Source organism: Xenia sp. Carnegie-2017, unplaced genomic scaffold, assembly GCF_021976095.1.
Source record: "Xenia sp. Carnegie-2017 unplaced genomic scaffold, XeniaSp_v1 HiC_scaffold_6, whole genome shotgun sequence".
NCBI classification, from domain to species: Eukaryota; Metazoa; Cnidaria; class Anthozoa; order Malacalcyonacea; family Xeniidae; genus Xenia; species Xenia sp. Carnegie-2017.
In genome coordinates this window covers 3818839-3878301 of record NW_025813526.1, presented here as the reverse complement: position 1 = coordinate 3878301, position 59463 = coordinate 3818839, and the positions used below count along the sequence as shown (strand labels likewise).

Sequence of the window (59463 nt, the reverse complement as noted above, 5' to 3'; positions counted from 1 at the left end):
ATACCCATTAACTGGACTCGAAGATATGAGGTACACTATTTAGAGTATTCTTAATTCTAAATCAATAAAATTTTATAATATATATAGAATTACAATGTCTAACGCAGCTGAAACTCCAGTTCATGAATTTGAATCAACAAACGATCTCTTTCCCCGAGCAGTAGAAGTATACTTACGACAAAATAGAGAAAAATTTTGAAAAATTCCAACTAGAATATAATTCTAATGCTGAAAAAATAGTCATATCTTCTTGGAACTATTCAGACGTAGATAAACCTACGCGTGAGGCTCTCGAAGCTTTGCTGCGTCCGGCAAAAAACTACCACGCCCGTCGTGTAAAACATCATAGAAGAGTGAAAAACATAAAAAACGACTAGAAATTCCAGTAGATGTGTACACTCAAGTTGGTACTTCAGTCACTGGAAAAAGAGGTTCAGATTGGACCAATGTCGCGATGTGTAAAAAAGGTGAAGAAGATTCTTCTACAATCACCATCGAAACTGCTGGATTCTACCGAATATCACTAAGTGGAAAATGTTTTACAAGTGCAGGGGCGCTACGAGTACTTCAATCTCCTAGCGAATTACTTGTCTTAAGTAAAACAAAAACACATCGTATTGGTGATATTAACTCTGAATGTAGCTATAGCGATTTTAAAGATGTAGACTTACCTGCTGATGCAACATTAGTTGTTCAACAGATGGGAACTGCTAAAGTAATTATCACACTCACTATAGAAAGTATAATACCCGAATCTTCAACGGGTTTTTGATGAAGATTTGCTACATGAAGCACTAGACGAGTCCGAAGGCTTTCCTTCATTATCTAGAACTGAATACCAACACTTCACGTTTGGCAAAGGGGGTGAACCAGCTCACGGAGTTTCAGTTTTTGGAGGAATTGCACTTAGAAACTGAAGTGCGTTATAGCGTATTAACGCTGGGTCGCCGTTATTTCCATACGAAGCTTCCCAACCTACAGAATTTGTTATTACGGGCGGTCTAATTTCTATTATGTCATTACGCTTAATAGGTCTGCAATTATGGGGTGCCGAAGAAGGTTCAGGTGGAGCTGTATTAGTACACTTTCTTGATGTAGATGCTAGTGGTTGAAATATGTTTAGAGCTCTTCCACTTATAACACCCTGTTTATATAGTAGCAGAATCTCTCTAACAGTGTCCATCTCGATTCTATATACTATATAAATATTATTCTTCTAATTGTATCGTACCTGTCTGTATTAGCAACCTGGTTTGTAATTTAAGATGTTCTTCTCTTTGTCTTATTATATTATTCATTTTTTTCTCTCTTCTTTCTTTTTGCTCTTGTCTTTTCATATGTACTCTTTTTGATTCAATATTCAACTTACCACGTACCCTACTATACGCTACTTCTAAATAATTATCACATCAGAACTAATATACCCCGACGGCCGACCGCGCGGGCGCGGGTGGTGGGCCGGCCGTCTTTGGCTCCTGCCGTCGTCCAGGGTTTGACATTCGCTGTAATTACGCTAGGGTTGGGGTGCTTAGATTTGTGTATACTCCTTCTCAACTGTGAGGTGCGCCAGAAATGACGCTTTCTCAAGGTGAAGTGTGCCAGCCGTGGTAGTCTCCAGACCGGGGGTGCGCTAGAACTGACAGTCTCCAGACCGGGGGTGCAGCAGTAATGACGCTCTCTATACTACTCATGGTTGTATCTGTGGCTTTAGTAGAAAAATAATATGGTTGGATGTAGTCAAAACTAATAATGATGCACAAATTCCTGCTACATTGTTTATAGAGTCTCTTTCTAGATTGAAAGGGTAGCCCAATGTTACGCATAGATTGCGGTACGGAGAATAGTGTAATGGCTGCCATGCAATGCTTTTAAGAGCTAATGGTACTGATGCTTTTGCATCCGAGAAATCTCATGCTTTTGGCTCTAGCCATTTCAGCCAAAGGATTGAAGGTTGGTGGTCTTTCCTTAGACAAAACTGAACTGGGTGGTGGATTAGTTTTTTAAAGACATGGTGGAATGCAATTTGTTGCAATTGGGGAATAATTTGCACATAGAATGTCTTTGGTTTTGCTTTTCTCAGATAATCAAATTTTTTTTGTATTCATAACTTATAAACATAAGGGTTATTTAAGAGAATGGCGTATTATTCTGGTTGTGGCATCCACTCCTTAGAATAAACGTTGGAGTAATGGCTATGAAAGATGGCAATTTGTCAGAGGAGGAGCAACTCTTCCTTTAACTGTGCCTGCTGATATCACTGCAAATGACCTTAAAAAAGCAGTGGATGAACACTGCAGATTTAACAACAACTTCATAGACGATAGCCTTTCCTACAAGGCTATCGTCTATAAAGTTGTTGTTAAATCTGCAGTGAAGATTTAACAACATAGACGATACTACAGATTGTTGTTAAATTTGTAGTATCGTCTATGAAGTTGTTGTTAAATCTGCACCTTGTCTATAATGACTGCAAAGTGGTGAAAACGATTCCAGGATCTGAAGAAGCATTTACTTTAAAATGCTACAAGGAAGAAATTGATAAGCAATACAGCAGAATTACTCTCTATGTATGTTTATTGTCGTACTACTTTGATAGCATTATGTCAGATTTGTCAGTTGAGGAATTGACACATGCAACATTTGAGGGATGTAAGATCACTCAAGAACAAGAGTCTACTCTATTCCGTCATTTCACCCTGTTACTGCCAGCACACATATTTTGGTCGATGATCAAGAGAAAATGGCTCAAATGTCCTCTCAACTTCCATTAGTTTATAATGATGCTGCTAGTACATCTATTTCTTCAGCCAAACATCAGAAAATACGTGTCCTATTTGTTTGAAATGTTACTCCATAAATGATGTAGAAACTCATGCAGATAGCTGTAGTATGTGGTTGTTAGAGGCTGATGAACCATTTTTTGACTCCTCCCAAAATGAAAATGCTAAAAGAAATGATACCCTTGGTGAAAACCTCTGTACAATGTCAAAAACTGAGAAGAGCAAAGCACTGGCTGATGAAATTTCCAGAGTTGCTCGGAAGGAACTATCACAAGAAGAACCAAAGCGAATCACAGTCAGGAGAAAGACCATTTGGGAAGATTTCAAGCAAGCATTGGAAAGAAAGATAAGTCCTAAATCTAAATCAAAAGTTGTCTTTGCTGGAGAGGTTTAACAGTTTAATAACCAAATGTACATAGTAAAGCATACAATTTGTGAAACATTAAGCTTAGTTAAGCTGTTATACTATAGCAACCTGGTAAATTGTATGTGGCTGTTCTGTTTGTTGATGTGAGTGTGAAAGTCATCAATCTCGTCTGCATGTAGTGCTGTGATCGTGTCATCTACGTAGCGGAACCAAAAAGGTTGTGCATGTTTGTAAGTCGTGATCATATATTTCATTACAATTTCAGCAACTGCAACAGAAACGGGTGAGCCCATTGCTGTTCCATGTAATTGTTTGTAGTGTGTACCTTTGTACTGGAAGTAAGTCGAAGTGAGGCAGAGCTCCAGTAGCTCCATAATGTCTTCTGTCGGTAAAGGCAGTACGTCCATGGTGTTTGTAAAGAGGGTTTTTGTACAAGTAAGTGCCAGATTAAGTGGAATACTGGTAAACAGTGATTTCACATCAAAAGACACTAGTATATAGTTGTCCGGTATTTGTATAGTGCTCAGTTTTTTATGAAAGTTTAAGTGGATTGTAGCTTGTGTTTTGATTTGCTTGCAAGTGGTTGCAGTATGTCAGTCAAGTACTCAATGCATAAGACGAACGGGGTACACAATTGGTCACATGGGTATTTGTGGTTTGTGATGTTTTGGTAATCCGTATAGTCTGGGTTTGTCGTGGTACTGAACATGTAAGTCGATAGTAAATACGCTCAGATATGTTAGATTTTCTCATAGAGTTTCCCCGATATAGGAGGCGTGGCATTCTCTTGTTATGTCAAAGGCAGGTCTCCCACCTGTGCATGGCAACAATGAAAGAACATTACTGGAGGTTTTTGAAGGAAATGCTTCCACAACTTGAGATAGCTTTAATATTTCATTTTCTAAGAAACATAGCATGTCTGAAAGTGCTTTAGAGAGACTAACTTCATTGGGGGTGTCCAAAGATGATTGCTCTGAAAAGTTAGTTGCCTGCAGCTCTTCGTTTTCAGACACAGCAACAGCCATGGCAACAATTAGGTTGGCATAATTCTCCAGTTTGTTGTTACAATGTTCAGCAATAACTGAATCTTTATTCCGGTATGCTCGCTTGCTGTAGTCAACAATTTTTAATACTCAAAAGAAAGCCTCGCAGCTCTTCATCATCTGCCATTTTTGACGTTTTAATATGTCAAACTTAAACGAAGACTTCCTCGGGTCAATCTACAGTCACTGGACAACTTTGCAGCTGTAATTCTCGATTACTGTGTATAAAATCTCGACCAGTGCATAGATAATTTCACTCAGGATAAAAAGTATAGAAATAATCTCAGTTATTGCTAATATTTCTGGACTATCGCTTACAGGTCTCGGGTGTTAATTTATTTCGACTACAGAATAGAGTTATTCTCGAGTATCATGTATTTTTTTGAACTATAGTAAATAAAACTCAACCATTGCTTGTAAAATTCGATACACTTTAGTCTGCTTTGGATTGCCATACATATGAAAAGCATGGCATATAAACCCAGCCTTTGTTTCTCATCTACCACCTGCATGAAGCTGAAAATGGCCACACCAGTTGTCTTTGTTGTCATTTTCTTGTGAAATTATATTTATAACATTGTATTTACAAACTAAAAAGAGAAACAAATTGAACGTACTTATGTCAAGGAATCAACATCAAATTCAATTTTTATACCCTTCTACCATAATATTGACCCATTGTCTACAATACATGTTCAACGATATCCTTACCTACCATGTTTTATACCAGCCACAACAGTAGTCGGCCATTCATGTTTCATGTATTTTTATAAATTAAAAATCTGCATGTATTCATTTCACTTTAAAATGAGTTTTAAATATCAACATATATATAAATGCTGAACTGTACAGTACACTGCAAAACTGTCAGAAGGACTAGTTCCTTGGAATATTGTCCCGGACATGTGTCCAGATACCACATTTTGGATTTTTATTTGATGAACATGGTAAAAGATGTACATGAACTTTCTGCAACATATGATGAACCAAGCAAAGAGAGAATGGATGCAGTGGACTAAAAATGAAAGTGAATGATGTAACTTTGTTGTTTGGTCCATTTGCAAAGTTTGTTGTTGAAGAAATCAATGATGAAGATTTGAGACACCAACAAGTACGCCAATAGTTTTCTCAAGTCAAAAAATTTAAAATGGGTTAGGTTTTCCAGTTATTTTTTTTAATTTTGGTTAAAACCTGCTAAAACCAACTGGCAGGTAACAATTTGAATGAAAAATAAGTACCCGCATATTTTTTATGGTACATTTAATACCATATTCTATATGATGTTAAATAGCAATATTATAATAAACATTGGTGTGCATGTTTTGAAAATTTTGGGGGTGCTACAAAATTTTTCAGGAGTTTATCCTCATGCAATTGCATAACATCTACCACTGTTGCCACTGGTATTATTTTACTACATATTGTTATATTATAAGTGCAAATTTCATCAATGTGAACCCAAATACCATAGAAACAACAAAATGACACACTTTTCCACCAGCACAAAACAATTGTTGTTGCATTTATGCAAAGTTTCCCATTTTTTTCTTATAAATGTACAAACTGCACAATGTATCAATGGCAGATTCATTCTCTTTTGCGGTAACCTTCTTGACTTCAAGTAGTACATTTTCATTTGTAATTCCATCAGGTGATGCCCCAAGAAAAGGATAAGTAAAGGAAATGATAAATCCCACCTTCCTACAGTATTTCCAGAAATTACTTCATATTATTTAAGTATGCCAGCTGCTGATTCAATTCCATCCTTCATTGCTTTGGTTTGAATTGGTGTATGGTAGTTAAGAACATCAGCAATAGCTTTGGTAGGACGTGTTGTTGGTTTTATTAAGCATCTTTTGACTTTTGATGTTGTAATACGAGGTTGTCTAACATCATACCAAAGTTTTGACTCATGTTGATTGACAGTAAGTTCCATTATACCATCGCAGTCACTCACTGATGCTAGCAACCTTTTCTTAACCCTAGATATTTGTTTAAAGCAACCAGCTTCATACTTGCATCATCTGAATGTGCACTATATGAAGGACTGCAGTCAGAAGATGTAGAACTCCCAAATTTATTTTCATCATTTGGCTTTGGAAGAATGAAGCTCAAGCCGAAATTGTTTACTTTATTTAAAGTGTTTATATTACGAATTTTAGCCCCCTTTTTTATTAGCTTAATTGAAAGACCTTGTTTCAGTGATTTTAAATCTGCAATTATAATTGAAATTGGATTGGTGAAAGTGATTTTACAGACGTTCAAAGTCACGATTTTCAGCATTATTTTGCGAACTTTTTGATAGGTATGCTAATGACTTGTGACGTAGAAAGTTGAACACATATATCAACATGGCGTATTCTACTAGTAATCTTAATAAGCAACGCGGAGGAAAACGCTGTGTTGCTGGCGGACCTAGTCAAATTAGTTGCGCCAATGATTCAAAAACCGAAGGAATGTCGATGCATCTGTTTCCTAAAACAGAAACAGAGCCGCAAAGACATAGAAAATGGGTAAATTTTGTGCGCAAACATAGACCGGGTTTTGAGGCTTCCTCTACCTCGTGTCTGTGTTCTGCGCATTTAAAATTTTTTTTTTGACCTTAATTTGAACGTGCAAGTCAAGCTCAAAAGAAGGTTGAAGAAAGATGCTAGGATTCTGGGATTCCTGAACCATTACAGGACGAAATAACCGATCAAAAGCGAAGACAATAAGTTTACGCTTGTTTATGTTGATTTTTCTTTTGTCATATGTAAATTCGATATGTTTTGTAGATTATTAGACAAACTCTCCATAAGCCATCGCTGAAGGAAACATGTTCTCTCGATGAGGAATTACCATCTACTAGTGATGGAGCTGAGCATGTTGAAGTATGCACTGGGGAAGTAAACGATTCGCCATTTGAAGAAGAGCTACATGCATAGCATCGTCTTAAGGAAAAACTTACGTCTTTACAAAAGACTTTAAGCTGGTATAAAAAGACAAAAGCATCTTTGAAGAAAAAGGCCCAGAAGTTGCAAAATGAATATCGAAGTGAAATCAGGGAAAATCGTAATACATCAGTGGTGACCAGCATTAATTTAAACGATGTATTGCAGGGGAGTGCTGAAGAGCTTTTCGAAGGAGAATCATACATGGACTACTCCTCTTTCAAAGAGTCTAGTCCGAGTGAAGATTTAGATGAAGATACAACAAGTAATACAGTCAGGTATTTTATCTTATAAAGAATTAGATGTCTGTTGTATTTCATAATAATGAATTTTCTTAATTGTGTTACAGAATTGATGAAGGAGCAAGCTCGCATGAACAGCCTATGTTTATGGTATTTTACATCTCATTGGTTGAGTTATTTGAAAAATTTTGCTTTAACTGCAATGTTGAAAATCCAAAAGTATACATTAAAAACATTGGTTTGATGGCCTTAGTAGAGCAAAATTGTGGTAAATGTGTTGAAAAGAACTTTATGTGGAGAAGCCAACCTATGGTTTTGGGAAGATATCCAGCTGGAAGCGTTATGACTAGTTTTGGTATATTGATGTCTGGTGTCAGTATAAGTCAGGCCATGCTGATGTTGAAACACAAGCAGGTAAAGTCCAAGTATTCTCCGATTCCATAGACCCACAAAACCATCGCATCAACCATCTGTATGCCACAGCTTTCAAGTACCTGAAGTAAATAAAAAGGTTGGACTAATTATTGTTGATGAAACAATGTTGATGATAACATTGTTTCTCATACAATTTAAAATCTTACATATTTAATTATTGTGATGCTTGGTGGCGATAAGCACATCCATTCCTATCTCTCAATTGTGGCCCGACGTTTTCAAGGACAGCCTCATGAACTAAAGGCCCAAATTTGGCATGCTGTGTTATGCATGATATTTTCTCAATGCTGCCATCGAATGTCATTTTCTGCAAAGCTGGTCCTCAAACCCGCTGTTAGAAAAAAGATATCCACTTACTGCAAAAAAGCCATCATGGCGTAGAAGTCACCTAAGTTAATAATATCTCTCCAGTACAATTGTCTTCTGTTCCTTATTACATGAAATGCTTTAATAACAGCTCCAACATCCAGAGTGATGTGCATATAAGACATGTTCCACTGTTTTGCAAGTTCTCCAGAGACCTTGAAAATCTGGATGATAGTGTCATACTCTGTTATAGGAGTCGAAATTGGTGGAAGATAAGTCATCGATGTCTGCTGTCAGCTTTTTGCACTTGCTTTATGATCCAACCTCTAAATCTTGGATGGATTTGATCATTGGAACTGATAAATCTGATTTATTTCCACATAATTAACAACAGCGAGCACATTTTGTCAGCATCTGTGTTTCCCTCTCTAATATTTTCTCCTGAAAACATTGGTGGATTCTTTTTAGGATGAACTGTTTTGTAAGCATTGTTTGTCATCTCATGGAGCTCAATTGATCGTTTGTTGGATTTTGGTATACTATTATTGCAAGGTCACTAAGGGGCTGATTACATGGAGCATTTTCAACCCTGGGTTGAACTGAACCCTTTTAAGTGAGTTGAAATTTATTGCGATTATATGGAAATCTTGTCCCCGGGGATGGAAATTACCGGGTAAACGCGCGAAATTTAAATATATAAAACATGGCTGCCGAAAATCACAAAAACATAACATTTCAAGTTATTCAATGTGGAATCTTAATAGCGCTGATAATACAGTGCTGTGGTATGGCTATTGCATACAGAATGATGCAGCAGAAGAGGATAAGGATACTTGATGCATATTTTCAAGGAAAAACCAAGAAACTGATGAGAAAGAGAAGGCATCTAATGCTTCGTCGGCTTTGCCGAAAACCAAGAAGCACCTGGGTAGTATTTGGTAGGACCGATCAGTGGTGGAGGAATCTAATTAGTGAGAATGCTTTATCCATTTCATGGAAAAAAAATTTGAGAATGAGCAAAGAAAACTTTTCCGTTTGGTTGCTGAACTAGATCCTGTAATTGGTCCTAAACCAAATTCACCCAACTACAGGCTGCTTAGCTCAAGCAAGGTGGCTGTAACGTTATACTACCTTAAGGACACTGGCTCTTTGTGGATGACTGCTAATACTTTTGGCATTCATCAGTGTACAGCCTCTAAAGTTATTAAGGAAGTGTGTTCTGCTATCAACAAATTATTAGGGCCCAAATACATTTTCTTGCCAAAGAATGAGAATGAAATGAGGAAAAAAGCTTCTGAATTTGAATTAAAATTTGGTATGGTGCAAGCCTTTGGACTGATTGATGGTACTCACATTCCAATCAAATGCCCACCAGAAAATTCTCAAGATTTTTTTAATTACAAACAGTATTTTTCTCTCAATGTCCAAGCTGTTTGTGACAGTAAGAGTTACTTTATGGATGTAGAGTGTAGGTGGCCTGGATCAGTGCATGATGCAAAAGTGTTTGCAAATTCATCTGTTTGTAAAAGGCTTAACAACAGACAGTTACCAATCACCTACCTCACACTTTTACCAGGTCATGATCCAGTTCCAAATTATCTTATAGGGGATCCAGCATACCCCTTAACACAATTTTGTCTAAAGGAGTACCAAACATGCACAGACAATGCCCAGATAATATTTAATAGTATGCTCAGATCAGCAAATCAAATTGAATGTGCTTTTGGCAGACTCAAAGCTCGTTGGGGTTTCCTCAACCGAAAAGTGGACATAAAGTTTGATTTAGTTCCAACAGTCATATACAGTTGTTTTGTATTGCATAATTTCTGCGAACAAAATGGTGACTTCTTACAAAATGAAAAGGAAATTTACTGGCAAGTGTTACAACATGTACAAGATGAAGATACTACACCAAATTTGCCTGATCAAATATATTCATGTAACAACTTAGATGGTGAAACTGTTCGTTCACTACTAACAGATTACATTACCCATAACTTGCCTTATAACTATTATTAACATAACTTACAGGCTACTTGCTACTATTAAAAACTATTGAATATCATACATTTATGTTTCAAAAACAATGCTGTTTTATTGTTGTGAGAATCAGGTTGTGGAATATACTGCAAACAACCAAATATTAACTATTGGAAAAGTACTTAACTTTTTAAAATACATAATTTGCATGCATCTTTACAGAAAGGCAATATTCACTGTTGTTAAAGAGTTTCATAAGTAAAACAGTTTTATGCATTTTGATTGTCATTGTCAATTTTCCGGGAGCAATGATCTTCAAAATCGAATTGGCAAGTACCATAATTATTGTGGAATGTTGCATTAGGCATGTGACCAGGAACATGGTAAGGATTAGGACTATAGGGCATGCCTTGTAGATGGTTGTTTGGCTGTGCACATACCTGAGTCATCATTTGCATTGATTGGGCAACTTGGGCAATAGATTGACTCATTTGCTGCATTGCTGTGGCAAAGGTTACATCAGACTGCTTTATTGCATCACTATTGTCTTTCCTGAATTGTGCATCTTCTTTGGCCTCCTTTAACAGGAGCTGGTCACGCTGGGCAGCACTTAACTGTCGTTCAAGATGCTTTCTTTTGTTGTCAATTAATCTTGGAACCATTGCCATTGCCTTCCGTTTTCTTGTACCACTGTCCAGGTCCAAACAGTCGTCTAATGAAACATCATTGTTCTCATCATTCAGGCTTTCTGATGGGGAAAGAGAAGTAGGAAAAATTACATCATCCTGCTCTTTTGCATTGGTGGCATTAACTTCCTCGGTGAAAGTTCCACATTTCAATGGCTCTGTCGCCGGAGAACATCCCCATATCTTCACCAGTTCATCATAAAATTGTAACACAATATTTCCTCTACCACTGCGACGTCCACTAGTTACAGCAACAGAGAAGTTATGTCGAATTTCTTTCAGTTTTTCATGGACACGCTGATATCCTTTCTTTACAAGTTTTTTATCATGATCTTGCGCAACTCGTAGGGTTTTTTTCTCTTTTTGCTCCTCACTAAGGACATCATCTTTCAAGCCAAATATTGGATGAGTTGTAACAGATGGCGGACCAAACTGGGTCGGGTCATCAGCATATATTTTCGCCAGTTCCACGCGTATTGCTTCGTATAATCGGACTTTATCAGCATAGAAATCCAAGTTTTGACACTCCATTTGGCTTTTATAGTTGGCCAAACAGCGTATCAAGTTCTCAATTTTGTCATCCTTGTCCCAACGAAATCTTCTTTCGCGATAAGTGCTTGTATTTACAAGTTCTTCCTTATTTTCCAGATCCTCGTGTATCGTCTCCTCCATTTTGCTAAGGACAACAATCAGACTACGCATGCTCAAATATCTCGGCCCTGGGTTGAAAACAATTACATGGCGTAACTTTCAACCCAGTGCTGAGTTCAACACTGGGTTTGTCATGAGTTATTGATTAATTTGTAATTTGAGTAGTCTGAATTCAATCTAATAAAGACACGAGGCACAATCATTACATGGTGTCAGATGGAGAAATTTTGACCCCCAGATCCACTCATATTCGAAGGAAATTTATCAGATTTATGGGATAGATGGAAACAACAATTCGAGCTTTATCTGGTAGCTACAGAATCACACGAGAAAACAGAAGATATCAAGACGTCAATTTTCTAACATGTATCGGGAAGCACGGCATAGAGATCTACAATACATTTACGTTCTCTGACGAGGCAGACAAATTGAAATTGAAACCAGTATTGGAGAAGTTTGAAGCATATTGCAAGCCGAGAAAAAATATCACTCTACTTCGACACAATTTCCTAACACACAAGCAACATGATGGGGTGACATTTGATGCCTTTGTCACCGAGCTAAAAAGACGAAGTGCACAATGTGAATTTGGCGACCTTAGAGAATCACTCATCAGAGACATGATAGTAATCGGGGTCTCAGACAACCCGCTTAGAGAGCGACTGTTAAGGACGGAGACTTTGACTCTAGAAAACGCAATAAAAATTGGTCAGGCATCAGAAGCAACAAAGCAACAAGCAATGACATTAAGCAGACCACACACCGGAAACCAGAACAATGTCGACGAACTACGCACGAAATCTAACAATACAAGGCGCCCACGACAACAAAGCGCATATACTTCAGCATCTTTGCAAGCTCGCAGCAATTGTAAATACTGTGGCGAAATTCACCAACGAGGAAAATGTCCTGCATATGGGAAAACATGCTCAAAGTGTCATAAATTGAATCACTTTGCCTCTGTTTGCTTATCTACGTCCCGCAGCGTACATTATACCACGGAAGGTCATGAAGGTCACGATTACGAGATCGCAAGCGATGCCAATAACATTTTCATAGGAACTCTCTCAACGGAAGTGACAGACAACTCCGTCAATACGGCTAATATTACGCAAGATGGAAATCGTGACTGGATTATCTCTCTGCGATCAAATGAAAGTGTCACGCGGTTCAAAATTGACACTGGAGCTCAGGCTAACGTCATACCAATGGGAACAATTGAGAAACTAGCAACTAGACCGCATATTGAGAAAACTAATACAACGTTGACAGCATATAACGGAATGAATATTCCAGTGGTTGGAAAATGCATGCTAGACATTCAACATAACAATCAAACCCACGCAATACCGTTTGTTGTTGCAAACACTACTTCACCGCCACTAATTGGGTTACAAACCAGCATCGACCTCAATCTTATAAAGCGAGTTTGGACCGTAAATGCTAAAACACCAAACTTCATACAAGAGTACAAAGATGTTTTTGGAGAACTTGGATGCCTAAAGGGTGAACATCACATTAGCATTGACCCCAATGTAACGCCAGTAGTTCATCCACCTCGAAAGATTCCAATATCACTTATGGAACGTCTCAAAGCTGAGTTAAAACGCATGTGCAAGCTGGATGTCATAGAGAAAGTTGACAAACCAACCGATTGCTCAGCTTCATGGTAGTTGTAGAAAAGGACAATGGCCAGTTACGTATCTGTCTTGACCCTAAAGATTTGAACACTGCCATAAAACGTCATCATTATCCTATGCCTACAGTGAATGAAGTCCTATCCAAACTGGGCGGTGCCACCATATTTACAAAGCTTGACGCATCCAGCGGTTACTGGCAAGTAAAAGTCGACGAACCCAGCTCGAAACTACTTGCATTTAACACGCCATCTGGACGATATTGTTTTAAGCGCCTAGCATTCGGGATTCACAGTGCCGCTGAAGTGTTTCAGAAGAAAGTTGCTGAAATCATTGATGGTATACCGAATGCGGCAAACGACCAAGATGACATCATAGTCTTTGGTAGGAACAAAGAGCAGCACGACAAAGCACTAAAGGACATACTTGACAGAGTAAGAAAGTCTGGACTTAAACTGAATGAAAAGAAATGTCGCTTCGGGATTTCCGAGACAACCTTCTTAGGACATGTAATCACTGCAGCAGGCATTAAGCCAGATCCTACACAGCCGTGTGGTTGCCGGCTTAGAATTGCGCCAACGTATCCTCTGCGTGTCGTAAAAGACGACTAAAAGGGTTGGTGTAGGGAAGGGCATCCTACCGTAAAACTTTTGTGTAGCCTTGACATTTTTTCTAGCAATCTAATTTTACATGAAAAAAGTAAGCTATATATATATATATATATATATATATATATACATACACTTTATATATATATACATCTATATACATACAAAGTGTATATACAATGTGCCCTCCCGGCTATCACCACATTAAAATGATGACTCCTGCACTTGGGACACAGGACGTACGGTTACACATTGTATGGATAGTATTGTAGAGTCACCACAGTGCTCAAACCTATAAAGGTGAGCTTTGCATATCGCGAACACAGTGAACGTCTCCATTTGAGACTCTCTACACAATCCGACAGTGCTCAAACTACGTACGCGCAGTGAGCGTAATATACAAAGTATATACAATATGCCCTCCAGGCTATCAACATATTAAAATGATGACTCCTGCACTTGGGACACAGGACGTACGGTTTAAATAAGTACAGGATGAACAGGCACATATAAATATATACATATAAAAAATCATTTAAAATCCGGAGAAACTTCTATCTTTTATGTATTAAATGCCTGGGGCCGGTTGTATAAAGCTCTTAACTACTTTTTAACTACACTTTTTGCAGTTAAAAAGTAGTTAAATTTAACCACGCGGTTAAGTCGGTTGTATAAAAAAGTAGTTAGCGCTAAATGCAGTTAAAAGGTAGTTAAAGTTAACTATGCTATGGAGCATAGTTAACTTTTCAAAAAACAGTTAAATATGGCGGCTTAGCTTCTCAAAGACAATTATGGGCGAGATGTTGTTGATCAACAAGGTTTTACCTTGAGTTTTTAATCACATATGTATCTTCCATGGCAAAGGCTTTTAGAATAAGAGCTTTATGGACAATGTACTACATTCGTCAGTGCTGTAAACATCCCAAGTTTTGCTGACGAAAAACAGCCAACAATTTATCCACGTAACAAATCCTTTTTTACACAAGAGCAATTGCATTTTGTATTGTCTTTTTTGCGTCCGGTAGCTCTTTGCAACTCATAAGCGAGACTCTCAATTGAGATAGAGCCACTTCTTTAAGATTAGTGCACATAACTCGCTGACATTGTCTTATAAATACGTACAATTCATTCAATGACAAGAAAAACAAAGAATGTTATTCGAGCAATGAATCCTATAGCCTTGGATGTATCAAATGTTCAAATTATGGTTTTCCCTATGCATTTTGCTTGATTGAATATCATATGCATCATATAAACTCTTTGCTCTATGGAAAATAAGCTAGATTATGTTAAAACAAATAGGTACTACAGTATAAATGTTGTTCTAAGTATACCAATGATAATACATATAGATACATGACCTTTACAACAGTTTTTATTCATGACTACTCTTTTGTGTATCAGCTGCATGAGATACAATGATGTTAGTTTCTTAAATACATAAAACATTTCATCAGCATGCATGGTGAAGGTCCATGTTGCTAGATATATTTACATTATCCATTGCATATTGTTTATTATACAAGAAGAAAATAACATGACAGTCAATTAGTGGGTTTTATTGATATTTCATCAAGTATTTCCTATGTAAAAATTTTTATTTGTACATTTTTAAATATGTACATACAATCTTGCCTGCCAATAAAGATCTAGCTACTGTTTGATGACTTAAAAAGTCGAAAAAAATGAATAAAACTCCCAAGCTTTAGACAAAGATAGGCTAATAAATCACAAAGGCATAAATAAAAGTTTCATAGCTAAGGCTCATTAACAAATATACCCAGCAGTTTTTATAACTCAGTTTTTGCAAGGCAAAATTAAGAACAAAAAAGGGTTTTGTGTATAGCTGTGAATATAAAATGTCACAAGCAGAGAAGACAGTTGCTGGATTACATGGCTACTAACTATGATGACTCAAAGAAATGTTTTCTAATAATAAAAAAGTTCATCACTGTCATCTTTTACAAATATGTGTGACTTATGTCTGTACAAACACATTTCTTTCAAGCATTTTACTCAGCTGTTATAAAGAGAAACGAAACGACCTTTTCCTTTGTTACTCTCAATCTCTCAGTTTTAAATTCTGTAAAAGCAAGGCCATTTTAATATTTATATCCTTGCACATAGAACACAATATGAATCAATTTGAGAAGACTTCATTGTTTTGTTTGCCCAAGTCCATTATATACAATTGGTACATGAAATAAAGCAGTCCTTGCCGAGACTCATATCATTCATCAACATCGTACTGTATTACACAGAAGATACGATTTCTTGAGAAAAGTATAAAATATATGCTACAATTTAATCCGGTTACCATGTCACCGTGAATAGTTTGTTAAATTTTATTTTCGCATCATCAACATCCGTAAAAACGGCAATAGTTTGCCATATTTTAGGATTTTTACATAAGCCAAGAGATTTTTCTTGATTTTGAAGTCATTTTATATTTCACTTGCCCGCCATTACAAAGCATAAATTGATTAAACTTTATGTCATTTAACGTAAACAACACTCCACGCAATTTCCACGCAAGTTAACTACGCAGTTACTTAACTATCCGACAAACTACGTTTTGTGCAACGCAGTTAAGTCGAGCAGTTAAGTTACTATAGTTAAGGAGTTAACTACGGTAGTTAGCGCTAACTATAATTAAAGTTAACTACGTTTTTATACAACCGGCCCCTGGATTACCAATTTACAAAGTTATAAAATCGACATATGGGATATAGTCCAGCTGTTAATGACAAAATTCTTCACTTTGATGATACAAGTGTGAAACTTTCTCACATTCTTACTATGCCTAGTAACACAAAATTTTGATATAGGGCCAGCCCATATTTTACATTTATAGCAAGTTCTGCGAATGTCGTGTTTGATGATGTCATCGGTAGTAAAAAAAAATAAAGTTCAGAGAAATCTGCAATTTCCCTGTATATTCTTATACAACAGCTAAAGACGATGAAAAACTATATTACAATTTTTGCTTTTGAGCAATACATTCTGAAATATTCTACATTAAATGTGTTTTTAAAGTGCTGACTCAGCACTTTTGTTTAGTGCTATTGCTCTTTCTAAAATACATTGGAAAAGCGCCTAACGAAGAACAGTAATATTAAAATAATTTTAATGCCCTCATGTTATTGACAATCACCCCCACAATTACACAAACGAGTACAAACTAAATGTGCTTTGACGCATTTACAACGACTAGAACATGAACTTTTGCATCCGCAACGAATAAGTTCATAACAGGCATCTTTAACTTGAGGGAGATTTGTCCACTTTGGTAACCAAGAATTTTCATCACGGTACCAGCCCCAACCTGACGGAGTTGGTATAACCTGCTCTTTCAAACAGCACTGCCCCCAGAAAAATCCACCTTGCAACAATGCACGCTTAGTGTGCTGGAGCAACGCTTCTTGGGTTGGTGGAATGTTATCCAGTGTTCTGGACTTTTTGGCAAACAGCTCTTGTCTAGCCTCATTGACTCTGGTGAGATTACTTGTACGATCTTATAAGAGGACCACATATCGCTCAATCACCTGCAAAACATTATATGAATCATAATAGAGACCTTATTTGATAGATAATACATGCCTTTGGCGGTTTCTGAATTACCTGCAAGGACGAACAATCAATCCTTTCTGGCAACAAATTTAGCTCTTGCAACGCTAATGTTAGCTCTGGAAATACATTCCATACATCCCATGCAGTTTTCTTTCCTCGACCTCCAAAAAAGGAAACAGTATCACTCCCCGTAAAAGCGTGAAACAACGGTAGAACAGATGCCTTGTCAGGTCCGATAGTCGATGCAATTGTATGCGCGGGAATATAACGCGAGTGCTTTCCTGTGCCATAAAGAATCCATAATTCTTCTGCTTTGATGTTTTTCACAATTGAAATGGCCAGTGTCAATACGTCAGTATCATTTGTTCTTACAACAATCCTCTGGTGGCCGCAGTCACTTGCATCTAACACGTGCACCATCAATCGTGTGTCAGCCTCTTCATGATTACATGGTTCCAACATTGATACTTCCGTTCTTTTAGGGAAGCACAAGACCTTTTCTTCAAATGTACTGTAAATTTCTCTTCCTTCTTGAATCTGCTGGGAAATAACTTTCTGCGCTAAGAAATTGAATAGATCCATTTTGTTGGCATCTACGCGCAGGAAGCCCTTCCAGTCAGTAGGGATACGTGCTGTCGATGAAACCTTGCGGCGTTGACCAAAGCCTCTCTTGTCCCGTGCCTTTTTTTTCAGCGAATCCTCTTTGTATACATCCCACACTAAATCATTTCTTTTACCTGATTGAAATTGCTTTAACACATAAGGAATGAAAGCAAACTGAGCGTACTCTTCGAACGTTTCCCAAGTTCCAGGTGAAATCATTTGAACAACAACAGCCCCGTCTAAAATAATAACATCGGGAGTTGGTGACTGAACTTTGGTAATGGGCTCGATACACTTTGTCAAGTCTGCTTTATTACCAGTAGGCAAACTTCCTGCTTGTGAGAGAGATGGTGGCCATGTTTGGTTCTCATATTTAAAGAAATCATCGAGATCACCACTTCGATTTTGACTGGCTATATGCAATCTTGAAAATAAAGCACAGTCTAGTTTCAGAGTTTGTATATTTACTTTATCTTTTGACGAAACTCTTTTTCTTCCTGTTTTAAACGTTGGCAGATTATTTTTTTCAACGTTTCAGTAATACTCTTGCTTCTCTCAACAAATCTTTCTTTAACAAATGCTTGATATTGTTCTTCTCCAAGGGTTACAACATTCTTCACCGTGTCAACAACGGAACTGTTCATCACGTCATTTGTGTGGATGGCAAATAGGTCTTCGCTCTCTACAAAAGGATTCCCCATCGCTTGAAAATTGGAGACGACATTTGAGACATCTTTATAAAATTCTCTTTGAATGGATGGAGTTTGCTCATGGTGTAGCTGACTGTCTACATGTGTACTCATCTCGAATTCCCTAATTATTCGTGCAATTTCTGGACCTGCAATCATCCATCTCCTTAAAGCTGAAAGGTTTTCGGTTAGTCCCACAGCACCACCTTCTCCCTTTACCACTGCATTAACTTGCTCGTGAGCATGATCTAATGCTATAGCTGAAAACTGTTTCTTCGTTTTATGCACCACAAACGAGCCCTTGGAGAACTGGTTAAAGACGTCAGGGTGTTTGAATGGAAGCTCCGACATATCACGGATTTGGACAGAAACCCATCTTGCATAATTAACATTGTCCAAAGGAAACATCCAAGGGACAAGTTGCTTAATTGACTGGAAGTATAAGGAGAAATTAGCTTCTCTAAATGATCGCACTAGTTGTAAACAGAGTAATTCTAGTTCCAAAAGTCTGGTCCAATACAGAAACTGAGGATGATCCTTTGACATATCTTCTTTCCAAATAGGTTTTTTCAATTAGGTTATTCTGAATGCTAACTCAAGTAAGGTAATAAATCTTAAAGAAACTTAATTGAATGTTCTTCATTGTTTCGATACAATTTACCATTGCACTATGGTGAAAGCCGGGAGGGCACATTGTTATACACTTTATATATATACATATATAATATATATAAAAGTTCTGACTCAGCACTTTTCAGAATATTCCATGCACAATATTTGGGAAAGTATTGCCCAAGAGAAAAAGTTGTAATATAGTTTTTCTATCGTCTTTAGCTGTTGTATAAGAATATACATGGAAATTGCAGATTTCTCTGAACTTTATTTTTTTACTACCGATGACGTCATCAAACACGACATTCGCAGAACTCGTTTTAAATGTAAAATTTGGGCTGGCCCTATATCAAAATTTTGTGTTACTAGGCATAGTAAGAATGTGAGAAAGTTTCATACTTGTATCATCAAAGTGAAGGGTTAGGTGTTTTTTTTTGTCTTTAACAGCTGGACTAATAGATATTCTCAGAAGAACAAGAAAATGGGAATTATTCACACATAAAGAGTCATCAACATTGGAGCAGCTTCACTTCCTACACAAATGCAAACAACAACGAATTCTACCAAACAGCATCAACTACCCGCCACCATTAAAAACAACTCACGCTCAACAATTGTACAATCAAATGGCCGCCGTATGTTAAACATCCTCATATCAGATGCCCGCAACCGCTTACGAATCTACAGACATAAACTAGAAGAACATCGAGAGACCATAACAAGATACACTACACAATCAGAAGCCAAATCCATTTATGAAGCCATCAAAAAAGCAACATCCGCATATACAACAAAACAACAACTCCAATTTCATCGAAAATTACAAGAATCCAGATCTTACAAACAGCTCCATCCCAACACAAACGAATTTGTCACAAACATCTCGAAGAAACCACTAACCAAACAGCAAACTAAAATTTCAAACAAAGGATTAAATTACAACTTTAAAAATGCGAACAAACTTGACTACGGTGCCGACCTGGAATCCGCTTTAAAGTACATCAACTTAACAGACCAAACGAAATAAGGCATTCGTCACAAAATCACAAATAACCTCTGTCACAAACCACCTGTCACCCTAAACTACGAGCATTTAAAAACCTACAAAACAACGACCAAATAATCATATTAGGAGCTGACAAAGGACGCATAACAGTTATCATAGACAGATCAGAATACATATAATATATTAATCCTAAAGCCTGTGACACACGACGTGGTCTCCGAGACTTTTGTTTCCGAGACATGGTCTCCGATACAAAACTTTCAGAAACTTAACATGACAAACAAACTAAATGTTTCTGAAACTTTGCGGAGTCATTTTGTTTGTTTTTGAAATATGGCGGGAGACTACCTGACAGCTGCTACTTGTGCTGCCATTGTTTTATACATAGCAATTAAACAACGACGCAGAAGACAGAAAAAAAGAACTGTTTGGATAAGAGAATGGATGAAAAAAAGACAGCAGTATGGGGCATGCCAGCATTTAGTGAAAGAATTGCGCTTGTCATATTCGAATGGATACAAAAAATTTCTACGAATGGATCCGGAATCGTTTGGTGTCCTAGAAAGCTTGATTACGCCATTAATAACAAAAAAAGATACAAACATGAGACGTTCTATTCCAGCAGGTGAACGTTTGGCAGTAACCCTACGTTTCTTAGCAACAGGTTTGGAATTGCTAACTTATGTATCAGTATCGATGAAAAGTGAGCGTGGGGACATGTGTGGACTTTAGGCTAAACATGTAATGACGTTGTTTGAATAGAAGCAAGACATTCATTGTGTTTCTCTAGGTGAATCGTACAGCAGCTTACAATTCTTGTACAGGATAGCTAGACAAACTATGGGGCAAATAATCCCAGAAACATGTGATGCTTTATCAGAAGTCCTCAAGGATTACATTAAGGTAATTGTTTCCTCCAAAAAATACATATATTAACATTATCCTCGCTAATTTAATTGGCAATGCAAATACTTGTTGGTTGCAGTAAAGCAGTATTCTAATTGTTTTACATGTAGGTTCCAACAACTGAAGAGGATTGGAGGAAAGTAGAACAAGCCTTTTCAGAGAGATGGAACTTCCCTAACTGCGTGGGTGCTTTGGATGGGAAGCACATATTATTGAAGGCACCCAACAATAGTGGTTCCTTTTATTTTAACTATAAAAACAACTTTAGTATTGTACTTCTAGCATTGGTTGATGCTGACTACAAATTTCTGTATATTGACATTGGTAAAAATGGTAGAGTATCTGATGTAGGCCGTATTCTGTGCCCCGAAAATGTGCTTAGAAAACGATTTTCGTATGTAAAAATATATGACTAAATAAAAATCACACAGAAATACTTAATAAAACTTACTTATTAAGATTCGAGATGTTTACACCTTTGAAACTTGCAATCTACGCTGTAATAGCACTTTTTAGGTGACAAACTTGCTCTTTGATTTTTCCTGCCGCCATCTTGTTTTTAGCTGTATTTTTTATGAAAACCGCTGGCAAATCGCTGGCTCACGCATAAAACATGGCGGCCCCGCCCGGCTGCATTATTCATTTTAAGGCTGCAAAAGGTCCCTTATCTACTTTTACAGAAACATCCTTAGCTAAATTTTTACATTGCCATGATATATGGCGCTTGTACGACGGTGAGCATAAGGAGATTGCTGATAGAAACGAAGATTTAGTAAATAGAATAAGGTCACTCGATAATCCATTGCTTGAGAACTTCCAGTATCATAGAAATTGCTATGCCAAGTTTACAAATGTAGGGTTAATAAGGAGAGCTGAAAACGTGTTACAATAAGAGAGAAATTCCAAGTGTTGGTGAAACACAAAATGATGAACAAACAGTACAAGGCTCCTAAAAATTATTAAGATCTTCATCTCACTTGACAAATGATCCTCTCAAACACGCTAGAAATGAAGCTGTTTTGCCTCCTGTGTGCATTATATGTAACAAGGAAAAGTCTTTCATTGTTCAAAAGGTAAAGTAATAGAAATAATTTTTAATTCAATATTTTTTTCATTGTCTTAATTGGTTACACAGGTAGCCCATTTTCACTTGCAAAATGTAATAATAATAACAATATAACAATAATATATGCACTTTTATAGCGCTTTACCTATTAGCCCAAAGCGCTTGTTATGCTAACCCATGTAAAGAAATAATTATAGAACAGAATAAAAAACTTAATTACAATTTAAAAAGAGCAGTAAAAAACGGAAACTAAATATTGTAAGTTTGTTTGAAAAGAAATAATGTAATGGCATATCAGTAAACTTTGGACATCTTTTCTTCACTAGGGAAAGCGTGTTGTTGACAAGCTTGTTTCATCAGAAACGATTGACGGAGGACGCTTACGTGAAGAAGCTACAAGAAAAGAGGATGAGCGCATTCTGGTGCATATCTTAGACAAGGACTGCGTTGCTCTTGAAGTTAAATACCATAGCAAATGCTACAAGTCCTACACATCTTTCCTTTATAATGGTCAAAGTGCGTTGATTAATGTTGGATGCAAACTTTTGTATAGTGAGTCGTTCGAGGAATTCTGCAAGTACATTAAAAAGGTTATTATTGTTGATCATGGGATATGTTATATGAAAATGCTTACGATGAAGTTTGTGGACACAGTTAAGAACATTGAAAATAAAGATGCCTCAGGATATAGAAGTACTAGTCTCAAGGAACGTTTAAAAGAAAGATTTCCACAGCTTGTGTTCCATACACCAAAAGTCCGTAATAGAAGTGAGATAGTATATGCAGAGGATTTGTGTAAAGGTAGTGTAGTGGAGATGTGTATAGACGGTGACGACCCTGAAAGTGCCGAGCAAGAGGAAATAAGTGATGCTGAGCTGGAAACTCAACATTATGGAATGGATCCTTCAGCAAACTCCCCTTTACATGGTCTCTATTTCGCCGCTTTAGAGCTGAGAAGGGTTATTCATGACTATCCCACTAAGTGGTACAACGATTGGCCTCCATTATCGAGCGATATAACCGGCGACAGTGTTAAAAAAGTTGTTTCTCCAGTGCTCTTTAATTTCATGGCATGGGTACTTGGCTTCTCAGAAGAACCTGAACATACGAACTATGTTGATATTGGCGAGAACTTGAGGATCAAACTTTTCTCTTTGTGTCAGGATATGGTGTACAGTAGTTCAAAAGGAAAGGTAAAAACCCCAAAATCAGTCGCTTTGGCAACGGCTGTCAGACAAATGTCAGGATGCTCCATGTTAATAAGGATTTTAAGAGGTCTAGGTCACTGTGTGTCCCTATCTTCGACAATGAGCTACGATACTGCCCTAGCACAGACTGTTATGGAAACGTCAGCATTAATACCTAGTGAATTTCTTGAAGAGGTAGCTACTAACCTTGGATGGGACAATATCGATTTTGGTGAAGAGATTAAGAATCAAACCCATGTAACAAACGGGATAATTGCACAAAAGATCAAAGAATCCACTGAGCCACCTCTTGTCCAACCAAAACCAAAAATAAAGAAGTCGCAGAGATCTATAGAGATGCCAGACTCAGAAATTGCCCCTTTTTCTATTTGCGTCAAAAAGACTCCCGACTTCAACAAGGCAAGAACTTCTGTAACTACCTTCAACTCACGTGGCGAGCTTGCAAAGAAGCTTGATTTAGCGTACGTTTTGGTGCGAATGGTCAAATCAAATCAAGATGATTGCCTTCCCTCATGGACAGGATTCAATACTTTTCTTTACCGTGACGAAATGCCAGATGTTTCAAGAGTCGGATATTTACCAGTCATCGATGGTTCTCCAACAGAATACTCGACTATAAACGAAATACTGAACAAAAGCACCGAAATTGCAGACAAGCTAAAACTGAGGTACATTGTCGTTTGCTAAAATTCTATCTTTAAGTTTCTCTGAATTTTTTTTTTTTTTTCAGATATGTGACATTAGTATTCGACGAAGCTGTTTACGCTAAAGTGCAACACGTTCGATGGAAAAATGATGACTACTACAATCGTTTTGTCGTGCGCCTAGGAGAATTTCATGCAATTATGTCATATCTTGGTGCGGTTTCAAAACTTTTCGAAGACGGAGGTCTAAAGGTATGATCATGCCGTGGTAATCATAGTACTAGTTTTCCATTCCCTGTCTAGCCATAAAAGAACCCAAAAAAGTATTATTGGGTAATTCATAATGCCATTATATATGCAAGTGAATGTAATCGGAGTCCCTTTTTCATTTACAGGACTTATTTATAGAATCAGGTTTGATAAGTGAGGGATCCATTAAGGGTGTACTCAGTGGGAAGCACTACAATCGTTCCATGTCATGCCACAAAGTATTGTACGAGGCTCTTCAGCAGATGAGATTTGATGTGTTCTTGGATAGCTTGGGTGAAGAATGAGAGAAAAAGACCTATGATGTCATAATATCCGCAAGAGAAGCTTATTTGAATGGAACTTGACAAGATTTCGTCGAGTCTCAAGAATTCAAAGACCTAGTAAAGACAAATGATGATTTCGTTGCTGAATCGTCGGCAAAATCGAAAACGTTTGCATACTGGAGTATGTATATTAAGATGATAGGTAATTTCATTCAAATCGTTTGAATAAATAAAATTTCTATTGAATTTTCTAAAACGGAGATCGTTGCGTACCAATTTTAATTTACAGAAGTTTGCTTTGGACTCTCAAAAATACTGAATATACGATGGTAAATTAGACTTATCTTTTCAGGAATTATTCTTATGTTTGTACGAGCCACAAGAACTGTTGACTGGAATCTCCATTTGCTGGCATTCAGAGCGATGTTGTCCTGGTATTTTGCCTGTGATAAAGTCAACTACTCAAGATATGGAGCTGCATATTGGCTTGAAATGGTATCCGTCAAGGAAACGCATCCAGGTTTGTTGTATTTGTATTGAGCACGGAATATTTCTTAATTAATCTGCCTTTGTTTATGCTCTGCCTTTATTCACAGGAATCCTTGACGACTTGTCATCCAACTTTTCAGTGCAGCGGCAGCAAAACTATGCGTTTTCAGCAGTACCCTGCGACCAAACTATAGAGCAGACAGCCAATCGCGATTCTAAAACGAAAGGTGGTTTGATTGACTTTTCAATGAATCGGTCAACAGTGCACAGGTGGCTTCTATCCCAATCGCAGAGAGCTGCTATTACTAGTAAATGTAAAGACATGGCTGGAATAAACGACAAAACCAGGTTTGTTAGATTAACCCAATTATCTCCCATAATGTCCCAGAGTTAGAAAGCGATCATGAAGAGGCAGATACCCGTCTTCTGCATTCCAAGCACTCAGCTCAAACCTATGACAGAATCATCATTAAAACGCCTGATACAGATGTCCTTGTTATATCTATTGCCATGCAAAAGCTTATTGGAAAAGATGTATACTTACTAACAGGAACAGGTTCTAACACTCGCACCATAGACGTTGGAGCTGTATCTGATGAGTTAGGAGACGCTCTCTGCAAATGTTTACCTGGATTCCATGCATTCACAGGCAATAATTCATGACACTGCTCATTATTATTAAATACATAACATATTTAACAAGTATAACATGTTCATTTGTAGGCTGTGATTCCACAAGCCTTTGCTGGAAAAGGCAAAGTAAAGCCTTGGAAATTGCTTTTAGAAAATCCTGAGTTTTAGAGCCTTTCTCGTTGCTTGGCCAATCGTTTGAGATTTCGAAGAAGTTTCCACTCCTTTGAATAGATTTGTCTGCCTGCTTTATGGCGACAAAAGGAACTTAAGGCCAATGATTCAATGTAAGGCCTTGTTGCGAATTCTATTCACACATCTGCACTTTTGTATCTTTTTGGATTTGTAGGTACGCCTTGTTTGTGTCTGGGAAATGTTCTGACGATTGCCTCCCCCCTAACACAGACAGTCTGATGCTGCACATCGAGAGATCAAACTATCAAGCATATATTTGGAACAAATGCCTTCTGCCGAAAATGAGACTCCAGCCCCCGTGTGGAAACGGATGGCTCATTGAAGACGACCAATTGAAAGTTTTATGGACGACTCGGCCGTCAGCACCTGACACCCTAATTGAGGTCGTCACCTGCCATTGTAAAACTGGGTGCAAAACCCTTAGATGCTCATGTTTGAAGTCTGGCTTTAAATGTACCAACTTGTGTGGCTGCGCGGACTGCTGTAATTTTGTTGCAGGAGATGACGATTTGTCAGAAGATGAGAATGATGATGATCATTGTGATGATAAAGACGATGAGTATGATAGTGAGGAAGATTAATTAATAGATTTACAGATTTATAGATTATCGCTTGAGGAATATGTGCGCATCACATCAAATTTGTCGATTCAGGTCGCACGTTTAGTATAATTAGTCATATAATAATATAATGTTATGTATTATTTGCTCATATAATTAGACCATTTAAAAGGTCATATAAATCTGCATTGTATTTGAACGAAAATAGCTAGTAAGAAAAGGTCTTACTAGGACGCTTACAAGTAACGAGTAATCTTCTCTATAATATTATATAAGTATTTAATGATGTAAGCATCGGGTTGAGGTCATCCACTCAGAACAACTGAGCCTTTCTCTTTTGTTTATAATGTTCAAATTTTTAGATAGATACCGCTTTCCCGCAGTTTTGCACTGCTAAAATACATAAGAAATAATTGAAATCATAAATGTCACTATACTCACTTTGATCAAATACTGTAGTTTACTAAATATATATTTTCTCACTTTTCTGTTTTAAATTAATAAACAATATATATATAAAATACTTCATTGATCTTGGCTGAACTTGTATGTAAGTATGTATTTCATTGGTGTATTTTTTCTTTCAATTAGGTCAAAGTAAATTTGCTTGATGTTTGTTATTTCCACCAAGAGTCCCACAAATCCTGTCTTTTGGCGAGTGTTGTACAGCAGATTACCAGATACATCTTGCTGATTTATTATGTAGTTATAAGCTTCTGCTAAAAATGCCTCCCAAGTTTCTTTGTTGCTTTTTCGAAGAGCAGCCTTATAACCTTTGGCACACGGGTTTCAAAAGTTAAGAATGTCAAACATATGATCTATGCTGCGAATAAAGTCGACAGTGGCTTCTGATCCTTGAAATTGTGGAAGTTTAAGAGTGTTTGTGCAATATTCTATTGCATCAGAAACACGGGAACTTAGTGTTTGGCCAGCCAAATTTACTTTCATTTTCTGCTGTCACCATTCTATATGTGCTTCCTTCAACTTGTTTCCAAGTCTCAAGCCTTCGTTATCTTGGAGCTTTTGTAACTCCCAAGATATTTTTTGACCATCGCTTGATCATGTGGCAAATACGAAGGAACACATAAACAATCCCGTTTTTATCTGAAGGATGGATGAAATATGGATGTAGTTGAGGTGGTGTCATACTTGCTCCAAGAGCTTGTAACATAGCGAAATGGCAGGATGGCCCATCACATACAAAAGAAATCACATCCACACAGATATCGTGAAGTTTCTTGATGCACAGCTCAACAAAATTTGCACGCTCTTCACCGCTCAGTCCATCGTTAAAGAAGTAGATAACTGGAACTTTCCACGTTTTTTTCAAGCAAACAACCATAAAAACTAGAGCGTCCTTTGCAACGGGAGAAGAATCATCATCTTCAACGTCGTTTCCAAGATCAACAAAGCCACGAAATTTTTGCCATCCCATAATACATGTTTTTTAATAGCAATTTCATCGATCATTAAGGAACGCTCTAACTTCTCTTCATTTCTTAGTTTCAAGGCAAGTGCTTAAAATGATGGCTGTTGAAATCCTGCTTCAGCAGGGACCTTCGTATACCATTTACAAATTTGTATTGCATGAGGTAAAGCTAAATTGAATGTTTTGCGCACAACATCGTAAGCTTTTGACAAATAAAACTCAAGAGTTAGTGCAAATGACTTAAGTTCTGGTGAGTACTTGGCGCGTCTTTGACATCATTTTTTTGTATAGCTCTGTTGGAACACCAGCTATATTTCTTTCCAGCATTTCTTCGCAAGACGAGGAAATCAGATTCTGTTCTTTGAGCTGTTTTATAACTGACGTCAGTGGGGTAACTTTTTTGTTAAGGCATCTTGCTTTTTGTTGGGTCGACTTAAGTTTCTTTTTAAGTTTTGAAACCTTTTGCAAATGAATATTCTTCATTTCCTCTATTTCATGGTCTTCAAGCATTGTCTTCTTCTCAGGAGGATCGTCATCGTCACTCGACAGTCGTAATTAGCAATCGCTTTCTCGTCATGGTGGTCTAACGGATTTAAGTGTTTTCTGAATACGTTGGTGAAATTTTTGATCTTGCAGACAGTCGAACTGATCTTAATTGGTTTTATCATGTTGATGTACGATGCATGCATATCGTGCAGCAGGCAGAACTAGTTTTAGCTACAGTGTGCAACTCAGTGTGAACAATTACATGTATATAGTTATGCAACTTTTAAACAATCATTTTTTTCCAATCTTTGTTTCTAAAAACTATTATCCTAAATATTTCTTTAATTGTTATTCACCTTTTTCATATGTTGTAGAAAGAGTTTAAAACGAGTTGGAACAGCATCTTTTTGCAACTTAACAACTTTTCCAGATCTGTCAAAACAGCTTTCCAGAAAGTGATCTGAACACAGCCTGCTTGTCGAGCTTGGTGTCCAACGTTCTCTGTGTATATTTTTAATCCATACCATTCTTTGAATATAGAATTGAATATAGACATTGATCAGGCATTAAGAATGAACAAATTGCTTTTGGAGTCAGAAAAGAATGAAATAACTGTATGTCAAAGTTTGTTAGAAAATAAACTTTTAGACTGCTATGCTGAAGAAATTGTTGCAATGATAAACGCTGAAATAAATACAAACTGCAATGGTTGCATGATTGATCATCCCTCTCATCGTCAGCATGATTGTTTGATGATAGAGCATGACGAGAGGATGTCGTTAAATTTGGAGGCCTTGAAAAATGTGGCCGAAGAGATTGTGATCAAAGATTTTATAAAAAGCATTGAAGATGTCAATCCAACCGTTGATGGTCTTGAGATACTAAAATACACTTGTAACGATTGGCGTAAAATATTTGTTTTGGATAAATAGAACAAACTTGAAACACGAGTCAATAAGCTTTTGTAAATATATATTTATTGCAATCTGATATTGAAAATTAAACTATCACACATTGTTCTAAAGGAAATATAAAAACATGTATGAATTTACTTCTTACATGTTAGCACTTCTGTATACATATACGTAAGCTATGTAATATTACATAGAAAAAAATTTTTACGACAACGAGCGAATTAAAAACTGATTCGATAACTGTCTTTGATAAGACGATCCGTCTCTTAATCTGTAATACTATAAGAACAAAAAAGTTAAATGACTTTAATTGCAATGAATTAATTTTACTTTAAAAAAATATCTTTATACGTATATACCCATAAATGAGACATTCAAACTGAATGTCTGTCTTACTGAACATCTTCGCGATCGCATCATGTGATACATGGCCACATGATGGTTTTACCAGATAATCATATCTTCGATCACATTTTTACTTAAGCCTTGGTCAAACGAGCGCAACATTTGCATCCAACATCCCCCAACTTTGTTGTGATATAATGTTGGATGAAGTTTGACGCGAGTCAAATTTTCATCCAACATTTTATGCTAATTTTTGGATGTTGTAATCGTTTGACCACGTGTGACAACATTTGTTGGCTTTAGGCATGCGTATTTGTTAGTTTAAATTCAAGATGGCTGACGAAACAAATCACGATGTGTTGACAAATGAACAGTTTGAACTGCCTTTGACTGACAATGGCAGCCAAACAGGCCACGTACATGCACGCGATATTATTATTAGACAAAGTCCAAAAAAGGCAGTTGCTAGAAAGAAAAAAAAATCCAGAAAATGGACCACAAATGAAGTTGTATCGTTAGTAGATTTGTTCGAAGAACGTGTCTGTTTGTGGGACATCTTTCAAAAAGAATATCATAACAGAGAAGCTAAAGAAAGTGCTTATAACGAGATAGAAGAAATTTTAGGTATATCTGCCAAAGAAATAAAGGCCAAAATTCTTTCCATTAGGGCCCAACTTGAAATTGGAAAGACTAACAACAAAAAATCAGGACAAAATTTGAGTTAAAATTATGCATCCACCTGGGTGCTTTGGAACATCTTCAGTTTCTGCGACCGGTAATGAATGCTGGGAAAAGTAGAGATAACCTGCCATTCACATTGTCACAGTCAAAGGACTTAAACTCATCCACCATCTTAGTCAATGACTCTCTTAATGAAAGAGTTGATTGAGAGTCGATCATATCATCGTTTTCCACTTCTTCCACCACTTCTAAAACAGCAAGGATGCGGTCCCAAACGGAAGAAAGAAAAAAGGAGCTCCTTGAAACTTGTATTGAAGTTTTAAAAGAACCCACTCACACTGCAAATGACACAAACCATTGTTCCTTTGCAATGTATGTAGCAGATAAGTTAAAAATAATGGATGCAAGAACTAGAACAGTTGCAGAGAAACGCATCCATGATATTCTCTTTGAAATGGAAATGAAAGGTATTGGACCTTGTCATCAACAACAAGGATTTAATGTTCCAGTTCAAGCAAATGTTAGACAATATTTCACTCCTGAAAGGCATGATGGACATTCTGTTCCACACTTATCAGATGCTATTCATTTTAATAGCTAATTGCTCTTTTGCTGTTTATAAACTGAAGGTGGACATTTTTTAGTTTTATTAATATTTAATTTATTAGTTTTTATTAAGTTACATGGAATGAATGCTAAATCAATTATATTTATTTTGTTGTTCTAATGATACTGTTTAATAAAATTCAGATCATAGTTTAATAATATAGATGTCTACTCTGCATGAGATAACAATGCAGTAATTTTGTTATATCTGTATGTAGATTAAACTAGCATCTGCTCCATTGCCAATCTATGGCACCATCTGTGCAAAAGTATTGCATGAATGATTGTCTGACTTCTTTTGCATTGTTTGTAGAATTGTGACCTGATGAAGGCACACTTAAGGGTGCAAATGAAGTTGAGTTATGTCGCCACTGACCAGGAACAATATTTCCATTTAAATCTTCAGTGTCATGTAGTCCAACATGACAGTAAATATTTTTTGATGAGCTCTTGCGTAAATAGTTATGAAGGATGAGTGCTGTGTTTGTTATTGATTGGACTATTTCTGGGGACAATTGAAGAGGTGTTCTTAAGAATCGCCATCTATTTGCTAGAATTGCAAACAGGTTTTCAACGATACGTCGTGCCTGGCAATGCCTGTAATTATATACTCTTTTTTCAACAGAAAGATTTTGCTGGGGATATGGCTTCATCATGAAAGTTTTTAATGCAAAAGCATCGTCTCCTACAAATACATATGGGAGGAATTCTGTACCACTGGAAAGTTGTTCTGGTGGCAAATCTATCCCACCGATATTCCTCAGTCTGTCTTGGTTGGTTTGATCATATAAAGCATAGGGACACAGAAACTAATTTTTGGGAGGTAGTTATAATCACTATTAAAAAAATTTGATACAATATGGGACAGGCTGACTGCTTGAGTAGATTATTATGTTACATCTGTTGTTGTTGTTGTGATTGTAGGAGAACACTGAAGAACCTATAACCACATCAGAATCCCTTCCACTAGGAGAAAATTTTGTTACAATAAATATGCAGGAGTTTGACCTAACCGCATGGTCTCCCTCAACAAGTAGAAGTGATTCAAATGTCAGTGAAAATTCGTGTACAACACCTACATTACCTACTACACCTACCACACCAGTAAGTAATGACCCTTTTGCCCCTTCCACAATTGCTTTGAGTAGAGCTGTGGTAAACCCGACAAAGGGCTGTAGAAAGAGATCTGCACATTTAGAGACAGCAGTTTTTGAAAGACTTGATTCTTTGAAAAAGATTAGAGAAGAAAGAGAAACAAAACATATGAAAATTGATGAAGAAAGTCGCTTTTCAGATACTGTGGCTGACACTCTCCGAAAGCTTCCAGGCAAGTTGAAGTCTGAAGCTAAATTTTCCATTCATAAAATATTGTTTGAAATGGAACAAAAACTTTATGAAAACAATGTAGACCAATAACTTTCTATATTTTATAAGTAACAATCTATTATTTCATACAATTAAATATTCATTTAGTTAAGAAAACCTTGTTGTATTACATGATCTTGCCATGGTAGCTTTCCAAGAGGAGACATAAAAAATGATTTAAAGTCATTTCTTGTTGCTGTAGCAGCTCTAGAAGCACGAGCACTTGAAAGTCTTAATATTCTCAAAAATGTTTTGTTAACCCACAACTTGTCTCCACTCTCCAGGGAGGACTTCGTGAGATGCAGTGGTTGAATCACTGAAATTGGGAGAGGAATATCTAGTGCTAGGTATATTAGCAGCATCAGTAAATAACAAGAAATTGTGAAGTGCAACACATGCCTTCACAATTTGAACAGCTTTCTCAGGGTAAAATTCCATTGGTTTTCCAAGACTTCTCCATCTAGCAGTCATGATACCAAAGGCATTTTCAATTACCCTTCTAGCTCTGGAATGGCGGTAGTTATAAATTTTCTTCGAATTGTCAAGGTCATTACGTTAAGAGTAAATAGAACAAAAAGGGCATTAAAATCAACTGTTTTAGCAAATTTACTGAGGCTTGGGAAACTCTACCAACAAGCATACAAGAAATTATTTTGATTGCAATTCTTGTGGGGAATGAAAAAAACATTTTGAATGAGTCTTACAGAGACATAAATTGAATAAATTTATTTCATTTCTGAAGTCACAAACAGTTAATATAAATATTCAAAAATATATGAAATAACAAGCTTAGCGCGAGCGCATCTGTCTCGCGCAACTCGAAAGTACGCGCGTCGCTTGTCGCGCGCAGCATAAATCGGCCTTAATACATTCACCCGAAGGAAGAGAAAAAGACATACGGTTTTTACTGAAAGTATAAAACGACGCATGTTGCGAGGCCATCCTTCTTTAATTGCATGTTTGGATTTTTTCAGAGTTTTTATGATGTAAGCATCTCCACAAAGGCTCTCTGTTTCGTAAAAGCGATGCAGTTAATGAATGATGAGACCCCCTCTGGAAAGATATCAAACAATGTACCAAAAAGGGATTACTGATTTGAACAAGCATGAGTCTCACACTTGAATGTGATTCTATTCAATTCTTTACTCGTAGCATGAATGAGACCTATTCTTCTTTAAAGAAAATCATTCATTTGTAAATGATTATTCATGTGAAGGCCAACACTTTAAAAAAAGGGACGAAATGTTCTTGTTGCACTTCAGCTTGAACAGGGCTTCATAAACGATTTAAATCTCTGTTAAGAGAGCAAATAATCGGAACATCATGGTTTCGATTGAGAAATATCCATGTTTCTGTGGTGCAGGCCTGGAGAGAATCATATCTAAGAAGGATAAACGTGCATATGTTAAATGCAGAGGTGAAGGATGCACATTGTTCTCTCACGGTACCATATTATAATGGATGCCTACGAAACGAAAGTCGTGAAAGAATTCAATCCTAACAAGTTCCCCCTGTGTGAATGCGGTTATCCAGGTAGTCTCATGGACTCCAAATCGAGCAATAATCCTGAAAGGCCATATTTTCGATGCCAATCTATCCCGACGAAGAAAAATGTAGCTTTTTCCATTTGGGGGACGTAACTATGAATAGCAAGATCATAAGGAAAAAGAACCTAAAACAGTCGTCGTTAAGAAACAGAAAAAAAGGACCAACCCTTTCCAGGACGATGAATAAACACGAAACGTTAAGCAATAATAATAATAACAATGCATGCACGAACGGATGATCACTGTATCTAACTATAAAAAATTCACGCAATAAATTTTTGTAATGTATCGCTGTGAGTGTTTTTTCATTACACACAATACCTTCCTGAAGACCTGAAGATGTTATATGTTTGTAATTATTCAATTACTCTGTAGGATTTCAATGAACATATACAATAAAATGAAGCATGATTTCACAAATTGCTATTACTGCATGAAAAACATCGCCAGATGATCATGGGGGAAAAAGAGTATCTAGAGCATTTACGTGTTCGAGCCATCAGAAAAAATGTAAAGGCAAAACGTTTGCTGAAAAAAGTTCAGAAAGAAATCTCTAAAGATAAAACGGATATTTCGAAAGTGTTAAAATGGGTAAAAAAATCAAAGAAGTTGTTGCAGCAAAGTGGAAGAAAGAAACAACATAAAAATCAAACTAAAAATCATGAAAAATCTATTAACTTTGTGCTTGAAAAAGTTTCGAAACAGTATGTTTGTAAATTTGGTGCCAAGTCGTGTATATTCCGTGCTAACTTAGACGATCTATCCATTCACGATAAGCAAATAAAAGTCAAAGACATCATGAAGAAAGAACACCATTGGAAGATTGTCTTCGTGTAATGATTAGATCGAATGCTTTGAAAACACCAAACAGCACTAAGCTTCTTCCTGCCGCTGAAATTAACTCTAACAAAATTTTGGGTGAAATTACAAAAACTTTGCAGAGTAATGAGGATATTCCTTTGGACAACTCGTTTATCATCGACCGTATTGGTGTAAAAGCGCCTGTTGGGAGTGGTAAGGCCTTCAAAGTCTTAGATTATTTTCAAGACAGTTCTTTAAAAAAATCGATTGTAACTATCGGAAATAATGATAACCTACAGTGTTGCCACTCACTATTTTACAAATTCCCAAGATTTTGAGCAAAAAGTCCCAAGATCCTTACAAATATCCCAAGATCCCCCACAGTCGTTTCTGGCGGACCCCTTTGTCATGGGTACACGATTAGCCGCACCAATGAACGCATAATGTAAGGACTGGAATGAATTGATTTTTGTTTTAATTTTAATTTCATAAAAATTGATAGTTTATGTATATAAGTGTTGAAATGATCAAATATAGTTCGTGAAACGCAACAGTACATAAAAAAGTCAAACATGGTGATGGTAACATCGTTGAAACAGCCAAATCAACAACATGCTAAGTGCTAACCAGACCCTATCTCAACAGTCTCTTCGTTTACAATGTCATAAACATCAGTCACATTTTCTTCCTGTTCCTGACGCTGACAATGTTTCTTAAAGTACTCCCTCCGACAATGACCAAATTGTACGTCTTTTACAAGTTTCGTAGACGGCTCCCACGTGTAGCAATGCGCACCTTGTCGAGCAATAGCTTGTCTTGCAATTAATCTGTTCCTCAAAGTTCAACAATGTAGGCGGTATGTTTGAGGAGTCTTTATCATGTTAACTTGGGAAAAAATTCTCTCGACACAGGCAGATGAGTGAGGCAAAACAAGCAGGTTGCACATAAAATTTCCCAAAAGTTCAAACTTTTTATTGCCGTTACCATCTTTAATAGCTCTGATCTCATCCCAAAAAGTAATTTTGCATAAAATTGATGGTATGTTTGTTTTTTTAATTTTTTAAGTTGTGGAAAAATCAGGAACATCTGACCCAATAGATCATTCATACTGTGGAATGTTTCCTAAAGAGGTTTTTACTTGCAGTCATTGATTAAATTATAATATGCTCTACGATAGCTCCTTTCATGTTACAGGACTTGTTTAAAGCCGTTAGTGGTGGTCCCAACTGGATTGCTGTAAAACCAGTCAATCGCGAATGGGGCGTGTGCACATTTACTTATTCTAAAGTAGCACTACCTCAAGCAGAGCTAAGATGTTCTAATTGTTCATCTTACCTCTGCATTCATGTTACAACTCTTGGGAAGGCGCTGGAAATCGTACAAGATGATGACGACTCGCAGCTAGCATATTTTAAGTTAGCTTTTGAAACCTCACCTGAAATGAGAAATTACTACGAGTTGGCAATTCATAGTGAAAAAAAAGTTAAATTATTTGAAATAGGTAAAGTAGTGTAGTAAATGGAAATAATATATATGTGTTTGTGTAATGGGTGGCCAAAAAACATGGAATCATCATTTAAATTTCAATACTCATTTTTTCGCACAGGTTGTGATGAGAATGATGCCAATCATTTTGCTAAGCTTCTGGCTATGAACTGGTCAAAGATATTCGTACCTAGTGCTTGTGGTACTTGCTCTTGTGGTGCTGCTTGGGATAAGCGTGATGTATCAGATGACTGGCTGGATGTGGAAGGCTGTCATGTGGCGTATCTTTATAATTTCCACTGTGTGAATGGTTTGTAAACTGAATTATTTATTACTTTCTTTGTATTAGTGTCACGACTACAATCTTCTGTGAATTTTTAGTGTATTATCGACCGTGTTCTACATGCACAAACAAGAAGCGGTACGATGGTATCGAGAACAACGTCTTGTGGTTTGGATCATTTTCCATTTCGCATGCAGTCCTCAAAGATTATATAAGGCATTTTTTTGTTTCAAGGTACGTGTGATAGTCAGTTATCAAGTATGAAGTAAACATTTTTATCTACATGATTATGAATTCATGAAAATATCTTTTCATCTTTTAAATGGTTTAGCCTGCCCATGTATAAATATTACGTGACGTACGTCCAAAGACAAGTTATGTCAGGAAATTTGAATTTTTCTGGCATTATAACTTACACCAAGTTTCGTCTGGCAGTTACTGCAATGATTAGGTAACTTTTTTTTTATTTCAACCTGCACCAATGTTTTAGGTGAGTTACATGTATTTAAAAGTTTATTTGATCGGATATTCGTTTGTTTAAATTAACTTTTGTTGTAATGCTAAATATAAATGATAAAAGTATGTATGCTACCAATATATATATATATCTGTAGCACTTACGTATGTTTAGCATTTGATCATTTCATTGGTGGTGAATTTATGATAAGGGTGGGGAGTGTAGGTGCACAGAGGTGCTCCCACCTGTAGGTAATGGTCAACAAAGGGTACATAGAGAGGTACAAAAAATGAAAACACTATCCTACTTTTAATGTCCAAGAAAGTCTGAACATTTATTTACTATCATTTTACTTTCCTTATGAAGTGGCAACACTGAATAGATCAAATGGCATTCTTATTTATTTTGTTGACAAAAACAGGCAGTATTGTATCCGCTTTTAAGAATAACTATGTTAATTGGTTTTTAACAATAGATCTAAAAAATCCTAGCTGGATACAACACTGATTTTTTACGCTATTTAGATTACTTGACATTGACTTTGTTGACACTTTTCATTGTAACATCTGTGGAAAACATCCGAAAAAAGTTGTTATGGACGGTACGGCACTTGGTATCCAAAAAACCTTCTTGCCTCGTAATGTAGCTCCCCCAGAAGGCCCTACGATGGATGGAAGATAAGTGTTTTTTCTGGGTGTGTATTTTTTCATTGGCTAGCTGGACATGTGTTTTATTTTGGGGCGGATTTTTTCCAACACTAGGTTCGAAACACGGAACTTCCTCAATCGGAAGAGGCAGAGAGAGTTGTTGAAGAAATTTATAAAGAACCAAATTACAGAAGACGAACTCGTGGAATTAACCTCGGAAGTATGAATGTTGTTAGTTGTTTATTGATGTACAATATGCTAAGAACATGTTGTAGCTATTTTTACAGGCTATTTTACTATTGCTCGTTTATTTAGATTTCATCTCCTGGCCTAAAAATGCTAATCGTATCCCTTAGAGAGGAACATTTTGGTGTCACGTTTCCAGAACCTTGCATAAGACTTCTCAAAGCACTTGCGTCAGATAAACCTGTTTGTGCAATTGTACCTCCTGTGAGAGAGGTGAAGGATTTGTTGATCAGAATTGCCAACGGAGCAAATCCAAAGGACAATCCATTGTCCTATTTACAACTTTTGCACGAACAGGTCCCCCTCTTGTTTTGTCTTTGCAATCATTTTGCAGAGCTGCCAAACCTCATACGTGTTTTGTGTGGGGAAATGGTCGCCAAAGCGTCCAGTCCTTTTACTGACCAAAACGGGTGAGAGCCCCACAACCTTCCCCAAGTTCAGTGTGATGGTCAGTTAGGTTTTTTTCCATCTTTGCCTTCTCTTGTTGAACGTGGGCACTATGTTCTTGACACAAAAAGAGCTGGTCATTTATATGATTGTGCCAAAGGCGTTCGTTCAAAGAAGAAGCATGGGTCTTTAATTCCTGGGATATTCCTTATTTTATGTCCGCACGGTATGGCAAAGAAGCATTAATGTTCTTGATCATAGAATGACAGGAAAATTCATCCTGTAAACTCTCCTCATTGAAAAATTATGAGATTTTTTTATTGTTTTTTAGGTATTTGTTACGGCTTTCAAGTGATGCCCGATCATGAATCACCCAATGTTCCTTTTACCATTTTAAGAACTCGATTTTCTGAAGGTAATTTGAAGTTTTTGAGGTATTTCTCATTCTTTTATGAGAATTGTGAAATTGTTAGCGTTTCGTTACACCCAATTGTAAACAAATAAACTTATAATGTTTAGCTCCTGAACTAGTGATCTATGACAACGCGTGCAAACTACACGAGTACTGCCTTAACCGCGATCTTGCTTTTTTTAAAAAATCCCAATTCATCGTCGACAAGTTTCATTGGAGAAACCATTCTGGTATAAAACTCGTATTTTATTATGCTAAGTGTGTCGAAATTGAAACGACTCATATCTTTGACTCTTATAGGTTGCTCTGAGGGATACGATATTAATAGATATCCCATTTTAAAAACGCACAACAGCCAAGCTGCAGAGCAGTGTAACTCTGTAATGAAGCCACTTGCGTCAATGGTTTCATACATGGAATATGACAACTTTTTGCTATTTTCGAAATTGTATATTTGGTACAGAAACATGTTGCGCATAATAAAATGCAATCCTGGACGGGATGTTCCAGAGAGGGAAACGTTTCTTGCAATCAGCAATATTATCAGATATGTAGTATTTGAAAACCAGTATTATTTAATTGGGAACCATGTTGAAACGAAATGCTAACACTTTGGAACAAACAAAAAAAGTCTAAGTAACAGTTGAAATATTTTTCTAAATTCATCATTTTTAAAGAAAATACGTCATATTTATGACATATCTGCGTAACGTATAGCTGTAACATTTTGTCCTCAAACAGCTTCATATTTTTCGCATTTATAGCATAATGAAAAATTTTGGATATGAAAATGAATGAAATCAATTTTTAAAATGTTGAAATCATAACTCGCACGATATTATAGCTTTTCAACGTCAATGGATAATGCTGGTACTCATTAGTTATTAAGTATATATATTTACTCCACGATTATTCTATGTAGTAGTAATGTTGCACCTCATGACACAATCAGAGTTTATATGAAGAAGTAATTGAACAAATGTGCCGAGCATTGACCATTTATATAACGCCTGTTTTTCATTGTGTGTAAACAGGTCGACTGTTACAGGGACTGAAGAAGCTCTTTTAGCTGCGTACGTCTTCCCTCACTGTTTATATTTTCTATCGATGAGTTGATGCATCCCTAAAATATGATAAAATTATCTGTTATATGTCACATACTGGAATATGTTGCTTTTAAATTATTTGCATATTTTGCGACAGCAAATGTCTACATAACAAAATACCTCCTTTATTATTACTCTTGCAAACTCTAACAAATATACGCCGCAATCGTGACCATTTTTTTGCCTTGCAACCTGAATGGTGATTAAATAACAACGTTTGTGACATATCCATACATTGACTTTATAGATCAATGTGTTTATGCTTGTCAAACAATTACTCGACTTACATCTGCATAAATAGGCTCTGAAATGCTTCCCATGTGGTCTGGCCATTGTTGCTCTTCTTTTACGTGTTGGAGATACTTTAACGTTAAAAAGCTGTTTATGAAGTTAGAAAACATGTCGGTACATATCAAAAGAGGCAACCTGTTAGTTCAGTATGTATAGAAATAACAACCTTATGTTTGAAGCAACAGTTTTATTCTTCCAACCCATGCTGCACAACACGTATAAACGACTTGTCAAAAATTCAAAGACCACTAGCCACCAATGTGTCCTTTAAAATATATCATGTCTCAAGTATCTCATAGAATTGAACTATAGAAACTGATTTTCTTTGTAAAATTCTTACATGTCGCAGACTGGTATAAAAATCATTTTATATTGATACATGTTTTTAGGTGTGTATCTCCTCACTCCATGTAAGTTGCATCCCGAAAGATCTAAGGGTTGCTTTGATCTGAAAAAATTGCAAATATTATAACATGTAATTATCTCTAGAATCTAGGGAGAAATATTGACCGGACACTTACACGTGTCCTTTCACGAGTAGTTTCTGTTGGAAAAAACTAGAAAAGGCATAATATTGTTCCCCATCGTCTTTTCTTTCTGCCGTTTTGCAGTAATACCTATTGCATTCATGTAATTTAAGTTAGCTTGTAAAGTTTTTATTGCTTCCTTCTATATGTTAGATTTGAAACATTTCACATTACCTTAAAAAAAAGTCAATTATGGTATCACACAACCACTTGCTTCCATTTAATGTTTCGACATCACTCTTGTATATTACAATGCCATCAAAACAGTTCACTCTAAAAAGGCATTGATGCAACCTTTGTCGTTTTCCTTTTTGTCAAATATTTTCAATATATGAATGTCACCTTTCACTCTCTTCACTGCATTCTTTCCTGTCAAAGATATAGTTTTCTATTATCGTCAGGAATTTTCTTCACATATTCAATAGAAACATTTACATGAGACATTCAATTTTTTATTGACCTGATTGTAGTTGCTGGCTTTTTTCTTCTAGTCGGTCTCTTTTCAGATGTTTGCTCCATAAATACATAACTATTTTGAAAAGTTTTGCCAACTGTCAAACTAAAGTAGCCTATTCCTCGGTTGTCCATAACTTGGCATAAACACGGAAAATAGATATGGAATAGTTCAAACTGGGGACTCCATATTTCCAATGACGCACGAAGTGCTCCAGCAATGCATTGAACATGCGTGTTAGTAAGGATAACCACTAAAAAAGGGAATAATTTGCTTGTCATGTAGGTTTTCTAAATTTGTTTAATATTAAAGAATTTTCTTCGTGATTTGAATTTTGAGAATGTTCACCTTCAGTGTTGAAATCTTGTATTTCTTTTATAATTTCTTAATTTGAAATTGCTTTACTTGTTTGTCGTGAGCGCTAGAAAAAGATGTGTTCCTTTTATAAATAAAAAAACTTAGAGATTTACAGAGCAAAATATTACTTTGGATGCCAAATGACATTGATGTGCAACTCCGTATAGAAATGAATCAAGTTGAAGTCTATTGGGATCAATGCTTAAAGCGTTGAAAATGTCTCCAGGACAACTTGTGTCGTAATCATGTGGAATGCCCATGAGGTCTTTTTCATGTGACCTACTCAAATATTGTTAAGGAATCAACAAATTGTCATTTAGATTAGAACCGTTCAATCAGTCAATAAACATTAGCATTTCATACTTTAAATTTTTCGTAATAGGATGTTGATGTGTATCAGCTAAGTCCAACAATTCGTAGGCTGTTTCAACACATTTTAGGGGGTCTTTTAACGTTGCGCGAACAATACAAGCTATTTCTCTCTAAAATGGATTGTGGTATCGTTTTGAAATTTAAAAAAATAAATGTGAGTTTCTAAAAGTTTTCTTACTTTTTCGTACATGTCTCTCATCTGTTGTAAATTCACTAATTGTGTATCCTCTTCCTGATGGGTATAGAAAAAAACGTTCATTTCTGGTACGCTGTTTTTTGTAATTTCCTGGACGTTCATTTACCCTTTCATCCTCTTTTATGTTATTTAATGCAGCTTCGTTATCAACAAATTTGTTTTCGAAATCTTCTCTTTTCTCGCTCTCATCACTTCTTTTATCTTCTTTGCTTGTATACGTATCTTTTCCAACATTCGCATCTCGATTAGTTTTCTTGGGAATGAAAGCAAATAGCAGTTCGTGTTTAAATGTTCTTATATTATTTCTTAAAAGATGGTTAGTGTGTACCTCTTGTCTTCCTTGACCAAATGATTGTGTTGTCTCTTCATTTTTTTCATGTCCAGTAAACTAATTAAACAAAAGTTAAGAGAAGCAGTGAGTTGTCTTCTATATACTAAATCTACAACAATAATACTCACTTCATGAACGTATTCTCCATACGATAGAGCGATCTCTATCAGTTCTTTCTTATTTAAAATTTTTCTCGAGCGTTCTGTTTTATCATCAAATTCTTCTTCATCGTAATCATCCTCTGAGAATGGTGTACAATATGTAAATAAAAACAATCAAAATATTGAAGATTGATTCACTTGATTTACCTGAAGGTTGATTAATCCTGGCAGATGGAGAAACAAATGGGATGTGAGGAGGCCAAAACAACGGTTTCTCTGCTTTAAGCCAAAAGTCTCTCACTCTAGCCACTTTCCACTTCCGTTTTCCTTTCTTGTCCAAAACCAATCTTGAATTCACGAGGTCTGCCGTTGTATATCAGAAATTAGTTACTCACAAATATACAAAAATAGTTTTTACCGATGTCAGCTGTTCTTGGGAAAACAATATTTAAAACCAGTTTCCGTAGCTCTTTGCACGACCAAGTCCCTTGTTTTATTTCTTCCAAAGCATCAGGATCAACAAGATCAGAGCGTATCTACTGCACTTGATAAACGTCTTCACAGCTTTCTAATATAATATGATACAGACTTTATTGCAGCATTGTGACACCTTTATTTGTTTTTTTATACAATTTAGAAACAACAAAATAAAAGTTAGTACTTGGGGAGTCAGTTGTAATCAAAGAATTGTCTTCAACATATTTGCACATGGCATCTCGGGAAATATTCAAGATTTCTCGACGAAGGCCGGGCGTTCCTGTTTAAATGAATTGATTACATTACTTCTATACCGACAATCGTATTTTAAACACAAAATAATCCAATTCAATTCTTAACTTCTACACAAGTCTAAAATCTTTTTGATAGAAGAATTACCTGCAGCTTTAACCGTTCCATGTCCATCAAGATATAGCAAAACCATCGGATTGAGGCTCTTCTCCGATGACATTAGATCAATCTAAAAATATTTATAGAGCATGTGATTTATAGCTGTTACATTTCAAATTTAGTCAATATTTTCTGCATTAATCAAAGAGGGTACAAAAAGTTTATCATTCTTTTACCCTGTCTGCAATACGTTTTTTCTTTCTGTACACATTGTGCGCTTCACTTTGAGAAATCGATAGCTCTTTTTTCTTCAAAAATAAACATGACGTTCAGATAGAACTCTGGTTGAGAATTCATTTACTGTCAACGTACACATAATCTTACCGGTCTCTTGCTTTTAGAATAAACTTTTCCCTCGTGAATTTACTTTACTTTTTATATTGGAAGACATCTCAACAATAATTTGAAGCAGTTTTCAGTAAATAAGCGACCTAATCAAATTCTAACAAACCTTGCAGAAATATTAAAGCAAATGTTTTCGGTGCCAAGTAATTTATAACGGATCGAGATGCAGCTATTTATTTATCCTGTTCGTCAAAGAATTTAAGTGTGATCTGTCACATTAGTGTTTTTATAAAAGGAAATGACAAATTTCCGTGACACTATTGTGTAAACCAGGTGGGAAAATTAGTAAAATTTCAGATATTATAAAACATACCGGAAAATGGTATGTATAACCATGATGAAATGATGGATAAAAAACAAGTAAATTTTTACGAGGACTTAAAATTTCATGTTTGTGTGTCACTATGGCGTAAACCAGATGAGAAAATTAGTAAAATTTCAGATATTATAAAACATACCGGAAAATGGTATGTATAACCATGATGAAATGATGGATAAAAAACAAGTAAATTTTTACGAGGACTTAAAATTTCGTGTTTGTGTGTCACTATAGTGTAAACCAGATGAGAAAATTAGTAAAATTTCAGAGATTATACAACATACAGAAAATGGTATAGATAACCACGATGGTTATACTTCTATAAATCAAAGTTCTAATCCCTTGTAACCTCACGTACAGGCGTTTTTTCTTCATGGTATCGATCTTTTATCTTTGGGAAACGATTTTATTGTGAACGCTGTTCAAAATTTGTTAACAAATACATTCATCACGCTTGTTTTAATTTGAATTTTAAAAATAGCTTGCTTTTAAACTTTGATTCGTTGAAAGAAATGATTTATAACTATGTATTAAAACCATCAACTGTAGAAATAGACAAATGTAAAATAGTCAGAGAAAAATGGTCGCGCAAACTTGTAAATAGAAATCAAATTAAAAAATATCAAGTTGTCTTTGACAAACGAATAATAATAGACGAAGGTGCCGATACTATTCCCTATGGCTATCATTGGTTTCCGACACTTGAAAGTTCACACCATCAGACTTCTCCCACACACGATGCGATGACGGATGATATTTTGTTTACATCCGTTCATCAAATTGTGCAAGAAAATGACATGGAAAGGGGCTCTGAAGAGGAGGAAATTAGCAAGTCGATTGATTTAACGTTAACCGACTGCGATAACGATGAAGTCTTTTCCGAAAGACAATCAGATATGGAGTTTCTAGATGACAGTGATCAATCCAACAGTGAATCTTACAGACAAGTGGATCAACAAATATAATACCAGTACAGATAAATGAATAGTTAAACAGTTTTCAATCAATGACAAACAAACTAACAAACAAATATACATATTTTTAGACTGAGGTTGTTTGACACATTTCTACACTGGACAAGGCTAACGATGATTGAACACTATACGCAGTCATTTCTATGTGATCAGTATGTACAGACGGGAAACAGCGACGACAATTGTGAACCATGCAATACATGAACATTATACAGACAAATATGGAAACTATCGTAGAAGGAACCAACACATAAAAGTTGACAGTTTTTTCTTTCGCTGGTGGAACAAAATACATAAATGATGAAGACAATACCATTGATTCTGACGTTGATGGTGATAACGACAAGGAGGGTGATGACTGTAAAGATGAAGACAACAGCTGCGAATGAAACAGTGGTGATGTGATGATGAGAGTGGTAGTAACAGTGGTAATAACGACAACAGAGATGATGACTTTGACGTTGAGAATGATATCGTTGAATGTGGAGGTGTTGATGACGTTGACGGCGACAACAGCAAAGATGTAGAAGAGGTTGAAATGGAGGTTGACATGTTAAAAAAATCAGCTAGGGGTGAACATAATTAATGACGATGGAAGAAGAAAAAAACTGGCAGATGTATGGCGTTCCATTCCGGTCATAATTATATGAAGTTGATCAAACGAAAAACAATTGCTCATAAATATGTCGAACTTTCAAAGTTGAAGTTCAAACGTTAAAAACTAAAACAAAATGCCCAATGTCAATAGCAAACATCGATGCATACAGTCGAACCGCTCAAAAATAAATCGAAGTGCAAAAATATAAGTCGAAGGGAAATGGAAGTCATGTACTGCAGTAGGAAGCGGAAGTCTTCTTGGACGAACAACTGATATAATTTTTCCCGAAGTAAACAAAATGGCTGTTAGAAACCAAATAAGCGCTATTGAGCTAGAGGAATTCTTTCGTTCATTACAAGAGCTTTTGATTTCTTCATTCAACGATGTGTCTTTTGACTCAGCTGAGTATATTTCTCGCCGTCTCGATGGATATGAAAGAAATCTAAGTGTATTATTGGCAAGACTGCAAGAATCGTTTCCTAATGAAGCACAATTGCTAACAGATATGAGAGATCTTCTTGGTATCGTTCGTACCCAGAAAGAAAGGTCTGAGGTATTATCATTTTGCTCATTAATGGCAGAGGAACAGCAAACTAATGACCAAATAAGTGTAAACCAGATTAGGAGTTGCGTTGGTCGACCCAGACTTCACGTTTCTGAAGAATTGCTGGGGACACTACACTCTCAGGTTGGATTTTCGTGGTCGCAGATTGCAAGAGATCTTGGCATTTCTGAAAGTACCATACGTCGCAGAAGACGATTGTTTCAAATGCCAAGTCAACAGGTATTTTCTAACATAGAAAATAGCGTTCTTGATCGACTTGTCTGTGAAATCTTGGATGTGACGCCTAGAATTGGTTATAGATTAATACAGGGTGCGTTACGACAACGTGGACTGCATGTCCAACGACGACGAGTTCTTGAATCGTTGCACCGGGTTGACCCAGTTGTGGTAACCCTTAGAGGATCAAGAAGCATCATACGAAGACGCTATTCCGTTCCTTGTCCAAATGCGTTATGGTATGTGAAATATTCATTAAGGGAAAACTGGTGGTAAAATAAAACTCTATCTTTCTTTTGTAGTCATTGAAAATCATGTTAGTTTATTGGCACATGTCAAAAGGGTTAAAATTTTGTAGGCATTTGGATGGGAATCACAAACTTATTCAACCGTATCGTATTGTAATTCATGGTGGCATAGATGGGTATTCTAGAATGATTGTCTTCTTAAGAGCATCAACAAACAACCAAGCATCTACTGTAATGGAATGCTTTAGGATGCTGTTAATCAGTACAACTTACCTTCACGTGCGTACTGATTTAGGGTTAGAGAATATTGAAGTTGCTCGATTTATGCTTCAATATCGTGGTCTGAATAGAGGCAGCTGCATAACAGGTACATCTGTTCACAACCAGGCGTATTGAACGACTTTGGCGTGAAGTTAACTCAATTGTGTGTAGTCGTTTTATCAATATTTTTGCATACCTTGAAACTCTTATTCTAGACACTAATAATGAAATTCATTTGATTGCATTACATTTGGTGTACATCCCACTCATTAACAATGCACTGCAGAAATTAAGTGAATCGTGGAATTGCCATTCTTTGAGCACCGAGGGAAATCTTAGCCCAAGGCAGCTTTGGGTACAAGGAATTGTTGCTAATCAAAATAGTGATTTTAGTGCTGTGACTAGCATTCGAGACGGGTTACAAATAGATTGGAATGAGTATGGAGTTGAAGAAGATGGCCCAGTTTTAGAATTGCAGTCAAATTATTGTGTTAGAGTGCCATCTTCAACAGTATGTTTAACAGAAAATCATGTTGAACACCTAAATAATATTGCTCACAGACTAAGGGGGGCAGGAGACCAAGATGGACTGATAGCTTTTTTAGTTGTATTGGACAACATTCAGCAACATAGTTAGATATATTTACTACTAAAATGACTGAGCTGATCATATCCAATACAAGACTTTGTTAAGAAGCATTTAAAATGCAATAGATATAGTAACTTTTAAGTTCAGCACTAATAGTGTAAAAGTCAACATACAAACAGTTTCAAATCTAACAAAACTTAGTTCTGTTTTATATACCCTCTATACAATTCCAAAACCTTCTTCTTGGAAAGGCTGAATCCATATTTCTTTCAAACTCTTCATAGTTTTTTACCTCACCAGGTAATTCCAATTCCAATGGACATGTGTTAGCATTGGGGTAAATGAATGTATTTTGAAGAGTAGTTATACTTGATGGATGAAAACCCATTGGAGGTAAGGATTTGCAACCAGTTGAAAACATCAAAACACTAGGAATTCTAGAACCTGTAATAATTAAAGTATATTAACATCATGATTTAAAGAATGTTGCCAAAACAACAACATGTACAAATTCTAAAAAAATATAACATACTTTGTGATGAAAGATACTGAGTGAAAAACTGTTTGATGCGAATCTCAACATTATCAAACTGAACAACAGATAAAAAATCATGGAGTGTCAAAGGTGGGCAAGTACCAGCCACAAATAAGGTTTCCATCTTGTCTGGATGTCTTCTGATTACGTCAAGAAGTGGGCATAAGCCGATCATCAATTGATCAATTTCAGCCTTCCTGGATAAGATGACTCCATGCAGACACAAGGACATAATAGCTTGAAAACGATTATCAATATTGACGGGATGAGGAAAACCTGACTCAACTAACAAAGGTTGAATTTCAGAAGCCAAGGTTTCGTTGTTTTCTTCATCAAAAGCATCTAGCTTTTAAAAGTATAAGCCAAAGTTAATTTTCATAGTTGTAAGAGCACAGAAAAAAATTGATTACTTTTCTAATCACCTTTTTGAAGACATCTACATATTCAGCATCAACAACATCCTCTGGACGGAGGTGATCCACCACGTCATTAGGCTGAGGGTTGAGGAAATATGCATACAAAACCTTTGGAAAATATGGAAAACCAGGACCACCATGAACTATTGATGCTGCAATAATCCATCCAGCCACCTTACACAGATTTGATCTAAGAGCATCTGTATTGTGCATTGGTAAAAAAATTCCATCTCTTCCTTCAAAAAGACGAGGAGTAGCTGATGGAGAAAGGAGTTCACGCAAGAGTAAAGTGAAGAACTCTCGTTTAGGGCCACCACCAATTGCTGATTCGTCTTCAAATGTGACCTTCAATGGTTTCTTAAAATCAAAATGTCTGTGTTTGAAAAATGACACACTATCAGCAAAAATTGATGATCTGCTGACTGTCAAGCGTGTAGGAGTCCCAGGGATGGGTTGTAGAGAGTATAATAGGTCTTTTAAACATGCATCCTCCTCAATTTTAGAGCCATCAAATTGTTGTTCATCTGAAAAAAATGTGAAAATTTACATTACTTTATCCAAATTTGTTGACTATGTAAACTTTCTTAACTACCTGGAAATAATTACCTGACTTGGAAGGTATATGACTTATAAAATAGTCCACAGCCAGATCAAGTGTTGTACAATTTACAGCTTGTGCAAACACTTCAGCGGGACAATTTGGGAACATTTCATCTAGTTTCTGCTTTTCAATGCTACAGAGATTTAAAGAACTTCTTATGCCATCGGAAGTTTCACCTGTCTCACAAGCAATTGGGAGCAATGGAGTGGTAGTTGGAATAACAGTAACATATTGCTCACTGCTTTGCCTTTGATTGGACTCCAAATTGCGTGATACATACGATCTTATATCACTACTTCTGACAAAATTATCCACATTATCACTCAATTCAACAATGTCATCATCCTGAATAAAACTCATCATAGTAAATGCATGATTTTGTAATCGCTAGAGCTTAACTGAACTAGCAATTAATCTACAGTCATAATGTGGACAGTGTGTAATGTTAAGGCATATAATGAAGAGTTGCAGTACCTCATCACTGTCGATCTTTACTAGAGAGCGGATATAAATTGGTCCAGTCCCACTAATGTGTCGTATTTTTTTGGCATTTGCTTCTTGCCCTTGTGGCAGTTTTAATTGGGCGATGCCATTTCCGACAGACTTTACAAACTCAAAGCTTGGAAAAAATTAATTGTATTTAAGTAATTTAACCCATTCAATTCCACTGCAAGATACAAAATTGAATACTACATACTTCAATAGCTTACGTGTTTGGTCCTGTAATATGCTTCTTGAAAATACTGTGTAATTCTGCTCGTAATTGATCTTCTGACCACGATTTATCAAGACTCCATGCATCAACAAATAAACTTCTTTTCACGAGGTCTTCCTTTACTTGTCGCCGAGGGACTTGATCCCAATCTGGATTAGGTAGTAGACACACGTCTTTTATAACCAACTCTGCAGCAGGTTTGGCTTTGTATTTCCCTTTTTGTTTTGTAGTGTAAGGGATAAACCGACCTCTTTCACTTCTTCTGGAACTATGAATCCTATTAGCAATTCCCGACGACACACGAGGAATTTGGAATCTTTGGCCGATTTCTTCTTCAACTGAGCCAAAGGACCTGCTACTAGTACTATCATCGCTTCTGCTTGGGGTATTGCTGGAAGCAGTGTCCGGTAAATTTTGAAGAGACGACACAACACGCCTAACTATTTCATTTAAGTTGTCCGCCATTTTTGATATGAGTCATAGTTATATCTTATTAAGTAGGTTTTGAATGGTTTTGTATGAAATAGACCATATCCGCTAATATCTCAGTGACTTCCGTTTCCCTTCGACTTATATTTTTGCACTTCGATTTATTTTTGAGTGGTTCGACTGTATGCATCGATGTTTCCTATTGACATTGGGCATTTTGTTTTAGTTTTTAACGTTTGAACTTCAACTTTGAAAGTTCGACATATTTATGAGCGATTGTTTTTCGATTGTTCATGACCGGAACGGAACGCCATACAGATGACTGAGGTAAACGATTCCTTGTGGTTGACCTATACGAAAAAAGTTGTGTCACAGACGAAAATGAGTTCACAGACATCAAATATAAATCTTTTTTTCTGGTTGGACACAGGTCATACAACACATTTAACATTGAGAAATTTACAGGACAGGACAGAAGGTTTTCACGTAAATCAATGTACATAAGTCTTGAGTACGCACGATTAACATCCAGTTCATTCACAGCTTTAATGTTGTTTCGTCTCAACAACAAAATCCTTATTCGTGTATCTTTTACTGTTCCGACAGGAACATGCTTCAGATCCATGTTAGAACAATCTAACATATGATATTTCTTCACATAACAAGTTTGCTTTTATTTGTGAGACAATGGACGTACGTTTTAGAACACCAGCCAACTTTTATGTGTGTGGTCAAAGTCAGTAGGGCAAAAGCTATTTGGTTAGGTCGATGCTTTATAATTTAAATGAACCTTTTTATCCCGTTCTGAATAAAATTATTTACTGTTATGGCGAACGGCAAAGTGAATTTGGTGAAATAGAATCGAAAATTCCAAACATTTGCTTCGTCGAAGGATTCCCTGAGAACTTGTTTGAAATTCTGGAAGGTTGTCAAAACTCTTTAGTGGTCGTTAACAATTTGATGTCCTAGTGTTCAAATGATGAACGAATGTCGGATTTATTTACCCGCGGGTCACATCATCGCGGAATATCTGTCATGTATCTAACACAAAATTTATTTCCTCCAGGTAAACAATCAGCTTAAATTCCCTCTACATGAATTTTTAAAAAACCCAGAGATTCGCTAGGTATCGCAACATTGGCACGCCAAATGTATCCCAAGAAAACGAATTACCTTTTGCAGTCATTTCAAGACACCACATGTCGCCCTTACGGTTATCTTTTGCTCGATTTGCATCAACTCACACCTGACAATATGCGTGTCAAAACAAATATCTTGCCCGGTGAAAAGCAGATTGTCTATGTACATAAGTGATAAGCATCAACATCAACAGTCAGTTATCATCGAACATGGACCATCTGATGTGATGTTGTGCATTTGTGAATGCGCAGTTAATGTGTTAAAAGGAAGTGTACCGATATCTGCGAGTCAAAAACGACGCTTGTCGAGGTATATGAAACATCTCAGAGCCTTAGCGAACAAGAGAATTTCAAAAGCTAAAATGAAAAAACTTTTAAATCAAAAAGAAGGCAATCTACTGAGCGCCTTCCTACCGCCGGTTTTGAGCGTACTAGGGAGTTTGCCGAAACAATGAAGCATGTCAAGCAAATGATTTTAGTAACTGAAGTCGTTTATAATAAATATGAACAAAAGCAAAAATTTGAAGTTTCACCGATTACGATGAACATGGTTCAAAAAAGGTACTCAACTCTCACACATCCTTCACCAAGACGGTTTAAGTGACGATCAAAGGCAAAAATTTTAAAAGCAAACTTTGAGCAATTCCTTAATTTGAAGCAGATACCCGCAGTACACGTGGTGGATACCGCCGACGGGAAAAAAGAAACTCAGTAATAAACAACGAAGTGCGTACATTTGCTGACTCCGTCATTGTACAAAGTGTGCCCAAGACGATGCGTGAACGCACGACAGCAATACTGCAGCGTCTTAAAACATTGCCGGATATAATAATTTGGGATGATTCAGGACAAGTCAAACTTGACGGTGTTATTATCCCTCAATCAAATATATCAGACCTGATTAATGACTCTGTAAGAGGGAGAAAGAATTTCAATCCTACAGATTCTAGAGAATTCTTTCGCGTTTTATCAAAAATAAACATTCCTCGTGATTTGGTTCGGAACGATGTAAGATGGGAAGAAGCCCACCACAGAGGCGTAAGTACGAAAATGACAACACCTTAACCTTCCTCCACACTAAAGAAAACTCGTTTACGTTGGATAGACTATTAAACTTTGACACGTAAAGATTTGTTTTGTTTAAATAAATAGAGCAGTTGATATCAATTTCCTGATTGTTATCATTAGAATATGCAAATAGAAAACACAGGCAATTAGTTTACAAAAAGAAAATTTTATTGATAACAAACGCATGAAGCTTTTACAACAAATTTTATACTTGACTGAATGCCATCATTTAGGGTTACACTAGTTTCTATATGAAAATGTCTGCTAACGAAACTTGATACCTTGTTATCGTTCTCAACAGTATTACCATCAAACATGTTTACTATCTTATGCTATATCCTCGCACTCTATGGCTGAGGTAAAATATACAATATTGTCCACATACATCTGTCCAGATACTTTGCAATTGACGTTTATTAAATCCCCAATCATAACGTTTCAAATAATCTCTAAAGAACTTATGATATCGTTCCGGTGGTTGTCCATAGCTATTGAAGAATTCGGCTTTTCCTTCTGAAGGGAAGCAAAAGCCAACCCAATGGGTTCTGGTTTTCTGCTTACATCCGTGTTTGGGATAAATCCTTTTGGGTAGCTTTCGATTTCTTTAGGCAGACGATCGGCTGGAAAAGCATCCAAAACATTGGTAGATTCAATAACCTTTTACTGCAATTATAAAACATACAAAATTTTACAAAATGTCACAAAATCAAAATATAAGGAAAATGTCTTACAAAAAGGTATCTCAGAGAACAATTGTTTCATATACAATTACAAGTTTTGTATTTTTTTTTTAAAATACAAAACTTGTAATTGTATATAAAATTCAAGTCATTACTTCTAAGAATAAATGAATATTATAAAACACAGCATCTACTTATATGATGTCCATATTGTCATTAGAAGCCAATGTTGCTTGTGAGCAACACATTTATGTCACGATCATTTCTACAAGTATGTTTCTGTAATTCCTGAGTTTCAAAATGTCAAAATAATTTTTAGATATTTATCATTCATAGCTATGTGTAAAAATCCCATAAAATTTACACATAAAAGAGAACTAGATGAAATTTTCTTACCTTACACACACTTCCACACTGACTGGTTGATGCAGCCATTTTGACGACATATAGAATCTGTAGTATTTAGCCTAGCACCATTTTTTAGGGCTGGGGACACGTTTTGGATGTTGTTCAGCAGCAACATTGGCTTGGAATGGGAAAATTTTGTATGTGAGAACAAAGACGGGTAGTATATTCAATGGTGCTCAAGAGCAACAGTGGCCCCTAGAGGGTTAACTTTAAATGCCCCGTGTGACAAATTTGTCACACGCATATTTATAGAGCTAGTGCATCCATATTATATTATATTTTTCCTTAAAAATGCGCTTAGTGACACATTTGACCCTTAGTTAATATTATTAATGAGCTGATAATGCTTATTGTGAAGACTGGGCTTGAAAACAACAATTTAAACATGGCAGTCATTTTTAAAATATGCGAAGTGAAAATCTTGTGAAGAAAATGTGAGAAATACACTGTATAAAAGGTAAGTTACTGTGGTATTATATATTGAATCGTTTTAATTGACTCACAAGCTTATAAAATTAGTTTAGAGTTTTTTTGATTATATATTTTCTTTCGAAAAAAATACATGGAAATAGTTGTGTGTCAAATTTGTCACAATGGGCATTTGAGTACCATTTTAATTAATGACACATGGAATTACAATTGTTACACCGATGGAATTCTTCATTATTTTTGAATGTTTAGTTAACTAAATTATTAAGAAAAATGTTATTTAATAGAATTTAAAAAAAATTGAACAATATATGTAGGTCTTAAGCTAGAATTTTGAAATACTATTAGTATAATTTTATTATGAATGATTTTGGGTTATGTTTACTCAACACAATTGCCGGTGTATTTATTTCCCTACATAACTACTTTTTAATTTTTCAATTTCTAGAGTATGAATAAGAAAGAGGATATCTTTGGTGTTGAAGATGTGTTGCAGGTAATAGATGATATCAACACTAGTGAAATTGATTTCAGTGAAGAATCATCTGATGATGAATACCAGCTAATTGCTGATAATGATGGATACATTCATTTGCTTTGTGATTCTGTAACAAGTGCAGATGAAAACGATGAAGAAAATACAAGTACAGATGGTGATGATTGCATTCCATTGGCTCAAAGAGTCAAGTCTTTTGCTGACAATGAGACAAAAAAGGGTGTTTATCGATGGCGAAGACATAGATATGTGCATGTTGAAAAGCCTTTCATGGGTGATCAGTATATTGTACCTGAACCTCCACCATCACCTTTGACAATTTTTCAACAGTTTGTAAACAAAGAGATGCTTAAAAACATGTGTCAGCAAACTAACATTTATAGTGTTGAAAAAACTGGAACATCTGTTAATACTACAGTACAGGAATTAGAAAAATTAATTGCAATATACTTCCACATGGGGCTTTGTCAGCTTCCATCTATAAGAGCATACTGGGAGAGAGCTACACGTTACCCACCAATTGCTGATGAGATATCCCGAAACCGATTTGAGAAGCTCCTTACAGTACTACATTTTATTAACAACAATGATGCAACTGATGACATGAAAAAGGATCGTGTTTGGAAATTACGACCTTGGCTTAGAGACTTAAGAAGTAACTTTCTCAAAGTTACTCCTGAAGAACACCAGTCAATTGATGAGGTAATGGTTGCGTTTAAAGGGAAGCATGGACCAAGGGTGTACATGCCAAAAAAGCCAACAAAGTGGGGATTCAAATTATGGGCTAGAGCATCATCTACTGGTTTTATGCATGATTTTGATGTGTACCAGGGAGCAACTGAAGAAACCAAAAGTCGCTCTGATGTAGGTGTTAGTGGTGAGGTGGTTCTCAAATTGGCATCTACCTTGCCTGATAACAAAAACCACAAGCTTTATGCTGATAACTACTTCAACTCCTTTGCCTTAGTTGAAAAGTTACTAGACAGAGGTATACAGTTCATTGGAACGATGCGTCAAAATCGAATGAAAGGGTGTCAGCTTAAACCTGAAAAAATTCTAAAACAGGAAGGTCGAGGAGCATATGATGAGGTAAATGACTCATCAAAAGGAATTACCATTGTCAGATGGCTGGACAAAAAGGCAGTGACATTGGTATCTACTTACTGTGGAGCAGAACCATTAGGTGTTGCAAAGAGATGGGAAAAGAAGGAGAAGCAATATGTGGAAATTCCCAAGCCAAAGCTTGTAGACGAGTACAATAAGTTCATGGGGGACATTGACTTAATGGACATGCTTTGCTCATTGTACAAGTATTCCATAAGATCAAGGCGATGGTATCTTTACCTTTGGTTTCATACCCTTACAGTGGCTATGGTCAATTCATTGCTTCTTTTCAGAAAAAATCAGAGAGGAAAGAAACAAATCAAACTTCGTGACTTCCAAGCAACAATTGCAGAGGGATTGATTAAGATAGGAAAAGAAAGAAAAAGAAGACGATCTTCCAATGCCTCGACATCTCGAAAAAGACCAACCACTCAACCAAATGAAGAGATACGGTTTGATAAAATAGATCATATGCCTTCCTGGGATGACAGACATCGTCAGAGATGTAAAATTTGCTCTGCCTTTCGCTCTCATGTTGTCTGTGGCAAATGCAATGTTTATCTCTGCTTCAATAAAGACAGAAATTGCTTTATGGAATACCACACAAATAAATAAAATCATAAAGATTTCTACATGCTTTCATGCTTTTGTTAATGAATACTGTAAAATTATTTTAGTTTTAAACTCTAGTTTTCTTTATTATAGAAAGTAGCACTTAATGCCCAATGTGACAAATCTGTCACAAATTTTTTTAAGAAGAAAAAATGTTTTTTTTTTAAATTTTTTAATTGAACTTGGTATTGCTTGTTATTTTAAGGAAAAATACCAAAGAACAGATTTTTGCATTGAGTTCCTCCATCCTTGGGCATTTAAGGTTAAAGACTCGGTGGAATGCCTCCACAGCCATATTGGTGTTGATTCCCATTCCACGTCTAAAGCAATAGGCCCAGAATTCTGTTCTACCGGACCACTCGCGTTGGAAATAACTGTAAAACTCTTTGCTTAAATTTGGAAGTTCTTGCAAAAGGTGCTTCAGGAATGTATTGAACGATGATTCATCTGTTTGCTGCAATACAGTGCAAAACATTTTATAAATTTCTGCTGCCACTAAGGTATCTTTAACTTTAGAGGGTAATTCTTTTTGCCACGCTCGGTCCACATGCCAAGTACAATACAAACGTTTTGGACGTCCACCCATTATTGCCAACCATGCATTGTAATACTGACTTGCCAGGTCAGACATGAGCCATTGTGGTTGTAGTACTCCACAGTTCTTTATTTTTTTAAAAAATATGCACATGTGAGTGAAATCTTCATGGTTGGATAGACACCATGCAACTGGGAAACCAGACCCAAATTCATCCAAAACAACAAGTGATGTAAGAAGGAAATCATACCCAGTTGTACCATGAGTAGCGTCAATGCAAATTCCCTTTCTTGAAAATTTCTCTGCCTTGTATTTTTGTAGTGGGTTTTGAATAACTAGTAAAAAGTCGTCTTTTGTTATATTCACATGATCAATAGCTGCATCTCCTTGAAACGTAGCAAATAAGATTGGATTTTGTTCGCTTTTGTCCCATTCTTGAACCCATGCACGCACACTTGTTTGATCATCACTGTGTTTCTGAAAATCATTTAGTGCAAAATCTGTCTTTATGTTGCCAATGTCTTTTTTATATAGCAGATGGTGACGCTTAAATTCTAAATCACTGTGCTTTGTGGCATCTTCTCTGATGTTATTCAAAATTCTGTCTCTGCTAACACCTTGTTGCAGACAAGGTGCAATTTCTTTTCTTCTGCCCTTGGACAGCCATGTGTGCTACACTTCCTTTTTGTGTGCGTGATGTGTGTGACAAATTTCTGCTAGTATCTTTCCATCATCCCTTTTTGTGACCTTTATGCCAGCAGTCAGGGGCGAAACTAGCACCTTTTTAATGGGAGGGGAGCTGGGGATGAAATTGCCCTGCAAGGACAAAGATGCCCGGCAGATCAGATGGAACAGTACTTACACTATATATATTATTGTAATACATGTTGTATTCTTGCGGCAGAACGCGCTTTAGCGTACTATTAAATATTTAATGGCAGTTTTTGCATCATTGCAGTTGCCCAATTTTTTAAAATTACATTTAAGTCAACATTGTCCGTAAGATCTTTTTCACATGCAAGAACGATTAAGTCATTTAATCGCGTATCTTTCATTGTGGATCTCAGGCAGTTTTTACAATGTTAAGCTTGCTGAAACACCTTTCATCTTTTGCCACGGACACTGGAGCGGTCAGCAATAGTTGATACGCCTTGCACACCGTTAGAAGCAAATAACGCAACGTCTTCAAGGGATTTGGGTTCTGATTTAAGTTGTGATGACACAATATTATTGAAAATTTCCAACTCAGACAGCAGTATTTCTGCATCAACATCTTTTACCGCCGGTGGAAAAAGACTACACATTTCATTAACTGTTTCAGCCATTGGCCTTTCTAGCGGCAGCTGTAAGCTCTCTCCAAGAGATTTTATTTCGTCGATGCAATCTTTAATGTTATCGGTATACTCGGTAATAAGTGAGTCTACAACCAAGTACATTTCCTTTCGGTAGAAATCTTTAAATGATATTTCTGTTGTTATTTCGGAATGCTTGCCAATTCGTTTGGGTGGCTTTCTTGATCGATGATGACGAGTGTATTCTGCCATTACGTCTATTCCTACTTAAATTCCAAATCCAACCATTGCCTCTATCTCCGAGTCTAATCCGTTCTCGTCACTTCGAATTTGTCTAAGGTTTTTTACTGTAGCATTAATCAGGTTAAGTGCATCAACTATATTTAGCTACTCCTCCTGCAGTGGTTTGGTTAGGATTTTGGTTTTTGTCATTAGGATTTGCATGAACATAAGAGAAAAAAGAAAGTCGAAACTAAGAAATTTCTTTTTTATTCCATCGCCTTTAGATTTTACTTTTGATTCTACATCTCGAGCATTAATAACTTTCACAATAGCATTTGGTATTACCTCATAACTTCTCCAGACAGCATCAATGGACTCAGAAGTGTAAACCCATCTCTTCTTTGACAAGTTTCGAAACTTTAAATTGTTTTCAACATCTTTGCAACCTTCTATAATTTTATTTCTTTTTGTGCTTTTGCTAAAAAAGACATACGTCTTCTAGAGCGTCGTACATTGATGTAATTATTGAGCTATGTTTGCAACAATGCTCGTTGAATGTATTAGACCGATGTCCCTGGCAAGGGATTTAAGGTACTTGTCGTTTTAAAATTTCTTGCAACACGTTTTGAGCACCATTTAGTCGTCCAGACATTGATGTTGTGAAATCGTATGTTTGAAATGCAAGCACATCTATATCGATTTCATTTTCCATTAAAGATTTTATGACATCTTTAGCCTTTCCAGCACCAGTTTTATCAAGGGTCTCTTTCATTTCAACCAGTCTCTTGCATGGTATGCCCGTCTGGTTGACATATCTTACAGCAACGATAAGCTTGTCTTGATTCGATGTATCAGGTGTAGTGTCTTCAGACACAGAAAATACACTGGCTGACTTAATTTCAGCACGAATTTCATCCCTCACAGATTGAGCCAGCAAATGAAGCATCTCATTTTGTGCCTCTGAGCTTGTTGTACTGTATGGCCTGAGGCGGTGATCGTCCAGCCACAGCTTGAGAACAGCACAATGTCTTGAGAGAAGATTTACAATCTGAATGAAATTTCCGTCCTTGTCATCGCCACCTCCTCTGAATGCCAATGACTGCCTTGCCAGAGTGCAAGCCACATCAAGTAGAATCAACATAATTTCCTTGTTCTTTTCTTCATCTGCTTTCTCTTGGATCAATACTTCCTTCATTTTCGCATTCATCATCACATCAATATGGCCAGATGTTATTGAGAAACGAGCAAAATCAGCCAGAGCAGCTTGATGGGACTTGGTACTGAAGTGTTTATGAAGTTTTCCTTTCTTGTTTGCACCAACGCTCCTCATTTTCTTCCATGATCGTACACCATTTATCCATGCTGGATCACTTTTTTCTCGTCCTGGCCCACTTGGAAATAATAAGAATACAAAGCAATATGCTTTATTTTCCTTCTGACTGTACTCAAGATGAGGGAAAGAGTCGTACTAGGATGCATTAAATTTTTTAGGTTTATTTTTGGCTTTTGTTTGATTTACAGGAAAAGACTTCAATCTAGGTTGACAGGGTCCTTGTTGCATGAGAAACTTTCTTTGA

At 36.4% G+C, this 59463-nt stretch overlaps 8 protein-coding genes and 1 long non-coding RNA gene across 12 annotated transcripts; 7 read left to right on the top strand and 2 right to left on the bottom strand.

Moving 5' to 3' along the window:
• The first annotated feature begins 9096 nt into the window (after positions 1-9096).
• Positions 9097-10122, top strand: LOC124456913 (putative nuclease HARBI1). Its single transcript, XM_047007222.1, has one exon. It carries the CDS (start codon positions 9097-9099, stop codon positions 10120-10122), a length of 1026 nt encoding a protein of 341 aa, XP_046863178.1.
• A 10117-nt stretch (positions 10123-20239) lies between these two features.
• On the top strand, positions 20240-21124 carry LOC124457930. Its single transcript, XM_047008073.1, has 2 exons — positions 20240-20809; positions 20936-21124. The coding sequence occupies exons 1-2, from the start codon at positions 20479-20481 to the stop codon at positions 21079-21081; spliced, it is 477 nt and encodes a 158-aa protein (XP_046864029.1). The 5' UTR covers positions 20240-20478; the 3' UTR covers positions 21082-21124.
• Positions 21125-31494: 10370 nt separating this feature from the next.
• On the top strand, positions 31495-32253 carry LOC124456912. Its single transcript, XM_047007221.1, has 2 exons — positions 31495-31660; positions 31762-32253. The coding sequence occupies exons 1-2, from the start codon at positions 31505-31507 to the stop codon at positions 32251-32253; spliced, it is 648 nt and encodes a 215-aa protein (XP_046863177.1). The 5' UTR covers positions 31495-31504.
• A 3334-nt stretch (positions 32254-35587) lies between these two features.
• Positions 35588-39288, top strand: LOC124457934. Of its 2 annotated transcripts, XM_047008077.1 has the most exons (9): positions 35588-35680; positions 35745-36051; positions 36157-36345; positions 36417-36552; positions 36650-36769; positions 37300-37642; positions 38387-38470; positions 38575-38697; positions 38768-39288. In XM_047008077.1, exons 1-6 carry the CDS (start codon positions 35666-35668, stop codon positions 37454-37456), a joined length of 924 nt encoding a protein of 307 aa, XP_046864033.1. In that variant the 5' UTR covers positions 35588-35665; the 3' UTR covers positions 37457-37642; positions 38387-38470; positions 38575-38697; positions 38768-39288. The 2 variants fall into 2 exon arrangements, with proteins under 2 accessions (XP_046864033.1, XP_046864034.1); XM_047008078.1 differs by lacking the exons at positions 38387-38470; positions 38575-38697; positions 38768-39288 and adding an exon at positions 37738-37959.
• LOC124457936 lies at positions 39020-39825 on the bottom strand. The gene is made up of 2 exons (XR_006952893.1): positions 39694-39825; positions 39020-39590 (listed from the first exon to the last, which is right to left on the bottom strand). It is a non-coding gene; the product is annotated as an uncharacterized LOC124457936 (long non-coding RNA).
• A 5774-nt stretch (positions 39826-45599) lies between these two features.
• On the top strand, positions 45600-46598 carry LOC124457875. Of its 3 annotated transcripts, none has more exons than XR_006952851.1 (3): positions 45600-46110; positions 46191-46346; positions 46466-46598. XR_006952851.1 is itself a non-coding variant. In XM_047008042.1 (2 exons), exons 1-2 carry the CDS (start codon positions 45625-45627, stop codon positions 46248-46250), a joined length of 546 nt encoding a protein of 181 aa, XP_046863998.1. In that variant the 5' UTR covers positions 45600-45624; the 3' UTR covers positions 46251-46443. The 3 variants fall into 3 exon arrangements, 1 of the variants encoding a protein (XP_046863998.1); XR_006952852.1 differs by having other exon boundaries at positions 46191-46379; XM_047008042.1 differs by lacking the exon at positions 46466-46598 and having other exon boundaries at positions 46191-46443.
• On the top strand, positions 46440-47253 carry LOC124456911. Its single transcript, XM_047007220.1, is given in 2 exon segments — positions 46440-46742; positions 46744-47253. Coding segments are annotated over 2 exon segments (813 nt in total).
• A 537-nt stretch (positions 47254-47790) lies between these two features.
• LOC124456910 (G2/M phase-specific E3 ubiquitin-protein ligase-like) lies at positions 47791-48853 on the bottom strand (the record flags this gene model as incomplete). The annotated part of the gene is made up of 4 exons (XM_047007219.1): positions 47791-47795; positions 47843-48086; positions 48163-48680; positions 48763-48853. Coding segments are annotated over 4 exons (858 nt in total), but the record flags the coding sequence as incomplete, so codon positions are not given.
• Positions 48854-53593: 4740 nt separating this feature from the next.
• On the top strand, positions 53594-55840 carry LOC124456909 (piggyBac transposable element-derived protein 3-like). Its single transcript, XM_047007217.1, has 2 exons — positions 53594-53653; positions 54074-55840. The coding sequence occupies exon 2, from the start codon at positions 54077-54079 to the stop codon at positions 55838-55840; it is 1764 nt and encodes a 587-aa protein (XP_046863173.1). The 5' UTR covers positions 53594-53653; positions 54074-54076.
• Positions 55841-59463: the final 3623 nt, after the last annotated feature.

What these genes read in the sequence shown, in the direction of transcription:
- LOC124456913 (XM_047007222.1), top strand. Translation starts at nt 9,097, where the DNA reads ATGGAAAAAAAATTTGAGAATGAGCAAAGAAAACTTTTCCGTTTGGTT.
- LOC124457930 (XM_047008073.1), top strand. Translation starts at nt 20,479, where the DNA reads ATGGCGGGAGACTACCTGACAGCTGCTACTTGTGCTGCCATTGTTTTA. An exon ending in CCTACGTTTCTTAGCAACAG is followed by an intron (nt 20,810 to 20,935) that starts GTTTGGAATTGC and finishes GTGTTTCTCTAG; the next exon opens with GTGAATCGTACAGCAGCTTA.
- LOC124456912 (XM_047007221.1), top strand. Translation starts at nt 31,505, where the DNA reads ATGCAAAAGCATCGTCTCCTACAAATACATATGGGAGGAATTCTGTAC. An exon ending in CAGAAACTAATTTTTGGGAG is followed by an intron (nt 31,661 to 31,761) that starts GTAGTTATAATC and finishes TTGTGATTGTAG; the next exon opens with GAGAACACTGAAGAACCTAT.
- LOC124457934 (XM_047008077.1), top strand. An exon ending in TAATTTCCACTGTGTGAATG is followed by an intron (nt 36,346 to 36,416) that starts GTTTGTAAACTG and finishes GTGAATTTTTAG; the next exon opens with TGTATTATCGACCGTGTTCT. An exon ending in AGGCATTTTTTTGTTTCAAG is followed by an intron (nt 36,553 to 36,649) that starts GTACGTGTGATA and finishes TAAATGGTTTAG; the next exon opens with CCTGCCCATGTATAAATATT.
- LOC124457875 (XM_047008042.1), top strand. Translation starts at nt 45,625, where the DNA reads ATGGCTGTTAGAAACCAAATAAGCGCTATTGAGCTAGAGGAATTCTTT. An exon ending in TTCAAATGCCAAGTCAACAG is followed by an intron (nt 46,111 to 46,190) that starts GTATTTTCTAAC and finishes AATTGGTTATAG; the next exon opens with ATTAATACAGGGTGCGTTAC.
- LOC124456909 (XM_047007217.1), top strand. Translation starts at nt 54,077, where the DNA reads ATGAATAAGAAAGAGGATATCTTTGGTGTTGAAGATGTGTTGCAGGTA.